Genomic DNA, 72,089 nt, shown 5'->3' on the forward strand with positions numbered 1-72,089 from the left:
AGGGACTCAATTATTTACTATCTACACTAATGACATGGAGGAGGGGGCAGAGTGTAATGTATCTAAATTTTCTGACGATACAAAAATAGGTGGGAGGTCAGGTTGTGATGAGGACTTGAAGAATCTTCAAGGGGGTATAGATAGGTTCAGTGATTGGGCAAAAGTTGGCAGATGGAGTTTAATGTAGGAAAGTTTGAGATCATACACATTGATAGGAAGAATCAGAAGGCAGAATATTATATAAATGGAGGGAGACTCCAAAAAAGTGCAGCACAGAGGGATCTGGGTTTTCCTATGCATGAAACACACAAACTTGGCATGCAGGTGCAGCAAGTAATGAAGAAGGCAAATGGAATTTTGGCCTGTTTTGCTCGTGGTTGGAGTTTAAAAATGGGGAAGTCTTGTTACAGCTGTACAGAGTGTTGGTGAGGCCGCACCTGGAGTCCTGTGTACAGTTTTGGTCCCCATATTTAAGCAAGCATATATTGGCATTGCTGGCAGTTCAAAAGAGATTCACTAGGCTAATTTCTGGGATGAAGGTGTTGACTAATCAAGAACTGTGAAGCAGGTGAAGCCTTTATTCATTAGAGTTTAGAAGACTCAGGGGTGATCCTATTGAAACGTGCAAGATTCTGAGGAGGTTGACAGGATAGAAGTTGAGAAGTTGTTTCCACTAATGGGGGAACCTCCAACTAGGGGGCATAGTTACAGAATCAGGGGGCACTCATTTAAAACTGAGATGCGAAGGAATTTCTTCTCCCAGAGGGTCGTGAATGTTTGGAATTCTCTGCCCAAGAGAGTTGTGGAGGGTAGCTCACTGAGAGTATTTAAAGAAGAGGTAGATAGATTTTTGAAATATCGGGGATTGAGGGCTATGAGGAGCTGGCAGGAAAAAGGAGTTGAGGCCTGGGGCAGAGTAGCCATGATCTTATTGAATAGCGGGGCAGGCTTGAGGGGCCGAATGGCCGACTCCTGCTCCTATTTCTAATGTTTTTATGTTCTTATGAAACGTGTCTCTGGTGAAAGAGGTCTGGCACAAAAATAAAAGGCCCAGGTAGCGTAGATAAGCCAAGTGGTGAGGCTTATGAGCAGCTTTCTTGGTGGACTAGTGGTCAGGATTAAGTGCTTTCACTGCTGTGGTTCAGGTTTGGTTCCTGGTCAGGGAATGGAGATTTACTGACCTCGTGCAAACTGTTACAATGAGTCTGAGTTGTTCCTTGATGAAAAACAGAAGACGCTCATCTCTGCCAGAATCAGTGGAGCGAGAGCTGGAAATCTGCCTCAGAGCTGGAAATGTCACCCGTGCAACAGGTCGAGAACAAATGTAGAAGTGAAAATAGGGAATGAGAGAAGGGCTGTGATAGGTGGCAAAGCCTTAACCAGAGAGATGTTGGTGCAAGGCAAAATATAGGGGAAGTAAGGGAGGCTTTACTGTTTACACCGACACAAATACCTCCCAGATCTGGTTCCATATCTCGTGTTAAGTGAGAAGAAAGCTTCTCCCTGAATCTTCCACTTTTTAGCTGCACCTCCTTCCAAACATTGCAAACTCCTCCTGCATCTTCCATCCTGATATTTTTCTCTGTGAAATTTGAAACTAATGTGAATAAAGTTTGTGATGGTAAAAATATGTTCATGCCCTTGGGGAACTGAACCACATTGACACGCACAGAGGAAGAAACACAGAAATATAGACCGAGAGTGACAAAGGGCATGTGATTGTCTCTAAGGAGAGACAAACACCCAAAAATCAAGCCTGACACCAACCTGGTTCCGTTTCTGTTTCATTTCTCGCTGCAACTTTTGTGAATGCTTACAGACGAATAGAAATTAGAGAACGCTGGAGGTTTTAGATGGTTTTTATGCAACTTATTCAGACAATTAATTGTGCAGGTACACTGTAAAATTCAGGAATGATAAGAAGCGTAATTGGCAGGATTCCAGCCTACCTGTGGAAATCCCAATGCATTCAAAACCCGTCACCTTAACCACTCAGTCATGAATCCAAGCCCCAGATTTGCACTAATGACGTTTGTATAAAATCACAGACGTATACATCAGACGGTCTTTCAGCATGTCGTTCACATGCCGACCCTCTGGAAGTGCAACTCAATGACTGCAATTCCACACCCTGCCTTTAACTGATATTTATGTTGTCTCACCTCTTCTTCCTATCAAAATAAAACACCGCACACTCCGCTGGGTTTAACGTGAGCTGGGATCTGTTGGTCCCAATGGGGCTGATCCCAAAAGGTAGATCATCTGAACGTTTGTACGTGGTGGGATTCGCCTCTGTAGAGGCTAGAACCGTAATTCAGCGCCTTAGACCGCTTGGCAACACTACCACGGGGCATATGCCTGCTCATAATTCCCTTCACTGGTATTATCATCGAAATAGAACAGAAGCAAAGGAGCAGGAATCGGTCATTGGGAAACTCGAGCCAGCTCCGCCAGTTAATCAGATTATCCTGCACTTTGTAACATACAGAAATCATCTCCACTATTAACTTCATTATTTCAATGTTTCACTATTTAAATGTTTCAAATGATGTGTTTATTTTCCTGTGGTGACTGTGCGTGTTTGCTCAATGAAATGTTGGTAAAAGGTATCGACTGAGGAAAACGAGGAGATGATTGGTCAGAATAGACATTTGTTTTCTGAAAATTCGATTTTAAATCAACTATTTTCAAAATTTGAATAATTGTTAAAGAATTCAGAATCCAACCCTTCATCTCAATGAGTCAGGGAATCTTTGTTAATTTTCACACACTGAGCATGGACACGGCAGCAGCTCCTGCACCTCTTTCAATATTGTTTCTCTCAACTCAGAGTTTTCAAAAGGGAATTGGACAAGGACTTGTAAGGGAGAAAAAAATCAGGGTTATGGAAAGAGACAAAGAAATTGAGATTAACTCGAAAGCTCTTTGTGGAAAACTGACATCGATACTATGGGCCTCTTGTAGAGCTGTGCCTTTTCATGATGACATTATTGGATCAGTCTGTCTCCCAGCATCCCCAAAGAGAGCTGCCGAATTCCATTTCTTCAAAACAAAGACCCAAAGTGTTGCTGCATGACGTCACCGCTTAACATTTTAGTGAGGCCCATTGAGCTTGCCTCCTATCCCCTGTTTCTGCAGGGCAGTGGTTACCATGTTTACCTCGTATGTGAAGAGTTGCCCCGTTCGAAATTGGCCAGAACCATCATCAAAACTTGCAGATTGAAGTTTGTTAAAGACAGCAGGATGCAGTCATGTGTCCTGGTCACTGTTTACCCTTCAACCAAGATTATAAGATCTGTGCATTGTGAAGTCCCTGGCTTTGTGTGTTTGTTGAGCAGTGATTTGCTGCCGTGCTCCCTGCATGAAAATAATGACTCTCCTTCAGAAAGTTCTTCAATAAAAGCAAAATACTGGAAATTTGGAATAAAAACATTAAATGCAGGTAGAACTCAGCAGTTCTGACAGCGTCTGTGGAAAGCAAAACCTGCTGAGTTTCTCCAGTATTTTCTGTTTTTACTTCAGTGCTAAATTGGCTTGAAAGTGGCTTCAGACATCCGCTGGTCAGGAAAAGCGCTGTATCAATGCAAGTCTGTCTTTCCTTAACTATCTTTAAATCCGAATCCTCTGGTTACTGACCCCCGTCAGTGGAAACAGTTTCTCTCTATTTGCACCATCAAGCCGCCCGTCCCCACTGCCCCCACTCACATTATTTTGAACAGCTCCATGAAATCTCAACTTAAACTTCTTTGCTCTAAAGAGAACAATCCCGGTCTCTATAATCTCTCCACAAAACTGAATTTCCTCATCCCTGGACATGATGTGCCTTGCATTGAGGGATTGAGATGAGATTTTGGAAAATATTGTCAGTTAGCAGGTAGGAAAATGGAGAAGGAACCAAAACAGAAAACCCAGTCTCCAGCTTTATGAATCTTTCGAAACTCTTTGCGAACCGGAATCAGAGGAGAATGAAGGGTGAACTGTCCGACTGACCAGAGACAGTCAAGGCACCTTTCCCTTCTTTAAGACGCTGGAACATTGACTCTGATGTTCTCAGTGAAATTAACTGATCTGAGACATTGAAAGGATTCTCATTACTGCACATCAGGAATTCAAACCTAATTTCGGCTTCAGGACAATCAGAATACTTGGTAACAGTCAAGGCACGCAAAGGCTCGAAGGGAGACGGCACCGGTTGTAGGAGAGCTGGATCCCGGTGACATGGATGTGTCTGCAGTGGGTGGGATCAGACTGTTTCCATGTGTCCACAATGAATTCTCCACTCCTTATTTTGGAAGAATAAAACTGATAGAGACAATTGTCATTCCGGTAGCAGCAATCTGAAGATTTAACTCACTGGTATCCTGCATAAAGTCTTCATCGGTCTCTGTGGCGCAATTGGTCAGCGCGTTCGGCTGTTAACCGAAAGGTTGGTGGTTCGAGACCACCCAGGGACGAAACTTCCACTTTTTTTCAGCATTCATTGTCACTCAGTTCCCGGTTGTCATTGGCTACTTGAGCTGAATGTTCCAACAAATTCAGTAACTCGACATTCCCTGACCGGGAATCGAACCCGGGCCGCGACGGTGAAAGCGTCGAATCCTAACCACTAGACCACCAGTGAATCTGGCTCAGTTCATAGCACCCTCGCCTTTGAATCAGAGGGTTGTGGGTTCATGTCCCACTCCTGGAAAACCAAGAACTGTGATTGTACTCGAAAGAAGTTGCAATCTGTGACTGTTGGTAACTCGAAAGAGTTTCCCTTCATGGAACAGGTATAATAAATACCAATACTTGAGCTGAATGTCAAGACCCCGGAAATGTTGCCGACTCCACTGGAATCCAGTGAGCTCCCAGGTAAGCGGCTTTTTTTTCGAATATTCATTTCAAATATAATGAGAAAACATTTAGACATACCATGTACCGAAATCCAACACATTGGAAATCTATGAAGTTATTGGATTCAAACAAACCCATCAATTCTTCCCTCTTCCTCAGCTCCACAGTGAGTGAGACAGGGAAAAGCAGAAAAGCAGCAATATTCCGGCCCTGCACTCTCCAATCACCCGCTGCCAGCAGAAAGCGACGACTGCAGCTTCAATCAGCGGGTTACTGCCCCTCCCTGGGACACAAGATACTCCAACTCGGGCCAAACCTCCCAATACACCGAGCACAGGCTCAGGAAAACTCAGGTAGATTATATCCCGGTTACTAAACCTCGGAGCAGCATTTACAGAATACCCGAGTGAGTGTGTCACAAATAAAAGGCACACCAACTTTCTAAATCTTTTCACTGTCAAATTCCTTCATTTTATTGAAAAGCTGACTGTTATGAATCTGAAAATGAGCACCATTGGATTTGTGTTACTGAGTGACTTGTTTTCCACTGATTGTCCTTCAGATTTGCAATTCAATTTGTGTTGGATATTGAAGCGGATCTGTTTTCAAAACGAGGTCACAAAGCAGGTAAATATTGAATCCAGAAACAGATCCTGAGGAAAATGGATCAATGTTTGGAAGGAGGTGCAGCTGAGAAGCGGAAGCTGTGAATGTTGTTATTGATGATTGAGTGGAAAGCATTGGGGCCTTGGTCAATCATTGTGTCCGGGTGGTGAAAACGATGCTGTTAAAATCCACTGGGGTTTCCCCAGGAAAGTTCCAATCTTACCGACTGTGCTTCTTATTATTGCTGATTTCAACCAGGTGTCCACAGAACTCTCGGATCAATGGAAGAAAAAACATCCAAAAATTCTCCTGATTTTTGGACTCTAAGGGAATGAAGGGGGATCGGGATTGGGTGGAAATTTGGTGTTGAGGCTGGAGATCCGCCATGATCTTATAAAGTGACGGAGGAGGCTTGTGGGGCCTTATGACGTATTGTTGCTGCTTTGCTTCTGTTCTATTTGAGTAGCAATGCTAGGCAAGGCGATGGGCAGTAATAATGAAGCTTGGTTTCAAATACCACTTCCGCTGCTGCTGAAATTGTCCTATTGGTCGAAAAAGTGGCAGCTCACAGTTAAAGCAGGTGTGTGCGGTGTTTAACTTTAACAGAAATACTGAGAGACAATAAAATATAAATGGGTGTGGAGAAAAGGCGGGGTTGTTGAATTAGCTGTGAAACTTGTGCAGGACCGATATTCGCCTCCAGCTCTTTCTGCCCGTCCAGGTCAATTGGCTGCTTGATGCAAACACAGTCAGCTGGTGCGAACGTAAAACAGAATGTGATCGGTTTACAGATAGCAGCTTACAGAGACACCAGGATCTGCCTGATTCACCCAAGTACTGATTACAGGAATGTGCAGAGTGCCGATTATCCACAATCACACTTCCCTTCCAGTCTTGTCTACGTTGTTCAGCTTTGAAAATGCTCATATTTTCACATTGGATTTCAATGTGAAGAAAGCAGAGCTGTGAAAAGCTTATATAGTTCAGCAGATGTACTGCAAGAAGTTACAAAACAGGCAGATGATAACAATGCTTTTTGGACGCGGTGAGCTCCAGTCAAGGATTGGCACCATTAATGTGTCGCTCAATTAGTCTCGTGACAAATCTCATGCTGGAAATGACAAGAAATCTCGCTGAATTTGCTCCGTGTTTTGGTTTCAAACGAGCCGAATACAAGGTATGAAAGTATATCTCGCTCGAATGGGTTATAAAATGGAAGAATGATCCGTGCTGTTGGGAAATATAAAATTATAGAAAGTTGCAGCACAGAAAGAGGCCATTCGGCCTGGCGTGCTGCTGTCAAAGAGTAGTAGTGATTGGCTGATCTATCAGGAGTCATATTTATGTCAGTGCAAACAGTAGGCAGCAAAATTTGCCCTTCTCCCACCCATATTTTTCCTGGCACCACCAGCTCTGTGGTCAGTGCTTTCCACCCAGCCCTTCTCTTGTCCTCCTTTCATTCCCTCACTCCGCTTCTGTCTTTGTTCTCGACTTGTCCAAATATGACATTTCCAACTCTGCGGCGAAACTTCAACTATCACCCCACTGGTTCTGGTGGAGCTGATAAAATTTTACCATCAATAAGTAATTAATACTCATTTTAACAAGATAAAAAATCGACATTCCCTGATCAGGAATCGAACTCGGGCTGCTGCTGATAAAGTGCCGAATCCTGACCACTAGATCATCGGGAAAGCTATCATCTCCACTTCTCTGCTCCTCTCACCCACTCTAACCTGTATCTCTCTGAACTTGCTGCACTCCGTTCTCTCAGGTCCAACCCTGACATTGTCATCAAACCTGCTGACAAGGGTGGTGCTGTTGTTGTCTGGCGCACTGATCTCTACCTCGCAGAGGCTGAGCATCAACCCGTAGACACTTCCTGCTACCTGCCCCTGGACCATGACCCCACCACTGAACATCAAGCCATTGTTTCCAGGACTGTTACTGACCTCATCTCCTCTGGAGATCTTCCTTCCACAGCTTCCAACCTCATAGTCTCCCAGCCTTGGATGGCTCGCTTCTACCTTCTACCAAAATCCACAAACAGGACTGTCCCGGCAGACCGATCGTGTCAGCCTGTTCCTGCCCCACGGAACTCATTTCTCGTTATCTTGACTCCATTCTCTCTCCCCTTGTCCAGTCCCTCCCCACCCACATCCGCGATTCCTCTGACACCCGACATCTTATCAACAATTTACAGTTCCCTGGCCCCAACCGCCTCCTCTTCACCATGGACGTCCAATCCCTCAACACCTCCATCCCCCACCGGGATGGTCTGAGGGCTCTCCGCTTCTTGCTCGAACAGAAGCCCGAAAAATGTCCATCCACCACTACTCCCCTCCGTCTGGCTGAACTAGTTCTCTCACTGAACAATTTCTCCTTAAACTCGTCTCACTTCCTCCAAATAAAAGGTGTGTCTATGGGTATGCGCATGGGCCCCATTATGCCTTTCTCTTTATGGGGTATGTGGAACATTCCCTGTTTCAGTCCTACTCCGGCCTCCTCCCACAACTCTTTCTCCGGTACATCAATGATTGTTTCGGTGCTGCTTAATGCTCTCATCTGGACCTGGAAAAATTTATTAATTTTGCTTCCAATTTCCACCCCTCCATCATTTTCACATGGTTCATTCCTGACAATTCCCTTCCCTTCCTTGACCTCTCTGTTTCAATTTATGGTGATAGACTGTCCACCAATATTCATTACAAGCCTACCGAATCCCACAGCTACCTTGACTACAGCTCCTCACACCCCGCTTCCTGTAAGGACTCCATCCCATACTCTCAGTTCCTTCGCCTCCATCGCATCTGTTCTGATGATGCCACTTTCAAAAACAGTTCCTTTGACATGTCTTCCTTCTTCCTTAATCGAGGTTTTCCACCCACAGTGGTTGACCGCGTCTAGCCCATCTCCCGCCCATCTGCCCTCACACCTTCCTCTCCCTCCCAGAACCTTGATAGGGTCCGCCTTGTCCTCACTTATCACCTCACCAGCCTCCGCATTCAAAGGATCATCCTCCGCCATTTCCGCCAACTCCAGCATGCTGACACCACCAAACAGATCTTCCCTTCACCCCACCGGCGGCATTCCGCCGGGATCGTACCCTCCGGGACACCCTGGTCCTCTCCTCCATCACCCCCTACACCTCAAACCCTCCCACGGCACCTTCCCATGCAACCGCAGAAGGTGCAACACCTGCCCCTTTAATTCCCCCCTCCTCACCGTCCAAGGGCCCAAATACTTCTTTCAAGTGAAGCAACATTTCACTTGTACTTCCCTCAATTTAGTCTACTGCATTCGTTGCTCCCAATGCGGTTTCCTCTACATTGGAGAGACCAAACGCAGACTGGGTGACCGCTTTGCGGAACACCTTCGGTCTGTCTGCGAGCATGACCCAGACCTCCCTGTCGCTTGCCATTTCAACACACCACCCTGCTCTCATGCCCACATGTCCGTCCTTGGCCTGCTGCAATGTTCCAGTGAAGCTCAATGCAAACTGGAGGAGCAGCACCTCATCTTCCGACTAGGCACTTTACAGCCTTCCGGACTGAATATTGAGTTCAACAACTTTAGATCATGAACTCTCTCCTCCATCCCTACCCCGTTTCCGATCCCCCCTTTTTTTTACCAACAATTTATATAGATTTTTCTTTTCCCACCTATTTCCATTATTTTTAAATGTATTTCCATCCATTGTTTTATCTCGACCTTTTAGCCTATTTGGATCCCTTCCCCCCCACCCCACGCCCACTAGGGCTATCTGTACCTTGCTCGTCCTGATTTCTACACTTAATGTCACCTATTAGCACATTTCTTAGCTAATATCACCACCATCAACATCTCTTTGTCCTTTTGTCTATGACATCTTTTGGCAATCTCCACTTATCACTAGCCCTCTATCCAGCTCTACCACCCCCGCCGCCCCCCCCCCAACCCCCACCCACCACCACCACCACCCCCCTTAGAACAGCTTATATTTCAGCTCTCTTCTTTTTTCCTTAGTTCTGTTGAAGAGTCATACGGACTCGAAACGTTAACTGTATTCCTCTTCGCAGATGCTGTCAGACCTGCTGAGTTTTTCCAGATATTTTTATTTCTGTTCTTTTTAGGGAAGCTGTCAAGTTGCTTTCAGTTTGGTTTATCGACGTTGCTTTTATCCATGTTTCCATTTTAGATGGAACCAATTCTTCAGTCAATGACAACAACGGTTTCTGTGAGCTGGAACAAGAAATTCACAGTGAGATGAAATAGCCCCACAAGCTGCTCAATTTCCTAAACACACCACTGCGGCTTCTATGAAACTGACAAGGGAACACACGGCAGACATTCATCACTGGAAGTAACTGAGACACATCAAATTCTAAACACTTGTCGCATCTCTTTCTGCTCCTGTCCCTGCCTCGCCTCCAGCTCCCTCTACCTATCCAGCTCCCAAGTCAATTATCTGCTTGGTGCAGGTACAGTCAGTTCAAGAACCCAAGCTTTCCATGGAAAGCAGGGACTGGGAATGTGGGACCCAAGGATTTTAGGAATAGTGAGTTTGCAGGTGACATGGTAAAGATAAACTAGAATCTCATCTTCCTGATTCTCCCAGATATTGATTTAAGGAATGTGCACAGTGCCGATTATCCAAAGTCGCAGACTCCTCCCAGTCTTGTGCACGTTGTTAAGCTTTGAACCCACTCGCAAGAGTGGATTATAAAATGGCAGAATCAGTGTGAAAGAAGTAACCGTGATGTTAGGAAATATCAAATTGTAGAAAGTTATGGTAAAGAAAGAGGCAATTCGGCCCTGTGTGCTGCTTTCAAAGAACTTTAAAGAAGGGTCATACGGAAATACATTAACTCTGTTTCTCTTTCCAGACATGCTGAATTTTTCCAGCATTTTCTTTTTTTATTTAAATCCACTGTATTTTGTTTTTATCTCTGGATTTCTAGACCATGACAATGCCACTACGCCACTTCCTGAATGCCAACAAATTAATAAGAAAATACGGATGTGTTTGGATAGGTTTTTTCCTATTTAAATGATAAATCCTCAGGCGGCAGGATTCGAACTCATGTGTTCATTTTTAACAACAAATGTAAATTATTGAACATTCACTCACACTTAAATGAGCAAGTTTGGATAATGTTTTTGCCCGGCTTCAAACCGCTGCTCTGCCACATGTGAAATGACCGTGACCCCCACTGCCCTGCACAAACCCTGCGCTGTAAAGATCCCAATGGAGCTGTCTGAGATGTTAAACGGTGACGTCATGCAGCAGCACTTTGGGTCTTTGTTTTGAAGAAATGGAATTCGGCTGTTCTCATTAGGAATGCTGGAGACAGACTGATCAACAATGTCATCATCAAATGGCACAGCTCAGTAAGAGGCCCTAAGATGGAAGCAAAATACTGTAGATACTGGAAATCTGAAATAAAAACAGAAAGTGCTTGGAAAAACTCATCAGGTCTGGCAACATCTGTGGAGAGAGAAGCTGAGTTAACGTTCTGAGTCCATATGTCTCTTCTTCAGATTCAGGCCGACTCGAAGCATTAACTCTGCTTCTCTCTCCACAGGTGTTGTCAGACCTGTTGAGTTTTTCCAGCATTTCCTGTTTTTACTACAATGTGAAGCCCTTCACCTCATCGTATCTGTGCCAGCTATTTTTAAAGAGCTAACCAATTCGTCTCAAATTCCTTCTCTCTTTCCTTAAACCTGAGTTTTCCCCTTTCAATCATTGTCCATTTCTCGCTTGAAGAAGGAGTTTCTGCAGAATCCATGCTCAGTTTGCTTTAGTTAACAAAGTTTCCCTGACACAATGACATGAAGAGTTGGACTAGGATTCCTTTTACAGTTTTTGATACAAACATTATTTATTTATTCAATTGATTTCATATCGAATTAGAAAAGAACTTTACCCTGATCAAACAGGTCATCATTATTTCTGAGCTGATATCTACAATCTAATTCCATTTGCTCTACAAACTGGAGAGCTGGATTCAGGTTCCAGTCTCTGGAGGAGTGGGTCCGAATCCCTACGCTCCCAAATTTTCAGTTGCTTCCCACTTTCGGGCACGTTAGGAATTCCCTTTGGGTGAGCAAAAGACAACTCCAGTTTAATACGGGAGGGGTGGGTTGTGGTTCTTTATTTTGGCAGGGTGAACGAGGAGAGACAATGTCAATAGAAATTGCTGTGGGAGAAAGGCGTGTGAGTGGAATTGGTTTAGTTGCTCTTCCTGAGAGCCAGCATAGACACGACGGGCCGTACGACTTACTTCATAGTCATCTCTGATTTGATATGAACATGCTTTCCCTCAGGAAGTGCTGTTAGTCGCGGACGAATGTTGAGGGCGATGGTACTGACATCCATCGGGGTTTCCCCAATGTTGGTTTGCTGACTGCGGTTCTCGTTATTCCCGATTTTAACCAGGTGCCAACAGAATTAGTTATCGGATAAATGGAAACAAACAAAAACTCCCGCGCTTCCATCTGCAAGGATTTGCAAAATCTGCATATGGAAATGGAACACAACTGAGCCGGTTTGGTGACATCCTTTCTTTCTGGCTGTTTGTCTCTCGTTAGGCCTCTGTCGCTCTCGGTTTATGTGTGTGTGTGTGTTCCTGTGTGTGTCAATGTGCTTCAGTTCCTCATTTTTACCGATCCACACTTTATTCACCTTAGTTGTGTGGCTTCATATTAAAATCGTAGAGAGAAAAGAAAAACAGGTTTAAAAGGTTCAGGAGGAATTTTCTTCCTGTATTTCTGAGTGGAGACTGTTCAGTTATTAAGTGTCCGTATGTTACAAAGCAGAGGGCGATTGAAATTTTCACTGAGCAACATTTAAACAGACAGACACCGAGCCCATATGTTTGAGTGGTTACGGCAATTAACACATCGAGAGAATGATTTGTAAATACAAATATTCCAAACTGAAATCCCTCGGGCATTAGGAACTGTATTTATTCTCGAAGCTGTTCCACGTGTGACATTTGCAGCTCTGATGTGAAACTTCAACTCTCACTCCACTGATTCGGGCGGAGCTGTTGTGCGTTTCGGTTTTCAATCAATAAGTAAATCAGGCCTGTTTTAACAGTTTGTACCAGATCACTAAACCTTCATTGCCTGGCCGGGAATCGAGTCCGGGCCACGGCGGTGAAAGGGCCGAATCCTCACCTCGAAGTCACGAGGAAAGCTGTCTATAACTCTTGCAACTTGCTTTATCTCCGCCGCATTTGCCGTTTTTCGGGTACTTTCACCAGAGATAAGTTTCTCCTACAGAACTTTATCATAAATGACAACATCGTGCAATGACAGCCACTGTTTTTAAGGGGTGAGCTGCAGTGAAGGGTTGGCACCAATAAAGTGTCGTTCAACTGGTCTGGTTCCAAATCCTGTGCTGGAATTAATGAAAAACTTTGAAATTGCTCAGTGTCTTGACTTCAAAAGCGAGAATGTAAGAAAGCACATTCCCCCAAGCGTGTAATAAAATGTCGGAATGACTGGGAAATGATGCTGGGAAAAATAACATTATAGACAGTTCCAGCAAAGAAAGAGGCCATTCGGCCTGGCGCGCTGCTTTCAAAGAGATTGATTGGTCAGGAGTGATATTTGTGTCAGTGTGAACAGGCAGCAGTAAAATCTCTCACATAACCACGGCAGGCATTCATCACCGAAAGCACATCAAATTCTGCCGTTTTCATGTCGCATCTTTTAATTGTCTGTTCTCCATCTCAGACATTTCCAGGTCTATCATATATCATCAATGCGGAGTTGTCCTGTTCCTCATTCCACTAGGAGACTTACTGTGAATAAGACATGGCAAGTGGCTCCATAGCTCAGTGGTTAGAGCACTGGTCTAGTAAACCAGGGGTTGTGAGTTCAATTCTCACTGGGGCCTGCATGAGCAGTATGAAGTTTGGTGGCAAGGTCACTTTTGAGCAGAGCACTGTAAAAGGGTATCAGAAGGTTATGTGAGTGGCCAACAAAATGGCAGGTAGGATATAATGTAGATAGGTGTGTGAATATGTTCACTTGGTCGTAAAAATTAGAACAGCAGAATGCTTTTGAAATTTGTAAGTGCTGATGTTCAAAGAGACTTGTGCAAGCAACGGAGAAAGCGAGCATGCAGGTACAGCAAGCAATTAGGAAGGCCGATGGCAAGGGGTTTGTAATAAAGCAAGGATAAAGAAGTCTGTTTTGGTGAGACGGCATCTAGAATCCCGTGTGCTGTCTTCATCTCCACATTTATAAAATAATATACTGGCAGTGGAGACGGTACAGAGAACGTTCACTAAATTGGTCTCTGGAATGAGCTGGTTGTCCTACGATGAGAGGCTGAATAAATTGGGCTTTTATTCTCTGGAGTTTAGAAGAATGAAAGGCAAACTCATTGAAATCTATAAAATTCTGAGGGGGCTTGATAGGGTGGACACAGGGATTGTTTCCGCTGGCCAGGGAGTCTAAAACACTGAGGCACTGTCGCGGGGTAAAGGGCCAATAATTTAGGGCTGAAATGAGGAAAAATTACTTCACCCAAAAGGTTGTGAATCTTTGAATTGTCTACCCAGAGGGTTGTGGATGTTCCATCATTGAATACATTTAAGGCTGGGATGGACAGATGTTTGGTCTCTCGGGGAATTAAGGGATATGGGGAACGGATAATGGAGTTGAAGCCCAAGATCAACCATGATTGAATTGAATGATGGAACAAGCTCGATGGGCCGTGTGGTCTACTCCTGCTCTTATTTCTTGTGATCATGTGTATGATAAAGACAATAATTCATGTTATAATAAAAACAGAAAGTGCTGGAAGTTCTCAGCAGGTCTGACAGCAAATGTGAAAGGAGAAACAGAGTGAAGGTTTCAAGTTTAATGTGACTCTTTTCCAAACCATAAATTGGGTGCGAGTTACGACATTTTGCACAACATCGAGACAGTGAATGGATCCCAGGCGGTGAAAGCACAGAATCTGAACCACTAGGGTGTTTCTATAGCATACATTTTGAACGAAGTTAGCTTCCAACTGAAGGTTTAATGGTTTAAGACAACTTAGACTCCCTCTCTTCCTGCATCTACTTATATCACTGACATGGTTCTGCTGTGTGCCCTTTGGCGACAAGGAAATCTTGCCCAAACTTTGCCATTTCTGCTGTTATTCAGTAAGTTCCCACACAAATGGATTTATAAATATTCATTTAAAATAAAGCGAGAAAATGGAGGAAGCATGTGAAGGAATGGCAATATATTTCCAAGTCAGGATGGTGAGTGACTTGGAGGGGTACTTCCAGGTGGTGGTGCTCCCATGTGCCTGCTGCCCTTGTCTTTCTAGATGGTGGTGGTCATGGGTTTGGAAGGTGCTGTCGAAGGATTCCTGCAGTGCATCTTGTAGATGGTGCACACTGCTGTCACTGTGCGTCGGTGGTGGAGGGAGTGAATGTTTGTGGATGGGGTGCCAATCAAGTGGGATGCTTTGGTGTCAAGCTTCTTGTGTTTGTTTTTAGGAGCTGCACAAATCCAGGCAAGGGGAGAGGACTCCATCAGAATCCTGACATGTGCCTTTAGATGGTGGACAGGCTTTGGGGAGTTAGGAGGTGAGTTACTCATCGCACAATTCCCAGCCTCTCTGATCTGCACTTGTGGCCACAGTATTTATATGGCTAGCCCAGTTTAGTTTCTGGTCAATGGTAACCTCCAGGATGCTGACAATGCATTTAGGATACATGATGCAAGTATTCCAGCTGAAGAATTTTAGATAAATGAATTTATTCAGTGGCAAAGAATACCGCATGAATGAATTAAAAGGGTCAAAGCCTCGACTCAAACCCGTTTCATTGTCTTGTGATTAAAGTGATAGAACCCTACCCTCTGCTGGCACCTCACCGCCACTACAGGCGATGCTGTTTGCCAGCCTCAGAGAAGTTCAGTTACTGCATGGCTGCATTTGAAAACATATTGACGAATTGTGAATATGGAGCAATACTGTGTGGGATTGAAGTTTGCAGCAGCGTTCGCTCTTTTAACACCTGACCCTGTACATGAACTCTCTCATCATTCCCCATTGGAGGTATTGGCTGGAGCTGGTTGTTGAAAGTTATTTCAGAGTGCAATGTGCACATTTGGTACTGTTATCAGACTCTAATCTCATTCAGAATGGGAGTAGTTAAACTTTGCTGTATTCTGTAATTCCTCTGCAATACATTGTCAATGTTCAACCCGACACATTGGATCTTGTTAAAGCTTTTTTACCACTTATGTCTCCAAGATAATGTTCTCCATTTCTCACATTCTTGGTCCTAGGGGGGAAATTATACATATCAAACACAAACAATATACGGGAGATAATTTATTTTCACATCTTTACAGCCTGGTCAGAGAATCTAAAACATGGGGAACGGCCTCAGGACAAGGGGCCGAACATTTTGGTCTGATATGCGGAGAAATTACTTCACTCAAAGAGTTGTGAACCTTTGGAATTCTCTACCCCAGAGAGCTCTGGATTCTCCATCCACTTTAGTTCGGGATTGGCAGAGTTACAGTGTCTCGGGGATTTAAGGGATATGGGCAAAGGGCGGGAACATGGAGTTGAAGCACAAGTTCTGAATTACAGAGCAGATCGACGGCCATTCCGCCGACTCCTGCTCCTGTTCTTGTGTTCCTGTAAGAATCAATGTTAACGGCTTCCCTGCTTTCGAGAGTCTGCTCCATAGATCGAACACCCAGTGGAATATTAACCTGAACTTTCCAGGTCCATTAGAGGCAGGCTGGAAGGCGGCAAGGCTGGCACTATGCCGGGGAAGGCGTCAGGAAACATGGAGAGAGGGAATCTGTGTCCGTCCCAGGGCCTCATTTGCTTTTCTCATTGTTGAAAGATAATCAACTCTTCTCAGACAGAAACCAGTTTATTTTTTCTTTTTCTATACCGGTTTTTTTTTCTATATGTGATATTTCCTTCCTTAATTCCTTATCTAAATGTGGCAACTTTTGAATTCCTCTCTGAGGAATGTTATCCATTGCCTTTTTGCCTATTTTACACGCATTTAAATCCGCCCATAGCTTACCCTGATCAGATGTGCACTTATGATCTTCATTAGCCTTTTCCCCCACTGCAGTTTTAAGCATTGATCTTCTGGCTTCATTTATTATCATTTTAAACTAATGCGGAATGAAACAGAACAGTGTGGGATCCTAGCGTTAATATCCTTCCAGTCCGAATACAATCCCTGTAAACTTACAATCTGGAATCTGTCAATCAACTAATTCCGATTCCCTTGCAGTCCTCCATCTGATAGTGGCGATATTTCTTCCAGGGTCCCATCCTTTCCAAAGGAATTGTTTAGAAAGCCTGCAGAAATCCAAATGCATCACATCCACTGTCTATCTTGCCCCATGAATCTCCTTTTGCTCACGTTCAAAGTGATCAGTCAACTAGATAAGCAAGTCCTTTCCTTCATGGACACTTACTGGCTCCTTCTCTCCACATGCCCCATAAAAACTTTCCGTTCTTACGGGTTTACGAGGGGGAACTCATGGTCTGTGATTTCCTGGCTCACTTTTGCGAACATTTTACCGAAGAACAATAAACGATGCATTTTATTTTATCTGCTCGCCAGGCGTCTTTGCAGAATTCAATCATTTTTCACAGATTTATGACAGAACCTGCAGATTTCTCGCTTATTTCCATGAAAATCCTCGGATGCATCTTATCTGGGCCGTGGAGTGATTCACCTGAATTTCCACAGCTCTTCATCAACCATGCTGGTGCTAACGTAATAAATGTAGCAATTTATCCCTGAAAGGCCTATGATCTCATTTGCGGATCAAATGTACATATTAACTGTTCCCTCTTTCATAGAAGATTAAACAAAAATACATATTTACTACAATTATATCCCGGCTAGCATCAGTTGTGTTGCCCTCACTCGATCATATTTTCGCACTCCACCTATGTTATTTTCTTGTAACAACAACACAAATATATTAGCGTTTTCTTCCCTTGCCATACCCTGTTTGAAAGGAGATTTGTTAAAGTTGTCCTGAATCATGACAGTCCGGACAGAGTAGGCAGGGAGAAAGAGTTCCCAATGGTGGAAGATTCGAGAACAAGTGGGCACAGATTTAAGATAATCAGGAAAAGAAGCAACGGCGACATTTAAAAATAAACTTTTTTTCGCGCAGTGAGTGGTTAGGATTTGGAGTGGACAGGCTGAGTGTGTGGTGGAGGCAGATTCAATTGATGCTTTCAAAAATAAATGGCATCATTTTCGGAAAAGGGAAAAAATGCTGGGGGAAAATAATGGAGCTAGGTCAATTGCTCCTTTAGATGGTTAGCACGGGCCAGACAAATGGCCTCTTACTTTTCTGTAAGAATTCTTCGATTCTATGATTGATATCAGAAACAGTAAATTAAATCAGCATTTTCACAGCATCTGCAATAGCAAGGTTTGTCCAGCAGATGGAACCGAAACCGTGATTGCTCAAATTGCGTGAGGCCGACATTTCTCAATGGTTGCTGCGTTGGCCCTGTCTCCACTCATATCAAACTAGACCCCGTGCCTGTTTAAATAACACTAGGTCGTGTCATTGATTAAATTAGAGGAGGTCATGTCCCACTTATTTCTGTATTCGGCCTAATCTCTACTGTTAGCATACTCAACCAAGGCCCTCTTTCTGTTCTGTGAGACACTATCACTGATGACTGCACGGAACCATGCCTCAGCTAATATCACAAAACTTCATGTCCCAATTGTTAATGCCTTGTACAATGTCCCCCTTTGTACTAAACTGGAACATGTGCCTGTGTGCATTACACGAGGCTTTCCCTCAGTTATTACTTGAGTTGACCCTGCCATGTTCATATTAAGCCAGAGGAAGTAACAGTTAATGCTGCACAAGTCCATGCGCTGTTTATATAACACGATGTCCTGTCTCTGTTGTTATTGCTGACAGGCTGGTTAATAAAGCATATGGTATCTGAGGCTTTATAAATTGGGGCACAGAGTTCAAAAGCAAAGAGTTTTTCGAACACTGTTAAAGTCTCAGCATGAGCATTTGCGTCCAGTTCTGGGCACCACACTTTAGGAAAAGTGTGAACGTATCAGTGAGAGAGTAGGAAAGATTCACGAGAATGGTTCCAGGGATGAGGACCTCCTGTTAAACTGGTAGATTAGAGGAATTGGGAGTGCTTTCCATAGAGAAGAAAAGGTTGAGGTAGAATTTATAGATGTATTCAAAATCTAGATGTGTCTGGACAGAGTAGAAAGTAGAAAACGGTCCAATTGGTGGAAGGATGGAGAACCAAGGGGCACAGATTTAAGGTAATTGGGAAAATAAGCATCAGCGACACAAGGAAACTCTTTTTCTCGTGTAGAGAGTGGATAGGACCTTGAATGGACTGCGTGAAGATGTGGTGGAGGTCGTGACAAACGAGGCATTCAAAATGGAATTGGATAATTATATGAAAAGGAGGGAAACATCTGGCCTACGGGGAGCAGACAGAGGGTGGCAGGAGATGAACTATTCCTTCACAGTACAAGAACAGTAAGAACGAACGGAAAGGCCTTTAAGTAGTGATAAAACTACGAATATTATAGGGTTTTATGTTGATATGAAATAATATTTATGTTATCTTTACAGCTCAGTTTGAGTTTCTGCTACTGAGGCTATGTAGATTTTAGGCTGGGAGCAGGAACTGGTGTTATTGCCTTAATTACTTTAAGGTACCGAGAAGCCTAGGTTCAATGAATTATATTTGTTTTATTTGAATTGTGCAGTTGAGGGATTCTTTGTCAGTTTCAAACGGATAAACAAAAAAGGTGAATTCAGCAGCTTTAACTTAACACGACACCTCATCTTAAAACTAAATGATCTATGACTTGGTTCAATTGATGAACCATATCCGTAGAGCAGAAGATCTGTATTGGAGGGCAGCCTTTGTCCTGACATAACTGTAGGAAGTGTTATTAACATTTACTAATAATGTATCGTATCACTGGTATGGTGCTAAAACAAGTGTTGACGTGGCTATATACGATAAGTTGTATTATTGATAAGAATATATAACATTGTTTGCAATAGTTCTGTATTTACAGGGGTGTGTTACTTGCTCACAATTGAATATACATCCGGGGGCCCAGGGAATAAGAGATGCAGATTTGTCTTCAGTGTTCATGGCTTTAGATACAGAGATGAAGTGACACCAAATGAGCCTCACCCCAAGCCAATGAAAGAGGTTAATTTTGATTCTTCCACAAATAAAGAAGTACTATTTGATAGCCATTGCAGACATGGCTGCAGGAGGACATCAAAGAGCATTTTGGAAGGACATGAACAGAAGAAATGGTGGAAGGATGGCTCTGCTAGTTAATGATCATTTAGCAGAATAGAGAGGGATGACCAAAACTCTTGAAAGCAGGATGGTTTGGTGGAAACGGTTTGGATAGAGATGTAAAATGGGAAAGTAGAGAAATCGCTGGTAGGAGTCGTGTGCAGGCCTTCTAATCGTAACCACATGGTAGCATAGAGGAAGAAATAATGGGAACTTGTCGGAAAGGCACGATCATAATCATGGGAGATTTTAAACTACGTATAGACGGGGAAAGTCAGATGGGCAAAGGTAGCCCAGATGAGGAGCTGATAGAATGCTTCCGGGATTGTTAGCTTTCGAGAGAGCAGGCTATATCAAACCTGGTATTGTGCAACGTGATTGGATTCATTAATGGCCTCATGGTGAAGGCGCCCCTCGGTGGCAGTGACCATCGCATGATTGAATTTTACATTCTGTTTGAGGGAGAGAGGAGAGAGTCCGAGACTGTGTTTTTAAGGCTAAATGAGGGCAATTATGAGGGCATGAAAGCAGAACTGACTAAAGTGAATTGGCAAATTAAGTTAATGGATAGGTCAATAGAGAAGTAATGGTAAACATTTTAGGGCATATATCAAGATACACAGGATAGATACATTCCAGCGAGTAAAAAAAATGTCCAGGGGACAACACACCATCCTTGGTTAACTAGAAAGGTGAATGATAGTACCAAACTTAAAGAAAACAAATATATGATTGTGCATTGATAGGTGGAATGCCAGTAGATTGGGCAGAAGAGAAGGAACAGCTTCAGATGACTAAATGTTAAATAAGGAGCGGAATAAAATAAAATACAAAAGAAAGTTAGCCACAAATATAAAAACAGATGGTAAGAGCTTCTATGAATATTTTTTCTGTAAAGAAACGAGTTACCAAAGTGATCGTTCGCACCAGAGAAAGTGAGTCTGAAGAATTGTTAATGGAAACCACGGAAATGGCAGATGAATAGAACAGGTACTTTGCATCAGTAGTTACTATAGAGGATACAATTAACATTCCAGAGGCAGCTGCAAATCAGGAAATGGAAGGTAGGGAGGAAGTCAGGAAAATTACAATCACCAGTGAAGTGGTACTGAGTAAATAGTTGGAGCTGCGGGCTGACAACTGCCCGGGTCCTGATGGACTTCACCCTGGGGTCTGAAAAGAGGTGGCTAGTGAGATAGTTGATGCATTGCTTTAATGTTTTTCCAAGCTCACTAGATTCAGCGGAGGTCCCTTTAGTTTGGGATAGAAATGGGAAGGAGACAGGAAGTGGGAAACTGCAGGCCAGTTAGGTTGACATCTGTTATGGGGAAAATATTAGAAGCTACTATGAAAAAAAGCTGTAGCAGATAACTTTGATAAGTTCAAGGTAATCAGGGAGAGCCAGCATGATTTTGATGAAGTAACATGGCCTGTGGATAAATGGGAACCGATAGATATACTGTAGTAAGGTTAGCAGAAGGCATTGGATAAAGTGCCACATCAAAGATTATTATGGAAGACAAAAGCCCATCGTATATTGGGTAACATATTAGTATGGATAGAAGATTGGCTGGCTAACAGGAATAAATTGAATTTTCAGGTTGGCAAGGTGTAACGAGTAGTGTGCCAAAGGACTCAGTGCTAGGACCTCAACTGTTTACAATTTGTATAAATGAGTTGCATGAAGGGATGGAAGGGATGGTTGCCAAATTTGCTGATGACGCAAAGATAGGTAGGAAAGTAAGTTGTGAAGAGGACATAAGGAGGCTACAAAAAGACATGGATTGGTAAAGCGAGTGGGCAAAGATCTGGCTAACGGAGTATAATATTAGAAATTTGAAATTGTCCATTTTGGCAGGAAGAATAAAAGAGAAGCATATTATCTAAATGGTGAGAGATTGCAGAGCTCTGAGATTCAGTAATCTGGATGTCTTAGTGTGTGAATCACAAAAGGCTAGTATGCAGGTACAGCAAGTAATTAGTAAATAGAAAGTTATCATTTATTGAAAGGGGAATTGAATTAAAAAGTAGGGATGCTATGCTTCGGTTACATAAAGCACTAGTGAGACCACATCTGGAGTACTGTGTGCAGTTTTGGTCACCTTATTTATGGAAGGATGTAAATGCGTTAGAATCAGTTCAGAGAAAGTTTACCAGACTCACACCTGGAGTGGGCAGTTTGTTTTATGAGGAAAGATTAGACAGGCTAGGCTGGAGTTTAGAAGAGTAACAGGCGACTTGGTTGAAACATGTGAGATTCTGGGGGTCCTTGACAGCGAGGGTGTACAGAGGATGTTTTGTCTTATGGGAGAATCTGGAACCAGGGATCACTGTTTAAACATAAGGCGCTGCTCCTTTAAAACGTAGATGAGGCGATTTCTCTCTCTCTCTCTCTCTGGGTCGTGAGTCTTTGGAGCTCCCTTCCTGATAATATTGCTTCATAAATTTTACTTGATCCTTAAATACCACTTATTGGGAACTTTTTAGGTCAGGCACAATTAAATACTCCATTAATATAAATCAAGAATTCGGAACGTAGATATATTAACTAAAATGGTTTTATATCTCAAAATCTCCTAAGCTTTACAGGCCTCCTTCTGTGCTGCAAGCATTCCATGATTCAATGATTTATATAACAAGCATTAACTGAAATTAGCATTTACACGGCATTGACTATAGCAGCGTTTGTCCAGCAGATGGCAGTGAAGCCGAGGTTCCTTTACATTAAACAGTCATTGTGTCAATTGTTACCGGAATGGGCTTTATCTCTGTTCAAATTAAACTAGACTCCGTCTCTGATCATATCACAGGGTCATATTTCTGATCATTTTACCGCAGGTCATGTTTATTTGTTTTCTTACTCAGCCCAATCTCTGTTGATATACCGGGTCCGGGCCCTCTTTATATTGTATCAAACCTTCTCTCAGTTATGACTGCACTGAATCATCTCTCGGCTAACATGACATTAGGTCGTGTCTCAATTGTTACTGAACTTGGCCCTGTCTCTTTTAATACTAAAACAGAACATGCTCATGTTTGCATCACACGAGGCTGTGTCTCACTTTTTACTCTGCCACGTTCATACTAAACTAGACAATTTCACAGTTAATGCTGCGCATATCAATTTTTCTGTTTATATCACACAATGTCCTTTCTCTGTTACTATTGTACTATGCCAAGTCTCTCTCATTGCTGCACTTGTCCATGTTTCTATTGCTATTAATCTAGGTACTTGGTTAGGACTGATTGCACTAGGTCTTATTTTAATTTATATTGCACAAGGTCCTTTATCAAGTTAAACTGCACTAGACCCTGTGTCAGTTTCCTTGCACTAGATCCTGTCTCCTTTATTACTCCCTCAGTCCATGTCTCTGTTCAAATTACACACGCTACTGCCTCATCTGTTGCTGCACCCCGCACTTCCTCGCTTTATAACCCACGAGATCACATTTCTGTTTACGTCACACTAGATCATCTCTCTGTTCATATCAAACTAGGTCATGTCTCTGCTGACATTCCGCTGGACGTTTCCTTGCATGTGTTTATATTGAAATAGACCCTGTCTTTTTGTATTCAGTGCAGACCATGCCTGTGATTACATTACACAAGGCCACGTCTATTACTAATACGCTGGACCTTGTCTCAGTAATTATTGAACTTGACCCAGTTTCCTTTTATATTATTGAAGATGTTGTAGCAATAATTTGTGCACTCCACCCTGTCTCAGTATTACTGCACCTGACCCTGTCTCGGTTTATATCCAAATGGATCCTATCATAATATTACACCAGAATCAGTGGAGTGAGAGCTGGAGATCTGCCTCAGAGCTGGAAATGTCACCCGTGCAACAGGTCGAGAATAAATATAGAGGTGAAGATAGGGAATGAGAGAAGGGCTGTGATAGGTGGCAAAGCCCTAACCAGAGAAATGTTTGTGCAAGGCAAAATATAGCGGAAATAAGGGAGGCTTTACTGTTTACACCAACACAAATACCTCCCAGATCTGGTTCCATATCTCGTGTTAAATGAGAAGAAAACTTCTCGCTGAAGCTTCCACTTTTTAGCTGCACCTCCTTCCAAACATTGCAAACTCCCCCTGCATCTTCCATCTTGATATTTTTCTCTGTGACATTTTGATTTGAAACTGCACAACCAATGTGAATAAAGTTTGTGATGGGAAAAAGATGTTCATGCTCTTGGAGAACTGAACCACAATGACACACACACAGGAACAAACACAGACATATACACCGAGAGTGAAAAAGGGCAAGGGATTGTCTCTAAGGAGAGACAAACACCCAGAAATCAAGCCTGACACCAACCTGTTTCCGTTTTTGTTCCATTTCTCGCTGCAACTTTTGTGAATGTTTGCAGACGAATAGACATTCGAGAACGCTGGAGGTTTTAGATGGTTTTTATGCAACTTATTCGGACAATTAATTGTGCAGATACACTGTAAAATTCAGGAATGATAAGAAGCGTAATTGGCAGGATTCCAGCCTACGTGTGGAGATCCCAATGCATTCAAAACATGCCGCCTTAAACACTCAGTCACGAATCCAAGCCCCAGATTTGGATTAATGATGTTTGTATAAAATCATAGACGGCTACATCAGACGGTCATTCAGCATGTCGACTCTCTGGAAGGGCACGTCAACTCCTGCAGTTCCGCACCCCGCCTTTTCCCTACAGAAATTCATATTTATATTGCCTCTCCTCGTTCTTCCCATGAAAATAAAACACAGAACACTCCGCTGGTGTCTGTTGATTTGAATGGGGCTGCTGCAGATCCAGAAAGGTACATTACCTGAACGCTTGGCAGTGGTGGGATTCGAACCCACGCCTCCGAAGAGACTGCAGCTTTAATCCATCGCCTTAGACCGCTGGGCCACACTACCACGTTACGTATCGATGCTCCTAATTCCCTTCACTGGGATTATCATCGAAATAGAACAGAAGCAAAGGAGCAGAAATAGGTCATTGGGAAACTCGAACCAAGTCCGCCAGTTAATCAGATCAACCTGCACTTTGTAACATACAGAAATCATCTCCACTATTAACTTCATTATTTCAGTTTTTCACTATTTCAATGTTTCAAATGATGTGTTTTTTTCCCTGTGGTGACTGTGCGTGTTTGCTCAATGAAATGTTGGTAAAAGGTATCGACTGAGGAAAATGAGGAGATGATTGGTCAGAATAGACATTTGTTTTGTGAAAATTCGATCTGAAGTCAACTATTTTTAAAATTTGAATAATTGTAAAAGAATTCAGAGTCCAACCCTTCATCTCAATGAGTCAGGGAATCTTTGTTAATTTTCACACACTGAGCAAGGACACGGCAGCAGCTCCTGCGCCTCTTTCAATATTGTTTCTCTTAACTCAGAGTTTTCAAAAGGGAATTGGACAATGACTTGAAAGGGAAAAAAATTCAGGGTTATGGAAAGAGACAAATAAATTGAGATTAACTCGAAAGCTCTTTGTGGAAAACTGACATCGATACTATGGGCCTCTTGTACAGTTGTGCCTTTTGATGATGACATTATTGGATCAGTCTGTCTCCAGCATCCCCAAAGAGAGCAGCTGAATTCCATGTCTTCAAAATAAAGACTCAATGTGTTGCCGCATGATGACACCGCTTAACATTTTACTGAGACCCATTGAGCTTTTCTCCTGTCCCCTGTTTCTGCAGGGCAGTGGTTATCATGTTTATCTAATATGTGAAGAATTGCCTCGTTCGAAACTGGCCAGAACCATCATCAAAACTTGCAGATTGAAGTTTGTTAAAACAGCAGGATGTGGTCATGTGTCCTGGTCACTGTTTATCTTTCGATCAAGATTATAAGATCTGCGCATTGTCAAGTCCCTGGCTTTGGGTGTTTGTTGAGCAGCGATTGGCTGCCGTACTCCCTGCATGAAAACAATGACTCTCCTTCAGAAAGTACTTCAATAAAACCAAAATACTGGAAATCTGAAATAAAAACATAAAACGCAGGTAGAACTCAGCAGGTCTGAGAGTGTCTGTGGAAAGCAAAACCTGCTGAGTTTCTCCAGTATTTTCTGTTTTTATTTCAAAAAGTGCTTAATTGGCTTGAAAGTGGTTTCAGACATCCGTTGGTCAGGAAAAGCGCTGTATAAATGCAAGTCTGTCTTTCCTTAACTATCCTTAAATCCCAATCCTCTGGTTACTGACCCCCGTCAGTGGAAAGAGTATCTCCCTCTCTGCAACATCCAGCCGCCCGTCCCCACTGCCCCCACCCACATTATTTCGAACAGCTCCATGAAATCTCCACTTAAACTTCTTTGCTCTGAAGAGAACAATCCCGGTCTCTATAATCTCTCCACAAAACTGAATTTCCTCATTCCTGGACACGATGCAAGGCAATTGAGATGAGATTTTGGAAAATATTGTCAGTTGGCAGGTGGGAAAATGGAGAAGGAACCAAAACAGAAAACCCAGTCTCCAGCTTTGTGAATCTTTAGAAACTCTTTGGGAACCGGAATTAGAGGAGAATGAAGGGTGAACTGTCTGACTGACCAGAGACAGTCAAGGCACCTTTCCCTTCTTTAAGACGCTGGAATATTGACTCTGATGTTATCAGTGAAATGAACTGATCTGAGACATTGACAGCGTTCTCGTTACTGCACATCAGGAATTCAAACTTAATTTCGGCTTCGGGACAATGAGAATATTTGGTAACAGTTAAGACATGCAAAGGATCGAAGGGAGACGGCACCAGTTGTAGGGGAGCTGGTTCCCGGTGACATGGATGTATCTGCAGTGGGTTGGATCAGACTGTTTCCATGTATCCACAATGAATGCCCCACTCTTTATTTTGGAAGAGTAAAAATGATAGAGACAATTGTCATTCCAGTAGCAGCAATCTGAAGATTTAACTCACTGATACCCTGGGTAAAGTCTTCATCAGTCTCGGTGGCGCAATTGGTCAGCGCGTTCGGATGTTAACCGAAAGGTTGGTGGTTCGAGACCACTCAGAGGCGAAGCTTTAACTGTTTTCTCACCATCGGCATTATCACACAGTTCCGGGCTGTCATTGGCTACTTGCGCTGAAACGGCGGTGTCAGCTGTGGCTCAGTGCATAGCACCCTCGCCTTTGAATCAGAGGGTTGTGGGTTCATGTCCCACTCCCGGAAACCAAGAACTGTGATTGTACTCGAAAGAGTTGCAATCTGTGACTGTTGATAACTCGAAAGAGTTTCCCATGCCAACAGGTTGACTGTCAAACAGTTGCATGAATTGCACTTTAAATCCCCTACTTGCGCTGAAACGAAAGACCCCCAAAATGTTGCCAGTTCCACTGTTATTAAGTGAGCTCCCAGGTAAGTGCCTTTTTTCGAATATTAATTTCAAATATAATGAGAAAACAATTAGACATACCATGTACCGATATCTAGCACATTGGAATTTTATGAAATTTATTACATTGGATTGAAACAAACCCATCAATGATTCTCTCTTCCTCAGCTCCACAATGAGTAAGACAGGGAAAAGCAGAAAAGCAGCAATATTCCGGCCCTGCACTCTCCAATCACCCGCTGCCAGCAGAAAGCGGCGACTGCAGCTTCCATCAGCGGGTTACTGCCCATCCCTGGAACGCAAGATACTCCAACCCGGGCCAAACTTCCCAAAACGCCGAGCACAGGCTCAGGAAAACAGAGGTAGATTATATCCCGGTCACTAAACCTCCGAGCAGCATTTACAGAATACCCGAGTTAGTGAGTCACAAATAAAAGTCACACAAACTTTCTAAATGTTTTCATTGTAAAATTCCTTCATTTTATTGATAAGTTAACTGTTGTGAATCTGAAAATGTGCACCATGGGATTTGTGTTACTGAGTGACGTTTTTCCATTGTTTGTCCGTCAGGTTTGTAATCCAAATTGTGTTGGATATTGAAGCGATCCTGATTTCAAAATGAGGTCACAAAGCAGCTAAACATTAAATCCAGAAACAAATCCTGAGGAAAATGGATCACAATGTTTGGAAGGAGGTGCAGCTGAGAAGCGGAAACTGTGAATGATGTAATTGATGAATGAATGAAAAGCATTGGCTTCTTGGTCAATCACCATTGCCGAGTGGTTAAATGGATGGTTCTAATTTCCTTTGGAGTCTCCGCAGGTAAATTCAAACCTTACCGAATGTTCTTCTTATTATTGCTGATTTCAACCAGGTGTCCACAGAACTCCCGGATCAATGGAAGAAAAAATATCTAAAAATTCTCCTGATTTTTGGACTCTAAGGGAATGAAGGGCGATCGGGATTGGGTGAGAAATTGGTGTTGAGGTTGGGGATCCGCCATGATCTTGTTAAGTGACGGAGGAGGCTTATGGGGCCTTATGAAGTATTCCTGATTCTTTGCTCCTGTTCTATTTGAGTAGCAATACCAGCCAAGGTGATGGGCACTAATAGCTTGAGTTCGGTAGATTCGCTCTAGGTGGTTGAAGGTGTCACTCTTCATTGAGTGGTGAAAACGATGTTTTTAAAATCCACTGGGGTTTCCCGAGGAAAGTTCAAATCTTACCAACAGTGCTTCTTATTATTGTTGATTTCAACCAGGTGTCCACAGAACTCTCGGATCAATGGAAGAAAAAGCATCCAAAAATTCTCCTGATTTTTGGACTCTAAGGGAATGAAGGGCGATCGGGATTGGGTGAGAAATTGGTGTTGAGGTTGGGGATCCGCCATGATCTTATTAAGTGACGGAGGAGGCTTATGGGGCCTTATGACGTATTGTTGCTGCTTTGATTCTGTTCTGTTTCAGTAACAATGGGCAATAGCATCCTGAGCTCGGTAATTCAGCTGAGATGTTGTAGGTGATGGTTTAAGGTTTCACTCTTTATTGAGGCGTGGTTTCTGGTCCCACTTCTGCTAAAATTGTGCTGTTGGTCGAAAAGGTGCCAGCTCGCAGTTAGAGCAGGTGTGTGCGGTGTTTCACTTTAACAGGAAGAACGAGGAGACACAATAAAAATATAAATGGCTGTGGGGAAAATGTGGGGTTGTCGAATTAGCTAAATTCCTCTTCCATATGCTGGCATGGACAGACTGGGCCGAATTTCCTCCTCCCTTGTTGTAACCATCTATAATTTTATACCAACAACACTAAACCCTCCATAGGACCAGTCATCGTGGCCGAGTGGTTCAGGTGATGGAGTCCAGACCCAGTTAAGGCGATGTGGAATAGCATCGTGAGCTTGGTAGCGCAGCTGTAGTGGTTGTTAATGGTTTAAGGTCTCATTTTTATTGAGGCGTGGTTTCAAATCCCAGTGCTGTTAAAATTGCCCTATTGGTCGAAAAGGTGCCAGCTCACAGTTAAAGCAGGTGTGTGCCGTGTTTCACTTTAACAGTAACACTGAGGAGAGACAATAAAAATATAAATGGCTGCGGAGAAAAGGCGGGATTGCTGAATTCCTCTTCCGTGAGATTGCACGGACACGATGGGCCGAATGTCCTTCTTCTCTGCTATGGCCGCCTACAACTTTATACCAACAAAATTACCCTCTGCAGAGGGGCAGTCATCGTAGCCGGGTGGTTAGGCGATGGAGTCCAAATCCATTGGAGTTTCCTGCTTCTCATTATTCCTGGTTTTATTCTGTGACTACAAAGTTAATTATCGATTATATTGAATAAAATCCATCAAAACAAGTGGACGTTTTCCTACTTCTGTTCATTCACGAAACCTGCAGTGGAAATGGAGCAAAACTTGGTGTCATGCTTGCTTTCTGGCAGTTTGTCTCTCCTTAGAGACAATCCCTTGCCCTCTGTCAGTCTCGGTGTTTATCCCTGTGCGTGTTCCTCTGTGTGTGTCAATGTGGTTCAGTTCCCGAGGAGGTGAACACATTTTTACCATCACAAACTGTATTCACATTAGTTGTGCAGCTTCAGATGAAAATGTTACAGAGAAAAATATCAGGATGAAAGATGCAAGAGGAGTTTGCAATGTTTGGAAGGAGGTGCAGCTAAGAAGTGGAAGATATGAATGATGTTATTGATGAATGAGAGGAATGTATTGCAACCTTGGGGCTTGTGTAGTTCGATTACATTCTACACTTTGAAATTCAGAACAAGCTGAGGATCCAGGTGGAAAGCAACAGTTGTCTCCATGTATGTTGGGATATGAGATACATATGTTATGTGTGTCCGGCTAGTTCAACTGGTAGATCAAAGGCTCTAAATCTCAGGGTCGTGAGCTCGCCGCACGATGAGTGCAGCTTCTTTCAAACAAATAACCACCAACCTCTGTTCCTTTGAAACTGGCACAAGACGGATTTTCACCACTCATTCAAAGCACTTCCATGTCACATCTCTTTCTGTCTCACCTCCAGCTCTCTCCGCCCTTCCAGGAGCTGTTTGACCACACACAGTCAGTTAGTGCGAACGTAATACACAACTTGATCGGTTTACAGATAACAGGCTAAAGAGACACCAGGATCTTCCTGATTCTCCCAGGTACTGATTACAGGAATGTGCACAGTGCCGATTATCCACAGTCACACTCTCCTTCCAGTCTTGTCTACGTTGTTCAGCTTTGAAATTTCTCGTATTTTCGCACTGGATTTCATTGTGAAGAAAGCAGAGTTGTGATAAGCTTATATTGTTCAGCAGATATACTGCAAGAAGTTACATAACAGGCTGATGGTAACAGTGCTCTTTGGTCGCGGTGAGCTCCACTGAAGGATTGGCACCAATAATGTGTCGTTCAATTAGTCTTGTGATTGGTTGATCCATCAGGAGTGATATTTTTGTCAATGCAAACAGTAGGCACCAGAATTTTCCCTTCTCCCACCCATATTTTGCCTGGCACCACCATCCCTCTGGCCAGTGCTTTGCAAACAGCCCTTCTCTTGTCCTTCTTTCACTCCGCTTCTATCTTTGTTCCCAGCCTGTTCTAAGTTTGATATTTCCAGCTCTGAGCCTAAACTTAAACTGATTCTGGTGGAGCTGCTAAATGTTTTCAATCAATAAGTAATTAATACTCATTTTGACAATTCCACAAGATCAATAAAACTGCATTCCCTGACCGGGAATCGAACCCGGGCCGCGGCGGTGAAAGCGCCGAATCCTGACCACTAGACCACCAGGGAAACAAGAAAATTTTCGTTTCCGTTTCATTTATTGACGCTGCTTTTATCCATGTTTCCATTTTAAATGCAATGAATTCTTCAGTCAATTACAACAACAGTTTCTGTGAGCTGGGACATGAAATTGACAGTGAGGTGAAATATCCCCACAAGCTGCTCATGTGTAACTGTCAATTCCTTAAACCCACCAACCTGATCACTGCGGCTGTTGTGAAACTGACAAGGGAACACATGGCAGACATTCATCACTGAAAGTAACTGACACACTTCTCAACACTTTCATGTCGCATCTGTTTCTGCTTCTGCCCCTGCCTCGCCTCCAGCTCCCTCTGCCCGTCCAGCTCCCAGGTCAATTAGCTGTTTGATGCAGACACAGTCAGTTCATGAACCCAAGCTTTCCTTGGAAAGCAGGGACAGAGATTGTGGGACCCAAGGATTTTAGAAAGAAGGGGTTTGCAGATGACATGGTAAAGATAATCTGGGATCTCATCTTCCTGATTCTCCCAGACACTGATGACAGGAATGTGCAGAGTGCCGATTATCCAGAGTCGCAGGCTCCTTCCAGTCTTGTGCACGTAGTTGAGCTTTGAACCCACTCGCAAAAGTGGATTATAAAATGGCAGAATGAGTGTGAAAGAAGTGGTGTTGGGAAATATCAAATTATAGAAAGTTACAGCAAAGGAAGAGGCCATTCGGCCCTGTGTGCTGCTTTCAAAGAACTCCAAAGAAGAGTCACACGGAATTGAAACATTAATTCTTTTTCTCTCTCCAGAAATATTGCCAGACATGCTGAATTTTTCAAGAATTTTCTTTTTTAACTCAGATTTCCCGCATCCACAGTATTTTGCTTTTATCTCTGGGTTTCTAGCCCAGTGACAATGCCAATACGCCATCTCCTGAATGCTCTGATATGATATGGACATGTTTTCCCGAAGGAAGTGCTGTTAGTAGCGGACGAGTGTTGAGGGCGATGGTTCTGACATCCATCGGGGTTTCCTCAATGTTGGTTTGCTGACTGCGGTTCTCATTATTCCCGATGTTGACCAACAGAATTAGTTATCGGGTAAATAGAATCAAACAAAAACTTCCGCGCTTTCTTATTTCCATTCATCTGCAAGGATTTGCGAAATCTGCAGACGGAAATGGAGTAAAACTGAGCGAGTTTGGTGACATCCTATCTTTCTGGATGTTTGTCTCTCCTTAGCCCTCTGTCACTGTCGATGTCTGTTTGTCTGTGAGTGTCCCGCTGTGTGTGTCAATGTGGTTCAGTTCCTCGTTTTTAGCAATCCCCACTTTATTCACCTTACTTGTGTGGCTTCATATTAAAATCGTACAGAGAAAATAAAAACCGGTTTAAAAGGTTCAGGAGGAATTTTCTTTCTGTATTTCTGAGTGGAGACTGTTCAGTTACTAAGTGTCCGTATGTTACAAAGCGGAGGGCGATTGAAATTTTCACTGAGCAACATTTAAACAGACACCGAGTCCGTGTGGTCGAGTGGTTAAGGCAATGGACACATCGAGAGCATGAATTTGTAAATACAAACAGTCCAAAATGATACCCCTCGGACATTAGGAACTGTATTTCTTCTCGAAGCTGTTCCACGTGTGACATTTGCAGCTCTGATGTAAAACTTCAACTCTCACTCCACTGATTCGGGCGGAGCTCTTGTGCGTTTCCGTTTTCAATCAATAAGTAAATCAGGCCTGTTTTAACAGTTTGTACCAGACCAATAAACCTTCATTGCCTGGCCGGGAATCGAGTCCGGGCCACGGCGGTGAAATGGCCGAATCCTTACCTCTAAATCACGAGGAAAGCTGTCTAGAACTCTTGCAACGTGCTTTATCTGGGCCACATTTGCCATTTTTCAGACACTTTCACCAGAGGTGTTTTTAAGGGGTAGCTGCAGTGAAGGATTGGCACCAATATCGTGTCGTTCAACTGGTCTGGTTCCAAATCCTGCTCAGGAATTTAAGAAAAGCTTTGAGTTTGCTCAGTGTCTTGACTTCAAAAGCGAGAATGTAAGAAAGTACATTCCCCCAAGCGTGTAATAAAATGTCGGAATGACTGGGAAATTATGCTGGGAAACATAAAATTATAGACAGTTACAGCAAAGAAAGAGGCCATTCGGCCTGGCGCGCTGCTTTCAAAGAGCAGTTGTGATTGGTTGGTCAGGAGTGATATTTGTATCAGTGTAAACAGTCGGCAGTAAAATCTCTCACATTACCGCGGCAGACATTCATCACTGAAAGCAACTGAACACTTCAAATTCTGCCGCTTTCATGTCGCATCTTTAACTTCCTGTTCTCCCTTTCAGGCATTTCCAGGTCTATCAAATATCATTCATGCAGAATGTTGTCCTGTTCCTCGTTCCACTAGGAGACTTACTGTGAGTGGTATAGTGTAGTTGGCTCCATAGCTCAGTGGTTTAGAGCACTGGTCTTGTAAACCAGGGGTCGTGAGTTCAATTCTCACTGGGGCCTGCAATTAACTTTTATGAAATTTGGCAACAAGGTAACTTTTGAGCAGAGCACTGTAAATCCAAAATCAAAAAATACCTGGAAAAACTCAGCAGGTCCGACAGCATCTGCGGAGAGGAATATAGTTAATGTTTCGAGTCTGTATGGCTCTTCAACAAAACCTGTATCGGAAGGTCATGTCAGTGGGCAACAAGATGGCAGATGCAATTTAAAGTAGGCAGGTGCGATTATGTTCACTTGGTTATAAAAATGAGAACAACAGAATGCTTTTAAAATGTGAGAAATCTGTAAGTGCTGATGTTCAAAGAAACTTGGCTGTGCTTGTACAAGCAAAGTAGAAAGTTAGCATGCAGGATCAGCATGTTGGCCTTTATTGCAAGGGGATTGGAGAGCAAGAATAAAGAAGGCTTGTTACAGGGTTTTGGTGAGACGGCATCTGGAATCCCGTGTGCTGTTTTCATCTCCACATTTATAAAAAAATAGACTTGCATTGGGGACGGTGCAGGGAAGGTTCACTAAATTGATCTCTGGAATGTGCTGGTTGTCCTAAAATGAAAGGATTTTATTCTCTGGAGTTTAGAAGAATGAAAACTAATCTGATTGAAACCTGTAAAATTCTGAGAGGGCTTGATAGGGTAGACACAGGGATTGTTTCCGCTGGTCAGGGAGTCTAAAACACTGGGGCACAGTCTCAGGGTAAAGGGTCGATAATTTCGGGCTGAGATGAGGAGAAATTACTTCATCCAAAGGGTTGTGAATCTTTGAATTCTCTACCCAGAGGGTTGTGGATGTTCCATCATTGAATACATTTAAGGCCGGGATGGATAGATGTTTGGTCTCTCGGGGGACTAAGGGATATGGGGAACGGGCAGGATAATGGAGTTGAAGCCCAAGATCAGCCATGATCGAATTTAATGATGGGACAAGCTCAATGGGCCATGTGATCTACTCCTGCTCCTATTTCTTGTGATCATATCTATAATAAAGACAGTAATTCATGCTATAATAAAAACAGAATGTATTATTGGAAGTTCTCAGCGGGTCTGACAACAAATATGAAGGGAGAAACAGAGTGAAGGTTTCGAGTCTAATTTGACACTTTTTCAAACCATAAATTGGCTGCTAGTTATGACATTTTGCACAACATCAAGACAGAATTGAACCCAGGCGGTGAAAGCACCAAGGCTGAACCACTAGAGAGTTAGTTTCCAACTGAAGGTTTAATGGTTTAAGAAATCCTAGGGTCAAGTAGACTCCCTCTCTTCCTGCTTCTACTCATATTACCGACATAATTCTGCTTTGTGTCCTTTGGCTACAAGGAAATGTTGTCCAAACTTTGCCAGTGCTGCTGTTATTCGGTAAATTCTCACACAACTATTGTGTGTCTCCAAATATTGCGTGCAGTTCTGGAATCAGCATCATAGGAAGGGTGTGATTGCACTGGAGAGAGTGCAGAGGAGATTTACCAAGATGTTGCCTGGGCTGGAGAGTTTTAATTATGAGGAGAGATTAGATAGGCAGGGGTTATTTTCCTTGGAGCAGAGGAGATTGAGCGGGGACATGATTGAGGTGTATAAAATTATGAGGGGCATAGATAGAGTAGACAGGAAGGAACATTTCCCCTAGGTGGAGGGATCAATAACAAGGGGGCCTAGATTTAAGAAAAGGGGAAGGAGGTTTAGAGGGGATGTAAGTAAGAATTATTTCACCCAGAGGTTAGTGGAAATCTGGAACTCACTGCCTGAAAGGGTGGTAGAGGCAGAAACCCTCATAACATTCAAAAAGTATTTGAATGTGCACTTGCAATGCCGTGGCATAGAAGGCTATGGGCCTAGTGCTGGAAAATGGGATTAGAACAGTTAGGTACTTGTTTGACGGTGCAGATTCGATGGGCTGAAGGTCCTCTTTCTGTGCTGTAGACCTTTATGACTCTATGACTAAATAGATTTATGAATATTCATTTCAAATAACGCGAGAAACTGAAAGAAACAGGTGCATAACATCCAACCTATTACAAAGATTGGGTTCAAAGCAACGAATAGAAATTGACTGTCAAATTGCATATATAGAACTGGAACACACCATCACAACGAATGAATCCATTGTCTATTAAAATGTTGCTCAGAATTTCAATCATCCTCCGCTGTGTAACATACAGGCACTGAGTCAATAAGCAGTCTCCACTCAAATAAACACAAAGGGTCAATCTCCTCTTGCAACTTTTCAACCTGTTGTTATTCTCTGTACCATTTACCATGAAGATATAATACGAAAGTGAATAAGGTTTGCGATGGTAAAAAATGTGTTCACTCCTTGGTGAACTGAACCACATTGAGACACACAGACACATGCAGCGTGAATGATAGTGGGCAAGGTTTTATCTCTAAGGAGAGAAAAAAACTTTCAGAACGCAAGTATGGCACAAATTAGTTCAGTTTTGTATCATTTCTGACTGCAAATTCCGTGAATGCTTCTGGGTCAACAGAAATGAAGCAACACGGAAGTGAAGCAGGAAAACCATACGGGAGCGTTTGGAAGGTGCTGATTCCATTTAACCAATAGGTCATTCTGGAGGCAGCAAAACGAAGGAACAGCGAGAAGTCCAGTCAGCAGGACTCTAACCCACGTGGGGAGGCCCCAATGGATTTTAAATCCACCCCTTTAACCACTCAGACACGGCTGCAGGCCTTATACCAGCGTCATTGTTGTTCATGTAAAATCCTGGAATGGTTACTGCAGAGAATGAGAACATTCAGCCCCACCTATTCCCAGTCACCCTGCAATTCCTACAGCCTCCCTTGTTCTACCTACCAAGACGAACCACGTCATATGTCAAATACCCCGAGCCTATTCTAAGGGATTTGATGAAAGGTCTGAAAGACAAACCAACTGAAACTTTGGCAATGGTGGGATTAAAATCCATGACTTAATGGGAACTGGTGCTTAAATCCAGCACCTGAGACCACTCGCATACGCTACTGCTGGCAATATGATAGTAACCATTGCCTTGATTGGTAATGGTACTGAATTAGAACGTAACAAATAGCAAAAGGAATAGACCATTTTGTCTTTCCAGCCCCTCACTGTACCATAAAATCAGACCCAAAAACCACATATAGAGACCATTCAGCCGGGTCAGAGGAACATCGGCCATTCAGCCCTTTGACCCTGCTCCACCATTCAATTAGATCAAGGCTGATCTGGTTGTGGTCTCAATTCCACTTTCCTGTCTGTCTGTCCGTACCCACCCCCACCCTCACCGCCCCCCATAACCCTTGACTCTCTTCTCTACCAAAAATCTGTCTAAATCAGCCTTGAATAAATTCAATGACCCAGCCTCCACTGCTTTCTGGAGAAAATTCCTCAGACTAACGACCCTCTGAAAAAACAAAAAAAAACTCTTCATCTGCGTCTGAAAAGGGAGGCCTCTTACTCTTCTGGAATTAACTCACCTGGCCCCTCTCCCCTACCTTTTCCCTGGACATGTTGCAGTATTTGGTTCAATTCCCCTTTTGAATTCCGCTGCTGAATCTGTCATCCCCACATTCTCTATATAACCCAGCCGCCGGATCCATCCCTCCCAGGTCGCCATGTGGAAATGCATGGTGACCCTGCACTGAAGAACAGATCCCAGACATACTCAGCTACTTGAAAACAGAACAACATGAAGTGACTCTTGTGGAAAATTGAATGAGACAACATTTTAAATCATCAAGATATTGACACACACTCCATAAAGAAACTGGCTTTCAATCAATCAGGATAGAATTAAACACACCAGTACCTATCAGAGGGAGTAAAACTAAAGTGAAGAGGGAAACAGAATCTAGATTCAGAAAATATCCACAAGGTGGATGCAGGTGAACAGAGAGCGAGAGAATCTTTAAAGTCCGTGCATGAACTTCTGTTTGAACCAGATGTATTTACCACATGTCAATAATTTAAAATTGTGTGAGATGATCTGCAGGTGGGGAGGATGAATCTCAGTCGATAGTTATCACATTTAGTGGATAAAGTTTTCACATTTCCTCTTGGTGGCAGCTCAAGGGGCTGTGTTGCTGATTATGAACATTCTAGTAGCTTTAGTATGTTATCCAGGGTTTGTCATAAAGAAATTAGGAAAACAAGCTCGTAGCTTAGAAATAGTGAGGTTAGTCAGAAATCAGTTGTGAGAAATTAATAAGGATATTCCCTTCTCAAGGTGGGGAGATCTGTAAGAAATCATTGTCTAATAACCTTATAAAATCTTCAGAAGTGTATTGAATATTGTAGGAATGGCTCTCCCTCCCCGTCTCTCTCTCGCTTAGGAACAAAGATTCCTGGCTTGACAAACATAGGACAACATATCCCAATGCTACCTCATAGGGATGGCCTCGAGAGTTAGGGAACAAAATTTGTAGTGGTGACTGAAGACATTGGCTTTGATCTTTCCAATTCTTAAAAGGAGCAAATTTCTGCTCATCCTGTACGGAATGTTGGATAAGCAGTTTGATAATTTAGTGACAGTGGAGGAATGGAGAGGGAAGGTGGTGAGGTTGAGCTGGGTGTTGTTAGTGTCCATGTGAAAACTAACACGGTGCTTTTGGATGATGTCACCTAGTGGCAGCATGTAGATGAGAAATAGGAGGTCTCAAGGATAGATCCTTTTTTTAGGATGGATGATGATGGTGGATTTAAAGGTGAGAGGGACAGTACCAGAATAGAGGGAAAAAAACATGAACAATATCAACCAACATGGAGAAGTTGAATGGTCAGCAGTTCAGTGGGAATAGGGTCACTGGAGCAGAAGGCGAGTCTCATGGACAAGATGAACACTGAAAGATTATGAAGGGAAATAGGAAACTGGAGAAAGATCTGAGTTCAGAGCTCGGACATGGGGGATCTTTGGAGACAGTTGACCCGGTGAACTAGTGGGAGGGAGGGAAGCAGCAGAGGCAACTGATCGGATTGACTCAATCTTAGTGGCAAAGAAGCTCCATGAGCTCCTCACACTTGCTGTTGGAGGTGAGAACAGAACAGGCAGGGTAGAGAGAGAGCACTTCAAAAGGAACTAACTTCTGTAGAGAAATGAAAAAGACTCGACACACTGTGTGTTTGCCACAAAGCTAGTTTATTTGACTTTTATCCAGAATTTTAACCCCTATAACTGGGTTGGAGTTTATAAACATCAGCAGAAACAGACCCCATAGAACATGGTTCAGTCCCAAATGTGATTAACAGCAAAATCCAATTCCTGTAGTTACTTGTCAACTTGAGTTAATATTTCGAGTCCATGTGACTCTTCTGAAGAAGAGTCGATGTGGACTCAAAACGTAAACTTTGTTTTTCTGTTCACAGATGCTGCCAGACCTGCTGAGTCTTTCTACACTTTGTTTTATTTCAGATTTCCAGCATCTGCAGTATTTTATCTTTATACTTGTGTACTGGTTGTTATCTCTGCAGTGTGGATGAACAACCAAATGACTTGCCACACTCGGAGCGTGAGAACAGCCTCTCCCCAGTGTAAATTCACTGGTGTACAGTGAGGTCAGAGGATTGCCTGACCCCAGGCCCATTATGAGAGCACCTCAACAGTCTTTCGTCAGTCTGAACATGTTAATAAGGCATCAGTTGCCTGGAACATTTGTAGCACTTCCCGCAGTCCGGGCATTTAAAAGGCCTCATCAGTGTGAACTCACTAGTGTGTCTGCAGATGGGATAACTGAGTGAATCCCTTTCCACAGTTGGAGCAGTTAAATGGTCTCTCGTCAGTGTAAACATGTTGATGGGAACCAATGAACATTCTCCACTCTCACATTCCGGCTTCTCTCCGGCACCAACCTCAAGCAAAGAGAGCAGGAGACTCCGAGCATGCGCCATCCACCCGGACAACCCGCGGCAGATAGAGCGGTTTCTGAGGCGCACGGGATTGTGGGTAATCAGGCCGCCATTAGAGACCGCGTCTCAGTTAATCTTTGCCTGAAACTGGGAAAGCAAGGGGAAGGTTCAATTCGCATAGGGATGGAAAATAAGAAAGATCAAGTTCCAACTCCTGCCATTCGGACTAGAGATGATAAGGGACGAAAAGGAGGATTTACACATGGGGGCAAAGGGCATAGCCGAGAGTCGAAATGAATACTTTGCAACTGCCTTTACAATGGAAGAAAATGCTACCAAGAACATGGTGAAAGAGGAGGTGATTCAGATTCAGAAAGGTTTAAAATTGAATTCGATGAGATATTAGATAGGTTATCAATACTTAAATTTGTGACACAAAAACAGAACATTCTGGAAAAACTCAGCCGGTCTAACAGCATCTGTGGAATGAAAAAATAAACAATTAATGTTTCGAGTCCGTATGACTTACTGTTTTGTTCTCCCTCCGCAGATGCTGTTAGACCTACTGAGTTTTTCCAGCATTTTCTGCTTTTGTTTCAGAATTCCAGCATCTGCAGTATTTTGCTTTTACTTTAAAGTTGTGAAATCACCTGAGCCAAAAGAGATGCACCCAAGGATCCTGGGAGAAGCAAGAGTGAAATTTACAGAGGCGGTGGCCATAATATTTAATTGTGCCTTAGACTCAGGTGCCAAAGGGCTCGAAAATTGCAAAAGTTACAACCTTGTTCCAGAATAGGTGTAAGGATAAGCCCAGCAACTGCAGGCCAATTACTTTAACTTCAGTGGTGAGAAACTTCTAGAAACTATAATTTGGACGAAGTTAGCAGTCACATGGACAAATGCAGGTTAATAAAGGAAAAACAACATGGACTTCTTAAGAGAAAATCATGTTTAACTTCCTGGAGTTTTTTGAAGAGGTAACAGAGAGGGTTGATGAGGGCAATGCTCTTGATGTGGTGTACATGGACTTTCAAAATGCATTTGGTACAGGGCTGCACAACAGACTTTTAAGCAAAGTTATAGCTCGTGGAATAAATGGGACAGTAGCCACATGGATACGGAATTGGCTCAGTGGAAGGAAACAGAAAGTAGTTAATGGATGTTTTTTAGGCTGGTGGAAGGTTTGTAATGGCGTTCCCAAGGGGTCAGTGTTGGGACTTGGGCTTTTCCTGATATATATTAATGACCTAAATCTTGATGTAAAGGGAAAAATTTCAAAGTTTGCAGAAGATACAAAAGTGGTTGAAGGAGAAAGGGACCTGGGTGTATATGTCCATAAGCCATTCAATGTGGCAGGAGAGTGGTTGAGAGAGTGATTAATAAAATATACAGTATCCTGGGTTTTATTAATAGGGGCATAGAGTAGAAGAGAAGGAGGTCATGTATAAGTCACTCGCTTGGCCTCAGGTGGTTTATTGCATCCATTTCTGGGCACCACACTTCAGGAAGGATGTGAAGGCATTGGAGAGGGTGCAGAAAAGATTCACAAGCTTGATTCCAGGGAGGAAGGACAGCACATCAGAAGATAAATTGGAAAAATTAGGACAGTTTTCATTAGAGAAAAGGAGGCTGAGAGGATATTTGGCAGAGTTATTCAAAATCAAGTGGGGGCTGCACAGAGTAGATAAGGAAAAGCTGTTCCCACTCATCAAAGGATTGAGAACAGGAGGGCATAGTTTTAAAGTGATCAGTAAAATAATCAACAATGATATGAGAAAAATCCTTTCATGCAGTATCTGGTTAGGGTCTGGAATGCTTTGTGTGGGAGTGTGGTGGAGGCAGGTCCTATTGAAGCATTCAGGCAGGAATTAGGCTGTTATCTGAAAAGGAAGAATATACAGGTTTATGGGGAAAAGGCAGAAGAATAGGACTGGTTGAGTTGCTCATTCAGAGAGCCAGTGCAGACACGATGGGCCAAATGGCCTCCTTCAGCCCCATACCAAATCTATAATGTGGTAGAAGTTATTGGTTCATTCTGACAGAAACAGACCCCAATGAACATGTCCTGGATGTGATTAACAGCAAAATCCAATCACTGCAGTTTTTGACTCAAAAAGAGTTACTCATGAAATCACTGGTGTTTCACCCGGTTAGCTGACCGAGTGTTGGAAGGGATTCACTCAGAGCAGGTGAACAGTCCCTCCACAGTGTGAACTCGCTGGTGCGTCAGCAGGTAGGATGACTCAGTGAATCCCTTCCCACACTTGGAGCATCTGAACGGCCACTCCCCAGTGTGAACTCACTGGTGTACAGCGAGTTGAAAGGATCACCTAAACCCAGTCCCACAGTGAAAGCACCTAAGTGGTCACTCATCAGTGTGAACCAGTTGATGGGACACCAGTTCCCCAGAACTTTTAAAGCACTTCTTGCAGTCTGTACATTTAAAAGGTCTCTCATCAGTGTGAATTTATTGATGTGTCTTTAGGTGGGATGATTGAGTAAATCTCTTCCCGCACTCGGAGCAGCTGAACAACTTCTCCCCAATGTGAACTCGCTGGTGTCTCACAAGGTTGTTTGAATGGGAGAATCTTTTCCCACACTCATAGCAGCTGAATGACCTCCCCTCAGTGTGAGTTTGTTCAAGTCTCAGCAGGCTGGATAACTGAGTGAATCCCTTCCCACACTCCGTACAGGTGAATAGTCTCTCCCCAGTGTTAATTCGCTTGTGCCTCAGCAGGGTGGATAACTGAGTGAAACCTTTCCCACCTACAGGTGAATGGCCTCTCCCCAGTGTGAGTATGCTGGTGTATGGTGAGTTCAGATAAACGCCTGAAACCAATCCCACAGTGAGAGCACTTGAATGGTCTCTCGTCAGTGTGAACACGCTGGTGTGCCAGCAGGTTGGATCAATCAGTGAATCCTCTCTCACACTCGGAGCAGGAGAATGGCTTTTCCCCAGTGTGAACCCACTGGTGTATCACCAGGCTGGATTACTGAGTGAATCCTTTCCCACAGATGGAGCAAGTGAACGGTCTCTCACTCGTGTGAACTCTCTGGTGCCTCAGCAGGTTGGATGAATTAATCAATCCCTTCCCACACTCTGGGCAGGTGAACAGCCTCTTCCTGCTGTGACTGTCCCGATGAGTTTCCAGCTGAACTGTATAAGTGAATTACTTCCTACAATCTGCATGTTTCCACAGCTTCTCCCCATTTATGTTCTGCATTTATGTTCTGACAGGCCAGATGATTGGCTGAAGCCTCGTCCACACAGAGAACACGTGTACGGTTTCTCCCCACCGTGAACGGTGCTTTTTCCTTCCATGTTCAAAATCCAATGATATTCAGGTTACCACAAATTTGGTGAGTCTGTCAGACCCTGATGTGATGTTTTATTTCACTTTCCCAAATTAAAATCCTCCCCTTCTAATACCTCGTGAAATTTATTTAAAACAGAAAAAGGGAGTGAGAGAAAACCCACAAAAAAACAAAGGTAGGTTGTGAAATTGAGCTGAATGAATCTGGGAATTTGTGGGGCCGGCACTAGGAAAAAGTGACCATGAAAACTGCAGGATTGTCATAAAAACCCAACTGGTTCACTAATGTTCTTCAGGGAAGGGAACCTGCCACCCGGTCTGGGCCTACACAAGACTCTTGGCTCCATCGGAGCAAATAGAGAGAGAGGTTGGAGAAGCATTGGATAAAACAGAGGGATAAACTCTAAATCTCCATCCCTAGAAGGACCAGGGTAACAGGTGACACCATCACCTCCAAGTTCCCCTCCAAGTCACACACCGTCCTGACTTGTCTGACATCCAGAACTGGATTAACAGAAATTTCCTCCATTTAAATATTGAGAAGACGAAAGCCATTGTCTTCAGTCCTCGCTACAAACTCCACTCCATAGTCACTGGCTCCATCCCTCTACCTTGCTGGGAGTCAGATCAGAACGGACCTGTGGGAGATACTCGGGAGATGAGAAGCGCCAATAAATACAGACCGGGGATTTGAAAGAGGAGCACCTATAAAGACAGACCGAGGATTTGAGTGAGGAACATCTGTAAATACAGACCGGGGATTTGAGTGAGGAGTGTCTATACATACAGACTGGGGATTTGAGTGTGGAGTGTCTATAAATACAGACCGGGGATTTGAGTGAGGAGCATCTATAAATACAGACTGGGGACTTGAGTGAGGAGTGTCTATAAATACAGACTGGGGATTTGAGTGAGGAGTGTCTATAAACACAGACTGGGGACTTGAGTGAGGAGCGTCTATAAATACAGACCGGGGATTTGAGAGAGGAGCACCTATAAATACAGACTGAGGATTTGAGTGAGAAGTGTCTATAAATTCAGACGGGGGATTTGAGTGAGGAGTGTCTATAAATACAGACCGGAGATTTGAGTGAGGAATGCCTATAAATACAGGCTGGGGGTTTGAGTGAGGAGCGCCTATAAATACAGACCGCGGATTTGAATGAGGGGCGTCTATAAATACAGACCGGGGTTTTGAGTGAGGAGTGTCTATAAATACAGACCTGGAATTTGAGTGAGGAACGTCTATAAATACAGACCGGGGATTTGAGTGAGGAACGCCTATAAATACAGAGGGGGATTTGAGAGAGGAACGTTTATAAATACAGACTGGGGATTTGAGTGAGGGACGCTTATAAATACAGACCGGGAATTTGAGTGAGGAACGTCTATAAATACAGACCGGGGATTTGAGTGAGGAGTGTCTATAAATACAGACGGGGGCTTTGAGTGAGGAACGTCTATAAATACAGAATGGGGATTTGAGTGAGAAGCGCCTATAAATACAGACCGGGGATTTGAGTGAGGAACGTCTATAAATACAGACTGGAGATTTGAGCGAGGAGCGTCTATAAATACAGACCGGGGATTTGAGCAAGGAGCTTCTATTAATACAGACTGGGGATTTGAGTGAGGAGTGTCTATAAATACAGACCAGGAATTTGAGTGAGGAGCGTCTATAAATACAGACCGGAGATTTGAGTGAGGAATGCCTATAAATACAGACGGGGGATTGGAGTGAGGAAAGTCTATAAATACAGACCGGGGATTTGAGTGAAGAACGTCTATAAATACAGACCGGGGATTTGACTGAGGAAAACATATAAATACAGAATGAGGATTTGAGTGAGGAACGTCTATAAATACCGACGGGGTATTTGAGTGAGGAGTGTCTATAAATACGGACCGGAGATTTGAGTGAGGAACGTCTATAAATACAGGCTGGCGGTTTGAGTGAGGAGTGCCTAAAAATACAGACTGGGGATTTGAGTGAGAAGTGTCTATAAATACAGACGGGGGATTTGAGTGAGGAATGCCTATAAATACAGGCTGGGGATTTGAGTGAGGAACGTCTATAAATACAGACCAGGGATTTGAGTGAGGAGCGTCTATAAATACAGACCGGGGATTTGAGTGAGGAATGCCTATAAATACAGACGGGGGATTGGAGTGAGGAAAGTCTATAAATACAGACCGGGGATTTGAGTGAGGAACACATATAAATACAGAGTGAGGATTTGAGTGAGGAACGTCTATAAATACAGACGGGGTATTTGAGTGAGGAGTGTCTATAAATACGGACCAGAGATTTGAGTGAGGAACGTCTATAAATACAGGCTGGGGGTTTGAGTGAGGAGTGCCTATAAATACAGAGTGGGGATTTGAGTGAGGAGCGTCTATAAATACAGACGGGGGATTTGAGTGAGGAATGCCTATAAATACAGGCTGGGGATTTGAGTGGGTCGCACCTGTAAATACAGAACGGGGATTTGAGTGAGGAACGTCTATAAATACAGACCGGGGTTTTGAGTGAAGAGCATCTAGAAATACAGGCTGGGGATTTGAGTGAGGAGTGTCTATAAATACAGATCGGGGATTTGAGTGAGGAGTGCCTATAAATACAGACCGGGGATTTGAATGAGGAGCGTCTATAAATACAGACAGGGGATTTGAGTGAGGAGTGCCTATAAATACAGACCGGGCATTTGAGTGAGGAATGTCCATAAATACAGACCGGGAATTTGAGTGAGGAATGTCTATAAATACAGACCGGGGATTTGAGTGAGGAACGTCTATAAATACAGACTGGGAGTTTGAGTGAGGAGCGCCTATAAATACAGACCGGGGATTTGAGTGAGGAACGCATATAAATACAGACTGAAGATTTGAGTGAGGGACGCCTATAAATACAGACCGGGGATTTGAGTGAGGAGTGTCAATAAATACAGACTGAAGATTTGAGTGAGGAACACCTATAAATACAGACCGGGGATTTGAGTGAGGAGTGTCTATAAATACGGACGGGGGATTTGAGTGAGAAGCGCCTATAAATACAGACCGGGGATTTGAGTGAGTAACGTCTATAAATACAGACTGGGGATTTGAGCAAGGAGCGTCTATGAATACAGACCAGGGATTTGAGTGAGGAACGTGGAAAATACAGACCGGGGATTTGAGTAAGGAGTGTCTATAAATACAGACCAGGGATTTGAGTGAGGAGCGTCTATAATTACCGACCGGGGATTTGAGTGAGGAGTGTCTAAAAAGACAGACTGGGAGTTTGAGTGAGGAACGCCTATAAATACAGACTGGGGGTTTGAGTGAGGAACGCCTATAAATACAGACTGGGGCGTTGAGTGCGGAACACATATAAATACAGAGTGAGGATTTGAGTGAGGAGCGTCTATAAATACAGACCGGGGATTTGAGTGAGGAAAGTCAATAAATATAGACGGGGTATTTGAGTGAGGAGTGTCTATAAATACAGACTGGGAATTTGAGTGAGGAACGTCTATAAATACAGGCTGGGGGTTTGAATGAGGAGCGTCGAGAAATACAGACGGGGGATTTGAGTGAGGAATGCCTATAAATACAGGCTGAGGATTTGAGTGGGTCACACCTGTAAATACAGACCGGGGATTTGAGTGAGGAGCATCTATAAATACAGACCGGGGATTTGAGTGAGGAACGCCTAATAAATACAGACCGGGGTTTTGAGTGAGGAGCATCTATAAATACAGGCTGGGGATTTGAGTGAGGAGTGGCTATAAATACAGACGGGGGATTTGAGTGAGGAGCGTCTATAAATACAGACCGGGGTTTTGAGTGAGGAGCATCTATAAATACAGGCTGGGGATTTGAGTGTGGAGTGTCTATAAATACAGACCGGGGATTTGAGTGAGGAGCATCTATAAATACAGACTGGGGACTTGAGTGAGGAGTGTCTATAAATACAGACTGGGGATTTGAGTGAGAAGTGTCTATAAATACAGACGGGGGATTTGAGTGAGGAGTGTCTATAAATACAGACCGGAGATTTGAGTGAGGAACATCTATAAATACAGGCTGGGGGTTTGAGTGAGGAGCGCCTATAAATACAGACCGCGGATTTGAATGAGGGGCGTCTATAAATACAGACCGGGGTTTTGAGTGAGGAGTGTCTATAAATACAGACCTGGAATTTGAGTGAGGAACGTCTATAAATACAGACCGGGGATTTGAGTGAGGAACGCCTATAAATACAGAGGGGGATTTGAGAGAGGAACGTTTATAAATACAGACTGGGGATTTGAGTGAGGGACGCTTATAAATACAGACCGGGAATTTGAGTGAGGAACGTCTATAAATACAGACCGGGGATTTGAGTGAGGAGTGTCTATAAATACAGACGGGGGCTTTGAGTGAGGAACGTCTATAAATACAGAATGGGGATTTGAGTGAGAAGCGCCTATAAATACAGACCGGGGATTTGAGTGAGGAACGTCTATAAATACAGACTGGAGATTTGAGCGAGGAGCGTCTATAAATACAGACCGGGGATTTGAGCAAGGAGCTTCTATTAATACAGACTGGGGATTTGAGTGAGGAGTGTCTATAAATACAGACCAGGAATTTGAGTGAGGAGCGTCTATAAATACAGACCGGAGATTTGAGTGAGGAATGCCTATAAATACAGACGGGGGATTGGAGTGAGGAAAGTCTATAAATACAGACCGGGGATTTGAGTGAAGAACGTCTATAAATACAGACCGGGGATTTGACTGAGGAAAACATATAAATACAGAATGAGGATTTGAGTGAGGAACGTCTATAAATACCGACGGGGTATTTGAGTGAGGAGTGTCTATAAATACGGACCGGAGATTTGAGTGAGGAACGTCTATAAATACAGGCTGGCGGTTTGAGTGAGGAGTGCCTAAAAATACAGACTGGGGATTTGAGTGAGAAGTGTCTATAAATACAGACGGGGGATTTGAGTGAGGAACGTCTATAAATACAGACGGGGATTTGACTGAGGAGTGTCTATAAATACAGACTGGGGATTTGAGTGAGGAGTGTCTATAAATACAGACCGGGGATTTGAGTGAGGAGCATCTATAAATACAGACCGGGGACTTGAGTGAGGAGCGTCTATAAATACAGACTGGGGATTTGAGTGAGGGACGCTTATAAATACAGACCGGGAATTTGAGTGAGGAACGTCTATAAATACAGAATGGGGATTTGAGTGAGGAGCGTCTATAAATACAGACTGGGAGTTTGAGTGAGGAGCGCCGAGAAATACAGACCGGGGATTTGAGTGAGGAACGCATATAAATACAGGCTGAGGATTTGAGTGGGTCACACCTGTAAATACAGACCGGGGATTTGAGTGAGGAGCATCTATAAATACAGACCGGGGATTTGAGTGAGGAACGCCTAATAAATACAGACCGGGGTTTTGAGTGAGGAGCATCTATAAATACAGGCTGGGGATTTGAGTGAGGAGTGACTATAAATACAGACGGGGGATTTGAGTGAGGAGCGTCTATAAATACAGACCGGGGTTTTGAGTGAGGAGCATCTATAAATACAGGCTGGGGATTTGAGTGAGGAGTGTCTATAAATACAGACCGGGGATTTGAGTGAGGAGTGTCTATAAATACAGACCGGGGATTTGCGTGAGGAGCATCTATAAATACAGACTGGGGATTTGAGAGAGGAGTGTCTATAAATTCAGACGGGGTATTTGAGTGAGGAGTGTCTATAAAAACAGACCGGAGATTTGAGTGAGGAACGTCTATAAATACAGGCTGGGGGTATGAGTGAGGAATGCCTATAAATACAGACTGGGGATTTGAGTGGGGAGCGTCTGTAAATACAGACGGGGGATTTGAGTGAGGAACGCCTATAAATACAGACTGGGGTTTTGAGTGAGGAGCATCTATAAATACAGGCTGGGTATTTGAGTGAGGAGTGTCTATAAATACAGACCGGGGATTTGAGTGAGGAGTGTTTATAAATACAGACCGGGTATTTGAGTGAGGAGTGTCTATAAATACAGACCGGGGATTTGAGTGAGGAGCATCTATAAATACAGACTGGGGATTTGAGTGAAGAGTGTCTATAAATACAGACGGGGTATTTGAGTGCGGAGTGCCTATAAATACAGACCGGGTATTTGAGTGAGGAGTGTCTATAAATACAGACGGGGGATTTGAGTGAGGAACGTCTATAAATACAGACGGGGATTTGACTGAGGAGTGTCTATAAATACAGACTGGGGATTTGAGTGAGGAGTGTCTATAAATACAGACCGGGGATTTGAGTGAGGAGCATCTATAAATACAGACCGGGGACTTGAGTGAGGAGCGTCTATAAATACAGACTGGGGATTTGAGTGAGGGACGCTTATAAATACAGACCGGGAATTTGAGTGAGGAACGTCTATAAATACAGAATGGGGATTTGAGTGAGGAGCGTCTATAAATACAGACTGGGAGTTTGAGTGAGGAGCGCCGATAAATACAGACCGGGGATTTGAGTGAGGAACGCATATAAATACAGACTGAAGATTTGAGTGAGGGACGCCTATAAATACAGACCGGGGATTTGAGTGAGGAGTGTCAATAAATACAGACTGAAGATTTGAGTGAGGAACACCTATAAATACAGACCGGGGATTTGAGTGAGGAGTGTCTATAAATACGGACGGGGGATTTGAGTGAGAAGCGCCTATAAATACAGACCGGGGATTTGAGTGAGTAACGTCTATAAATACAGACTGGGGATTTGAGCAAGGAGCGTCTATGAATACAGACCAGGGATTTGAGTGAGGAACGTGGAAAATACAGACCGGGGATTTGAGTAAGGAGTGTCTATAAATACAGACCAGGGATTTGAGTGAGGAGCGTCTATAATTACCGACCGGGGATTTGAGTGAGGAGTGTCTAAAAAGACAGACTGGGAGTTTGAGTGAGGAACGCCTATAAATACAGACTGGGGGTTTGAGTGAGGAACGCCTATAAATACAGACTGGGGCGTTGAGTGCGGAACACATATAAATACAGAGTGAGGATTTGAGTGAGGAGCGTCTATAAATACAGACCGGGGATTTGAGTGAGGAAAGTCAATAAATATAGATGGGGTATTTGAGTGAGGAGTGTCTATAAATACAGACTGGGAATTTGAGTGAGGAACGTCTATAAATACAGGCTGGGGGTTTGAATGAGGAGCGTCGAGAAATACAGACGGGGGATTTGAGTGAGGAATGCCTATAAATACAGGCTGAGGATTTGAGTGGGTCACACCTGTAAATACAGACCGGGGATTTGAGTGAGGAGCATCTATAAATACAGACCGGGGATTTGAGTGAGGAACGCCTAATAAATACAGACCGGGGTTTTGAGTGAGGAGCATCTATAAATACAGGCTGGGGATTTGAGTGAGGAGTGGCTATAAATACAGACGGGGGATTTGAGTGAGGAGCGTCTATAAATACAGACCGGGGTTTTGAGTGAGGAGCATCTATAAATACAGGCTGGGGATTTGAGTGAGGAGTGTCTATAAATACAGACCGGGGATTTGAGTGAGGAGTGTCTATAAATACAGACCGGGGATTTGCGTGAGGAGCATCTATAAATACAGACTGGGGATTTGAGAGAGGAGTGTCTATAAATTCAGACGGGGTATTTGAGTGAGGAGTGTCTATAAAAACAGACCGGAGATTTGAGTGAGGAACGTCTATAAATACAGGCTGGGGGTATGAGTGAGGAATGCCTATAAATACAGACTGGGGATTTGAGTGGGGAGCGTCTGTAAATACAGACGGGGGATTTGAGTGAGGAACGCCTATAAATACAGACTGGGGTTTTGAGTGAGGAGCATCTATAAATACAGGCTGGGTATTTGAGTGAGGAGTGTCTATAAATACAGACCGGGGATTTGAGTGAGGAGTGTTTATAAATACAGACCGGGTATTTGAGTGAGGAGTGTCTATAAATACAGACCGGGGATTTGAGTGAGGAGCATCTATAAATACAGACTGGGGATTTGAGTGAAGAGTGTCTATAAATACAGACGGGGTATTTGAGTGCGGAGTGCCTATAAATACAGACCGGGTATTTGAGTGAGGAGTGTCTATAAATACAGACGGGGGATTTGAGTGAGGAACGTCTATAAATACAGACGGGGATTTGACTGAGGAGTGTCTATAAATACAGACTGGGGATTTGAGTGAGGAGTGTCTATAAATACAGACCGGGGATTTGAGTGAGGAGCATCTATAAATACAGACCGGGGACTTGAGTGAGGAGCGTCTATAAATACAGACTGGGGATTTGAGTGAGGGACGCTTATAAATACAGACCGGGAATTTGAGTGAGGAACGTCTATAAATACAGAATGGGGATTTGAGTGAGGAGCGTCTATAAATACAGACTGGGAGTTTGAGTGAGGAGCGCCGATAAATACAGACCGGGGATTTGAGTGAGGAACGCATATAAATACAGGCTGAGGATTTGAGTGGGTCACACCTGTAAATACAGACCGGGGATTTGAGTGAGGAGCATCTATAAATACAGACCGGGGATTTGAGTGAGGAACGCCTAATAAATACAGACCGGGGTTTTGAGTGAGGAGCATCTATAAATACAGGCTGGGGATTTGAGTGAGGAGTGACTATAAATACAGACGGGGGATTTGAGTGAGGAGCGTCTATAAATACAGACCGGGGTTTTGAGTGAGGAGCATCTATAAATACAGGCTGGGGATTTGAGTGAGGAGTGTCTATAAATACAGACCGGGGATTTGAGTGAGGAGTGTCTATAAATACAGACCGGGGATTTGCGTGAGGAGCATCTATAAATACAGACTGGGGATTTGAGAGAGGAGTGTCTATAAATTCAGACGGGGTATTTGAGTGAGGAGTGTCTATAAAAACAGACCGGAGATTTGAGTGAGGAACGTCTATAAATACAGGCTGGGGGTATGAGTGAGGAATGCCTATAAATACAGACTGGGGATTTGAGTGGGGAGCGTCTGTAAATACAGACGGGGGATTTGAGTGAGGAACGCCTATAAATACAGACTGGGGTTTTGAGTGAGGAGCATCTATAAATACAGGCTGGGTATTTGAGTGAGGAGTGTCTATAAATACAGACCGGGGATTTGAGTGAGGAGTGTTTATAAATACAGACCGGGTATTTGAGTGAGGAGTGTCTATAAATACAGACCGGGGATTTGAGTGAGGAGCATCTATAAATACAGACTGGGGATTTGAGTGAAGAGTGTCTATAAATACAGACGGGGTATTTGAGTGCGGAGTGCCTATAAATACAGACCGGGTATTTGAGTGAGGAGTGTCTATAAATACAGACGGGGGATTTGAGTGAGGAACGTCTATAAATACAGACGGGGATTTGACTGAGGAGTGTCTATAAATACAGACTGGGGATTTGAGTGAGGAGTGTCTATAAATACAGACCGGGGATTTGAGTGAGGAGCATCTATAAATACAGACCGGGGACTTGAGTGAGGAGCGTCTATAAATACAGACTGGGGATTTGAGTGAGGGACGCTTATAAATACAGACCGGGAATTTGAGTGAGGAACGTCTATAAATACAGAATGGGGATTTGAGTGAGGAGCGTCTATAAATACAGACTGGGAGTTTGAGTGAGGAGCGCCGATAAATACAGACCGGGGATTTGAGTGAGGAACGCATATAAATACAGACTGAAGATTTGAGTGAGGGACGCCTATAAATACAGACCGGGGATTTGAGTGAGGAGTGTCAATAAATACAGACTGAAGATTTGAGTGAGGAACACCTATAAATACAGACCGGGGATTTGAGTGAGGAGTGTCTATAAATACGGACGGGGGATTTGAGTGAGAAGCGCCTATAAATACAGACCGGGGATTTGAGTGAGTAACGTCTATAAATACAGACTGGGGATTTGAGCAAGGAGCGTCTATGAATACAGACCAGGGATTTGAGTGAGGAACGTGGAAAATACAGACCGGGGATTTGAGTAAGGAGTGTCTATAAATACAGACCAGGGATTTGAGTGAGGAGCGTCTATAATTACCGACCGGGGATTTGAGTGAGGAGTGTCTAAAAAGACAGACTGGGAGTTTGAGTGAGGAACGCCTATAAATACAGACTGGGGGTTTGAGTGAGGAACGCCTATAAATACAGACTGGGGCGTTGAGTGCGGAACACATATAAATACAGAGTGAGGATTTGAGTGAGGAGCGTCTATAAATACAGACCGGGGATTTGAGTGAGGAAAGTCAATAAATATAGACGGGGTATTTGAGTGAGGAGTGTCTATAAATACAGACTGGGAATTTGAGTGAGGAACGTCTATAAATACAGGCTGGGGGTTTGAATGAGGAGCGTCGAGAAATACAGACGGGGGATTTGAGTGAGGAATGCCTATAAATACAGGCTGAGGATTTGAGTGGGTCACACCTGTAAATACAGACCGGGGATTTGAGTGAGGAGCATCTATAAATACAGACCGGGGATTTGAGTGAGGAACGCCTAATAAATACAGACCGGGGTTTTGAGTGAGGAGCATCTATAAATACAGGCTGGGGATTTGAGTGAGGAGTGGCTATAAATACAGACGGGGGATTTGAGTGAGGAGCGTCTATAAATACAGACCGGGGTTTTGAGTGAGGAGCATCTATAAATACAGGCTGGGGATTTGAGTGAGGAGTGTCTATAAATACAGACCGGGGATTTGAGTGAGGAGTGTCTATAAATACAGACCGGGGATTTGCGTGAGGAGCATCTATAAATACAGACTGGGGATTTGAGAGAGGAGTGTCTATAAATTCAGACGGGGTATTTGAGTGAGGAGTGTCTATAAAAACAGACCGGAGATTTGAGTGAGGAACGTCTATAAATACAGGCTGGGGGTATGAGTGAGGAATGCCTATAAATACAGACTGGGGATTTGAGTGGGGAGCGTCTGTAAATACAGACGGGGGATTTGAGTGAGGAACGCCTATAAATACAGACTGGGGTTTTGAGTGAGGAGCATCTATAAATACAGGCTGGGTATTTGAGTGAGGAGTGTCTATAAATACAGACCGGGGATTTGAGTGAGGAGTGTTTATAAATACAGACCGGGTATTTGAGTGAGGAGTGTCTATAAATACAGACCGGGGATTTGAGTGAGGAGCATCTATAAATACAGACTGGGGATTTGAGTGAAGAGAGTCTATAAATACAGACGGGGTATTTGAGTGCGGAGTGCCTATAAATACAGACCGGGTATTTGAGTGAGGAGTGTCTATAAATACAGACGGGGGATTTGAGTGAGGAACGTCTATAAATACAGACGGGGATTTGACTGAGGAGTGTCTATAAATACAGACTGGGGATTTGAGTGAGGAGTGTCTATAAATACAGACCGGGGATTTGAGTGAGGAGCATCTATAAATACAGACCGGGGACTTGAGTGAGGAGCGTCTATAAATACAGACTGGGGATTTGAGTGAGGGACGCTTATAAATACAGACCGGGAATTTGAGTGAGGAACGTCTATAAATACAGAATGGGGATTTGAGTGAGGAGCGTCTATAAATACAGACTGGGAGTTTGAGTGAGGAGCGCCGATAAATACAGACCGGGGATTTGAGTGAGGAACGCATATAAATACAGGCTGAGGATTTGAGTGGGTCACACCTGTAAATACAGACCGGGGATTTGAGTGAGGAGCATCTATAAATACAGACCGGGGATTTGAGTGAGGAACGCCTAATAAATACAGACCGGGGTTTTGAGTGAGGAGCATCTATAAATACAGGCTGGGGATTTGAGTGAGGAGTGACTATAAATACAGACGGGGGATTTGAGTGAGGAGCGTCTATAAATACAGACCGGGGTTTTGAGTGAGGAGCATCTATAAATACAGGCTGGGGATTTGAGTGAGGAGTGTCTATAAATACAGACCGGGGATTTGAGTGAGGAGTGTCTATAAATACAGACCGGGGATTTGCGTGAGGAGCATCTATAAATACAGACTGGGGATTTGAGAGAGGAGTGTCTATAAATTCAGACGGGGTATTTGAGTGAGGAGTGTCTATAAAAACAGACCGGAGATTTGAGTGAGGAACGTCTATAAATACAGGCTGGGGGTATGAGTGAGGAATGCCTATAAATACAGACTGGGGATTTGAGTGGGGAGCGTCTGTAAATACAGACGGGGGATTTGAGTGAGGAACGCCTATAAATACAGACTGGGGTTTTGAGTGAGGAGCATCTATAAATACAGGCTGGGTATTTGAGTGAGGAGTGTCTATAAATACAGACCGGGGATTTGAGTGAGGAGTGTTTATAAATACAGACCGGGTATTTGAGTGAGGAGTGTCTATAAATACAGACCGGGGATTTGAGTGAGGAGCATCTATAAATACAGACTGGGGATTTGAGTGAAGAGTGTCTATAAATACAGACGGGGTATTTGAGTGCGGAGTGCCTATAAATACAGACCGGGTATTTGAGTGAGGAGTGTCTATAAATACAGACGGGGGATTTGAGTGAGGAACGTCTATAAATACAGACGGGGATTTGACTGAGGAGTGTCTATAAATACAGACTGGGGATTTGAGTGAGGAGTGTCTATAAATACAGACCGGGGATTTGAGTGAGGAGCATCTATAAATACAGACCGGGGACTTGAGTGAGGAGCGTCTATAAATACAGACTGGGGATTTGAGTGAGGGACGCTTATAAATACAGACCGGGAATTTGAGTGAGGAACGTCTATAAATACAGAATGGGGATTTGAGTGAGGAGCGTCTATAAATACAGACTGGGAGTTTGAGTGAGGAGCGCCGATAAATACAGACCGGGGATTTGAGTGAGGAACGCATATAAATACAGACTGAAGATTTGTGTGAGGGATGCCTATAAGTACAGACCGGGGATTTGAGTGAGGAGTGTCTATAAATACAGACTGAAGATTTGAGTGAGGGATGCCTATAAATACAGACCGGGGATTTGAGTGAGGAGTGTCTATAAATACAGATGGGGGCTTTGAGTGAGGAACGTCTATAAATACAGAATGGGGATTTGAGTGAGGAGCGTCTATAAACACAGAAAGGGGATTTGAGTGAGAAGTGCCTATAAATACAGACCGGGGATTTGAGTGAGGAACGTCTATAAATACAGACTGGGGATTTGAGCGAGGAGCGTCTATAAATACAGGCTGGTGATTTGAGTGAGGAGTGTCTATAAATACAGATGGGGGATTTGAGTGAGGAGTGTCTATAAATACAGATTGGGGATTTGAGAGAGGAGCGTCTATAAATACAGACGGGGGATTTGAGTGAGGAACGTCTATAAATACAGACGGGGGATTTGAGTTAGGAGTGTCTATAAATACAGACCGGGGATTTGAGTGAGGAATGCCTATAAATACAGACTGAGGATTTGAGAGAGGAGCGCATATAAATACAGAGTGAGGATTTGAGTGAGGAACGTCTATAAATACAGACGTGGGATTTGAGTGAGGAGCGTCTATAAATACAGACGGGGGATTTGAGTGAGGAGCGTCTATAAATACAGACGGGGGATTTGAGTGAGGAGCGTCTATAAATACAGAGGGAGGATTTGAGTGAGGAATGCCTATAAATACAGATGGGGTATTTGAGTGAGGAACGTCTATAAATACAGACGGGGGATTTGAGTGAGGAACGTCTATAAACACAGACGGGGGATTTGAGTGAGGAACGCCTATAAATACAGATGGGGGATTTGAGTGAGGAGCGTCTATAAACACAGACGGGGGGTTTGAGTGAGGAATGGGCTGTTTCACTGTTGCAGCTGCTGTGAGGCAGCAGGAGTGGGGGGAAAGAGGCAACTGTGATGTCACAGGAAGCTGGTACGTTGATTGGTCGGAAAGTGTTCAGTCTAAGGGTCAGTGTGTGAGAAACCAGCTTAGGACAGGCGAGTTCGGGTAGATCTATAAATAAAAATAACTTTACAATAATAAACCAAAATTTGAAAACTTTAAAATTCAAATAAAACAACAAAGATTTTAAACAAGCAATAAAATAGAGTTACTTAAATAAACATCTAATACACATCCCGTGTAGTTAAGAAGCATATAATCCTTAGTTGTCAGTGGTACTAGCATTCAGTAAACACAGTAAATTGTAGCATACATACGAAGAAAGTAATTAAAGTAAATTAACTAAATAACATAAGTTAGAATGGTAGGACAGGGGTTATGTTGCAGCTGTGAGATGTGGGAGCTTTTGGATGCCAAGGCGATCCATGACAAACACGTTTGCAGGAAGTGTAAGCAGCCTGAGGAATTCCGGATCAGGATTATTGATCTAGAAACCGAAATGCAGACACTGTGCAACATAAGGGACGGGGAGAAATACCTGGATACTTTGTTCCGGAAGACAGTCACACCTCTTAGAAGAGGGTCATCTGTTTGATCAGCAGTGAGGGACAGGAGGATGTGACTGTCAGTGAGGCAGGTAATGGGACTGAGCAGGCAGGAGTGGAGGAGTCTCAGACTTTGCAAGTGTCAAACAGGTTTGAGGTGCACACAACCTGTGTGGATGAAAGTGAAATGTGCAAGGTGGATGAGCTGGCTGGCCATGACACTGTGGTACAGGAAGCCATTCATGCAGGGGGAGCAAAAAGGAATGTAGTGGTAGTAAGGGATAGTATAGTGAGGGCATTGACACTGTTTTCTGCAGCAAAAAGTGAGGGTCCAGACGGCTGTGTTGCTTGCCCAGCGCCAGGGTTCAGGACATCTGCTCAGGGCTGGAGAGGGACTTGCAATGGGAGGGGGAGAATCCAGTTGTCGTGGTCCATGTACGTACCAATGACATAGCTAGAACTAGGAAAGAGGTTCTGTAAAGTCAGTATAAGAAGCTAGGTACCAAATTATGTAGCAGAAACTCAAAGGTAATAATCTCTGGATTATTACCTGAGCCACGTGCAAATTGGCATCGGGCAAATAAGATTAGCGAGACCAATACGTGGCTCAAAGATTGGTATGGGAGAACTGGGTTCCGGTTTGTGGGGCACTGGTATCAGTGCTGGGGACAGTGGGGGCTGTACCGTTGGGACGGTTTACACCTGAACCGTGCTGGGATGAGTGTCCTCGCAAATCGCATAGCTAGGGAAGTAGAGAAGGCTTTAAACTAAACAAGAGCGGTGAGGGATCAAGCTTGGGTAGAGGTAGCAATTCAAGGTGTAGAGTCAAGACAGGAGAGCAAAATAGTAATATGAGAAATGAGGTCAGAGAAAGGCAGGAAAGGACTGAGAGAAAAAACCTAAGAATAAATCAACAGTCAAGACTAGATGTTACAACGGTAACAATAAGACAAGACTGAAGGCTCTCTATCTGAATGCACATAGCAGGACAGATGATTGGACAGAATATAAAGAACAGTCGAAAATGCATAAAAGGTTAATCAGGAGAAAGAAATTAGAGTGTGAGAGGAAGTTTGCTAGAAATGTAAATATGGATAGCAAGTGTTTCTACAGGTGCTTAAAAAGGAAAAGAGTGAGCAAAGTGAGTGTTGGTCCTCTAGAGGGTGACAGTGGGGAGTTAATAGTAGATAAGGAAATGGTGGAAGAAATGAATAATATTTTGCTTCTGGGTTCAATATAAAGGATACAAAAAACATTCCAGTAATAGCTGCAAATCAGAAGGTGACAGGAGAAAGGAACTTGTTGAAATTGAAATCACTGGGGAAATGGTATTGAGCAAATTGAAGGAGCTGCTGATGTCAAATCTCTGGGACCCAATGAACTACATCCTAGGGTCTTAAAAGAGGCGGCTAATGCGGTAGTTGGTGCGCTGGTGTTAATTTTCCAAAATTCGCTAGATTCTGGAAAGGTTCCATCAGATTGGAAAGTAGCAAATATAACCCCTCTATTCAAGAAGGGAGGGAGGCAGAAAACAGGAAACTATAGGCCAGTTAGCTTGACGTCTGTCGGGGGGAAGTTATCAGAATCAATCATTAAGGAGGTTATAGCTGGGCACTTAGAAGAGCTCAAGGCAATCGGGAAGAGTCAGCATGGTTTTGTGAAAGGAAAATCATGTTTAATCAACTGATTGGAGTTTTTTTGAAGGAGTAACATGCGCAATGGATAAAGGAGAGCCTGTAGACGTACTGGACTTGGATTTCCAGAAGACGTTTGATAAGGTGCCACATCAAAGATTATTATGGAAAATAAAAGCGCATGGTGTAGGGGGTAACTTATTAGCCTGGATAGGAGATTGGCTGGATGGCTGAAAGCAGGGAGTATGTGTAAATGGGTCTTTTTCTGATTGGCAGGATGTGATGAATGGAGTCCCACAGGGATCTGTGCTGGGGCCTCAACTTTTTATGATTTACATCAATGACTTATTTGAGGGGAGTGAAGACGTGGTAGCGAAATTGGCAGATGGCACAAAGGTAGGTAGAAAAGTAAGTTGTGAAGAGGACACGAGGAGGTTGCAGATGGATGTAGATAGGTTGAATGAGTGGCCAAAGATCTGGCAAATGGAGTGAAATGTGGGAAAATGTGAAGTTAGTCACTTTGGCAGGAAGAACAAAAAAGCAGAGTACTGATTAAATGGAGAATGGCTGCATAATTTTGAGGTGCAGGGGGACCTAGGTGTTCGAGTAAATGAGTCACAAAAAGTTTGTATGCAGGTACAGCAAGTAATTAATAAGGCTAATGGAATGCTATCCTTTGTTACGAGAGGGGTTGAACATAAAAGTAAGGATGTTATGCTTCAGTTATACAGGACTGCACCTTGAATACTGTGTGCAGTTTTGGTCTCCTTATTTAAGGAAGGATATAAATGTATTGGAGGTGGTTCAAAGGATGTTCACTAGATTGTTACCTGGAATGAGCGGGCTGTCTTATGAGGAAAGGTTGGACAGACTGGGCTTTTTTCCACTGGAGTTTAGAAGAGGGAGGAGTGATTTGACTGAAGTATACAGGATCCTGAATGGCCTTGACAAGGTGGATGTGGAAAGGATGTTTCCTTTTGTGGGTGAGTCCAGAACTAGGGGGGCACCGTTTCAAAATTAGGGGGTCGCCCTTTTAGGACAGAGATAAGGAGAAATTTTTCTCTCAGAGGGATGTGCGAATGGGAACTCTCTGCCTCAGATGGCGGGGTCATTGAATATTTTTAGGACAGAGATAGATAGATTCTTGTTCGGCAAGGGAATCAAAAGTTATCGAGGTTAGATGGGAATGTGGAAATTCAAAGACAAGAAGATCAGCCATGATCTTATTGAATGGTACAGCAAACTTGAGAGGCCAAATGTTCTGCTCCCGTTCCTATTCCATATGTTCTTATGGTGTCTCTCCAGTGTGAATTCGCTGGTGTATTTGTAAGTGGGATGACTGAGTGAATCCCTTCCCACACATGGAGCAGGTGAATGGTCTTTCCCCAGCATGAAACCGTTGGTGTCTCAGCAGGCCAGCTGGCTGAGTGAATCCCTTCCCACACACAGAGCAGGTGAACGGTCTCTCTCCAGTGTGAATTTGCTGGTGTGTTCGGAGCCTGGATGACTGCGTGAATCCCTTCCCACACTCAGAGCAGGTGAACGGTCTCTCCCCAGTGTGAACCCACTGGTGTATCAGCAGGTCAGATGACTGAGTGAATCTCTTCCAACACTCAGAGCAGACGAACGGTCTCTCCCCATTGTGAATTCGCTGGTGTGTTCGCAGGTGGAATGATTGAGTGAAACCATTCCCACATTCAGAGCAACTGAATGGTCTCTCCTCAGTGTGAATTCGCTGGTGTGTTCGCAGGTTGGCTGACAGAGTGAATCCCTTCCCACACTCGGAGCAGGTGAACGGCCTCTCCCCAGTGTGACTGCGTCGATGGATTTCCAGCTGGGATGGGTAATTGAATCCTTTCCCACAGTCCTCACATTTCCACAGTTTCTCCATGGTTCAAGTGCCCTGTGTCTCTCCAGGTTTGATGATCAGTTGAATCCTTGTCCACACATAGAACACGTATACAATTTCCCCCTGCTGTGAATGGTTTGATGTTATTTCAGGCTGCGTAACTGGTTAAAGCTCTTTCCACAGTCAGTTCACTGGAACACTCTCACTCGGGTGTGTGTGTCTCGGTGCTTTTCCACTCACACTGATGTTTGAAATCTTTTCCCACAGAAAGAACAAACATTTCTCTTTGCACATTCAAAGACGATAATATTCAGGTCCTGATGAATCGAGTGACTCGGTCAGATCTTGATGTGATGTTTGCTTTGAGTTCCCCCTCTGTAAATCCTCCCCTTCCGATACCCTGTAAAAGGGGTTTACAAATGTGATCACTGTAAGAACAGGATAGAAATTCAGAGCAGACAATTCTCATTTCTATGGAACATTATTTCCTATCTTCTTCTCCCAAAGTTGCAAATCCCTGTCCCACACATTCTCCCTCCTCCCTGTGCTGAAGCCAAACAGAGTTTTGGATAATTCTTCCTGTATCTTTTAAACAAATTTGTCCAACTGAAGATAACAATATGTTTCATCATTCATTTCAGTCATTACTCATGACAAAACATTAATCTGAAACTCCCTGACCGACCACACAGAATAGCAGACGTTCACCTTGTGTCCAAAACTTACTATGTGGAGATTTAATGAGTGATTGTGAAGGTGGTTTCTCCAAACCTCCCAGGATTTCGTTCCTTCCTTCTCTCCCTCTCTAACTAAGTTAAACCTGGGATCAGTCTCATGGTCTATTCTGGTTACTGCTTCTCTTCCTGATGACTAATTAACTCCAATTAAATACTGAGAAGACTGAAGACACTGTTTTCAGTCCCTGCTCCAATCTCCATTCCCTAGATACCATCTCCATCCTTCTCCCTGGGAACAGTCTGAGATTAAACCAGTCTGTTTATAATCTCGGTGTTACATTTGATCTCGAGATCAGATTCTGACCTCATATCTGTGCCATCACAAAAATCGCCTGTTTCCACCTCTGTAACATTACCCGCCCTCACCCTGTCTCAGCGCATCTGCTGCTGAAACCCTCATCACTGCCGTTGTTACCTCCAGACTTGAACGATTATCCCAACACACTCCTGGCTGGTCTCCCACATTCTGCTCTCCGTAAATGTGAAGCCATCCAAAAGTCTGCTGTCCATGTCTTCAGTCGTAGCAAGTCCTGTTCCTCTGTCACCCTCTGCTTCCTGACCTGCCTTGGATCCCGGTCAAGCAACAGCTTGATTTTAAAATTCTCATCCTTGTTTTCAAATCCCTCCATGGCCGCGCCCCTCCCTTTCTCTGTAATTTCCTCCAGCCCCACAACCCTACGAGATATCTGCACTGCTCGAATTCTGATAGCTTGTACATTGTCCATTTTAATCGCTCCAGCATTAATGACCTTGCCTTATGTTCCCTCGTTCCCAAATTCTGAAATTCTCTCCCTACACATCTCCCTCTGTCTACCACGTTTTCCCCCTTTAAGACACTTGAGTATTGCCAAAAAAAGAGACATTCTGTCAAAACCTTTTATCTTGTACTCATCAGGACAGGCGCAAGAACATCAAATTTAAAAGATTATCAGTCGGGCTCATAATGGGGCTCACTTATGCTTGCTATAAGCTGCATGTATTCATACACAGGGAACTGTCCACTGCAGACAGAAGGTGCATGTCCAGGGATGGGGCTGTTTGTTGAATTAAACAAAAGCATGGAGGATGATAGCTCTTTGGTGAATCCTCCATGGTAATGCCTTGACCAATCGGAGCTAACTGGCCAAACCAGTCAACACCCATTCCTCGTGCAGCATAAATTGTTATTCGCTGAGAAATTTGTTTTTCTTGCATCTGTCCAGAGGAGTGCAACATGAAATATCAGCAATATGTCTCCCTTTTTCAGCAATAATTAAATTCTGTACTGCTGAGTGACTGTGGGTTTATAATTCTATTGCTGCTGATCTAAAACTCCTGGTGAACACACATTTTATGAACGTCTCCGGCGGGCTGTTGCTCATTGTCCCCGTGAGGATGGCAGCCGCGCATGCGCCCTGTAGAATATTGGCCAATCTCCACATTCCCCCTATAAAGATGGCGGCCGTTAACTCGGGCCTTTCTCCCGCAGCTCCGAGCAAACCCGTGAACGGTGGCTCCTTATTGAGGGTTTGGGGCCGACACCGTGAGTTTATGAAGCTTCCAAATTCACCCGTCAACCCTATCTCTATTCACGGGTTTATTTTCGATTCTGCATCCGTACTCGGTCTTTGTTTAACCCGCATTTTAAATCCGCTCGCTCGAGTTCACTTACCGTCTGTCTCCACGGACTGCGCATGTTCCGACTCCAAATGACTGGCGGCAGCTCCGGACCAATAGGAATAAGGGGCGGGGTTGGTTGACCGAAGGGGAGCAGCAGGTCCTTCAGCCAATCGGAGTGAGAGGCGGAGCCTGCTGGGAATGGAGCATGCGCAATGTGGGCGGGGGAACCAGGATGAAGGCGGTGAATTTTTTTCCAATAATTGATATAGATTTTTCTTTTCCCACCTATTTCCATTATTTTTAAATGTATTTCCATCCATTGTTTTATCTCTACCTTTTAGCCTATTTCAATCCCTTCCCCCCACACCCACTAGGGCTCTCTGTACCTTGCTCGTCCTGCTTTCTACCCTTAATTAGCACATTCCTTAGATAATATCACCACCTTCAACACCACTTTGCACTTTTGTCTGTGACATCTTTTGGTTATCTCCACCTATCACTGGCCCTCTATCCAGCTCTACTTGTCCCACCCCCCCCCCCCCACCTTAAACCAGCTTATATTTCACCTCTCTTCTATTTTTACTTAGTTCTGTTGAAGGGTCATATGGACTCGAGACGTTAACTGTTTCCTCTCCGCAGATGCTGTCAGACCTGCTGAGTTTTTCCAGGTATTTTTGTTTTTGTTGCGGTGGAATTTAAAGTCCAGCGGGTGAGAAAGGGCCGAGTGCAGGAGAGGAATGGAGCCGGAGGGTGGACTGGGAGGGTTCACATAGCCCCGGTGTAGGACTCCAAACCTGGATTAGAAACTTCCGGAACCCAGTTTATACCGAGTGTTTGGAAACTCCTTTTACAGGGGGTTAGAAGGGGAGGATTTACACACAGCACACTCAAACCAAGAGAAATATTTGTCTCTTTGGACTGACATGCTGAAACACATTGAATTCACACTGGCTAGAGGCTGTTCAGTTGCTCACAGTGTGGTAAGAGGTTCAGGACATCACCCCACCTGCTGGGACATTAGCACATTCACACTGACAAGAGACCTTTTAATTTAAGTGTGAGAAATCCTTTAAAAGGTGTGGGGAACCTTGCGGGGAGATTTGCTAGTGCTGTTGGTGGGCTCTTAAACTAATTTGGCATGAGGGTGGGATACAGAGTGGAGGTATAGTAGGGGGTGATGTACATACAAGTATATAAGAAAAAACAAGTCAGTCTAGCAGGCAGGGTGTACAAAGTCAAGTTAAGGCACAAGGCAACATGGCAAGGCTGGATGACATTTATTTTAATGTAAGGAGTGTTGTGAGTAAGGCAGATGAGTTGCAGATGCTGATTAACACATGGGGATATGATATCATTGCTATCACGGCAACATGGCTGAGGGAGGGGCAGGACTGGCAGCTCAATATTCCGAGGTATAGAATCTTCAGGTGAGACAGGAAGGGGGCGGAGGTTGTAAAAGAGATGGTGGTGTCACAATATTGATCAAGGAGTCAATTAGTGCAGTAAGGAGGGATGGTATCTTAGAAGGTTCCTTAAATCAGGCCGTATAGGTAGAACTTAAAAACAAAAAGGGGGCAATCACATTGTTGGAAGCATCCTATAGACCCCCAAACAGTCAGGGAGAGATAGAAGGGCAGATATGTAGGCAAATCACAGAAGTGTCAAAAGAATAGGGTAATAACAGTCGGGGATTTCAACTTCCCCAATATTAACTGGGATAGACAAAGTGTGAAAGACTTTGAGGGGGCTGAATTCTTCAAATGTATCCAGGAGAGATTTTTAAGCCAGCACATAAAAAGTCCTACAAGAGAGGTGCTGGACCTTCTTTTAGAGAACAAAGCTGGGCAAGTTGTAGAAGTGTCAGTGGGGGAGCAGTTCAGTGATAATGACCAAAACTCAATAAGATTTTAAGTAGTTATGGAAAAGGACGAAGATGGATCGAAAATAAGGGTTTTGAATTGGGGGAAGGCCAATTTCAATATGATAAGACAGGACCTGGTCAAAGTGGACTGGGAGCAGTTACTTGTAGGAAAATCAACATCAGAGCAGTGGGAGTCATTCAAAAAGGAAATAGTGAGAGTGCAGGGCCAACATTTTCCCACAAAGGACCAACAAGTCCAGAGAAACCGGGATGTTGAGGAATTGACAGGATTAGATAAGGGGGGAAAAATGGGAAGCTTATGGTACAAACCGAGGGCTCAAAAGAGCAGGAGCCCTTGATGGGTTGAGAAAGTGCAGGGGGTTACTTAAAAAAAGCAATTAGGAAGGCGAAGAGGGGGCATGAAAAACTCAGCTGGGTGAAATAAGTTAAAATCCAAAGGCATTTTATAAGTATATTCAGGGCAAGAGGATAACCAGGGAAAGATTAGGGCCCATCAGGGACCAAAATGGCAATCTGTGTGAGGAGCTGGAAGATGTAGGTGAGGTTTGAAATGAGTACTTTGCATCTGTATTAACTATACAGAAGGACGGTGTAGGTATAGAAATCTGGGAGGGGGACTGTGATATACTTGAACAAATGAGTATTGAGAGGGAGGAGGTATTAGCGGTTTTATTGGGACTTAAAAGTGTATTAATCCCCAGGCCCAGATGAGATGTATCCCAGGTGCTGTGGGAGTCAAGGGGGGAGATTGCAGGGGCACAGACATTAATTTTCAAATCCACTCTGGTCACAGGAGAAGTACGAGAGGACTGGAGGACAGCTAATGTGGTACCATTATTAAAGAAGAATGGTAGGGATAAACCAGGGAGCTAATAGGCCAGTGAGTCCAACATCAGTGGTAGGGAAACTTTTGGAAACATTCTGAGGGACAGAATTAATCCCCACGTGGAGAGGCAAGGATTAATCAAGGATAGTCAGCATGGCTTTGTCGGTGAGAGATCATGTCTAACAAATTTGATTGAATTTTTCGAGGAGGTAACGAGGTGTGTAGATGAGGGTAGTTCAATTGATGTAGTCCACATGGAATTCTCTGAGGCTTTTGACAAGGTCTGGCCTGGGAGACAGGTCCAGAAGGTAAGAGCCCATGTGATCCAGGGCAATTTGGCAAATTGGATCCAGAATTAGCTCAGTGTCAGGAGGCAGAGGGTGATGGTCAAAGGTTGTTTTTGTGACTGGAAGCCTGTGTCCAGTGGCGTACTGCAGGGTTAGGTGCTGGGTCCCTTGTTGTTTTTAGTGGACATTAATGATGTACACATGAATGTAGGAGGTATGATCAGTAAGTTCACAGGTAACACAAAAAAATCACTATTGTAGTAACTAGCGAGGAGGAAACCCTTAGACTAGAGGACAATATAGACAGGCTGGTCAGATGGGCAGGACAGTGGAAAATGGAATTTAATCCCAAAAAGTGTGAGGTGATGCATTTTCGGAAGACTAACTAGGCAAGGGAGTACATGATGAATGGTAGGACCCGAGGAAGTACAGACCCTTGGTGTACATGTCTATAGATCCTTGAACATAAGAACATAAGTACTAGGAGCAGGAGTGGGCAATTCAGCCCCTCGAGCCTGCCCCGCCATTCATTACGATCATGGCTGATCTCATTTTGGCCTCAACTCCAATTTCCCTCCCTCTCCCCAGAACCTTTCAACCCATTACTAATTAAGTCCGTGTGGTGAAGGTGCTCGCACAATGCTGTTAGGTAAGAAGCTACAGTTTATTCACCCAGCGATGGGGAAGGGACATTGTTGTTGCTGATTTGGAGAAATATCAATTTGTCTTTATATCACATATTAATTGTTATATAGTTTACCAAGATATTTCACAGAAATGTTAGAAACCAAGGAGATACTCGGGCAGGTGGCCAATAATTTGGTCAAAGAGGTTGGTCTGAAGGAGTATCTTAAAGGATGCAAATGAGGTAGAGAGATGGAGAGGTTTAGGGAGGGAATTCTAGAGTCTTGGAAACTGACAGAATGGCAACCAGTGATGGAATTATTAAAATCAGTAATTCTTGAATTCGAGAAGAGCAGATATCGTGGGGGGATTGTGAGGCTGGAGGAGGTTACAGAGATAGAAATGATCACAACCATGGAGGAAAACAAGGATGAGAATGTGAAAATTTAGGTGCTGCTTAAATGAGTGCCTTCAAATCATTTGTATAGTTTGTGAATGGTTGTGGGCCAAGCACTGATCCTTGCAGTATCCCACAAATAACTGCCTGTCATCCTGAGAATGAGACATTTATTCCGACTCTCTTTTTTCTGTCTGTTCACCAATTCTCAATCTATAACAGGATAATACCCCAATCCCATGCACTTGAATTCTGTTTACTGACAGCCTGTGCTTTGTTTAGTAACCTTCTCTCTCTGTCTCTCCTACTACTCTCTCTCTTTCGCTCTCTGTCACATTGAATTCTCCAGCCCAGCGAGTTGTGGATGCTCCATCATTGAATATATTTCCGGCTGAGTTGGAGAGATTTTTGGTCTCTCAGGGAGTTGAGGGATATGGGGAAAGGGCGGGAAAGTGGAGTTGAAGCCCAAGATCAGCCACGATCGTATTGAATGTTGGAGCAGGCTCGATGGGGTGTTAGGACTTCTCTTGTTCCTATTTCGTATGTTCTTATGGAGGCCAGAGTCTTGTATAGGCCCAGACCGGGTGGCAGGTTCCCACCCCTGATGGACATTAGTGAACCAGTTGGATTTTTATGACAATCCAGCAGTTTTTTGTTCACTTTTTCCCAGTGCCGGCCTCACAAATTACCAGATTCATTCAGCTCAATTTCACAACCTGCCTTTGTGTTTTTGTGGGTTCTCTCTCACTCCCTTTTTTCTGTTTTAAATCAATTTCACAGGGTATTAGAAGGGGAGGATTTGAAATCGGGAAACTGAAACCAAAGAACACAACAGATCTGATGGAGTCGCCTAATTTATCGTAAGCTGAATATCATCAGATTTTGAACATGGAAGGAAAAAGCACCGTTCACAGTGGGGAGAAACCGTACACGTGTTCTGTGTGTGGACGAGGCTTCAGCCAATCATCTGACCTGATGGAGCATAAATGCAGTCACAATGGAGAGAAACCGTGGAAATGTGGGGACTGTGGGAAGAGATTCAAATCCCCATTGGAACTGGGAACGCATTGGTGCACTCACACTGGGGAGAGACCATTCACTTGCTCTGAGCGTGGGAAGGGATTCACTCAATTAGCCAACCTCATGGGACACCAGCGAGTTAACACAGATGAGAGACCTTTTAAATGCCCACAGTGTGAGACGTGCTTCAAAAGTTCTGTGGAACTAAAGTCCCATCAATGTTTTCACACTGATGAGAGACCGTTCAGGTGCTCTCTCTGTGGGACTGGGTTCAGACGATCATCTGAACTCATTGCACACCAGCGAGTCCACACTGGAGAGAGACCGTTCACCTGTTCCAGGTGTGGGAAGGGATTCATTCAGTCATCCAACCTGCTGCTGCACCAGAGAGTTCACACTGGAGAGAGGCCATTTACCTGCTCCGAATGTGGGAAGGGATTCAGTCAGTCATCCGACTGGCTAAGGCACCAGAGAGTTCACACTGGAGAAAGGCCATTTACCTGTTCCGAATGTGGGAAGGGATTCAGTCAGTCATCCCACTGGCTAAGACACCAGAGAGTTCACACTGGAGAGAGGCCATTTACCTGCTCCAAATGTGGGAAGGGATTCAGTCAGTCATCCGGCCTGCTGCTGCACCAGAGAGTTCACACTGGAGAGAGGCCATTTACCTGCTCCGAATGTGGGAAGGGATTCAGTCAGTTATCCCACCGGCTAAGACACCAGAGAGTTCACACTGGAGAGAGGCCATTTACCTGCTCCGAATGTGGGAAGGGATTCAGTCAGTCATCCGGCCTGCTGCTGCACCAGAGAGTTCACACTGGAGAGAGGCCATTTACCTGCTCCGAATGTGGGAAGGGATTCAGTCAATTATCCCACCGGCTAAGACACCAGAGAGTTCACACTGGAGAGAGGCCATTTACCTGCTCCGAATGTGGGAAGGGATTCAGTCAGTCATCCGGCCTGCTGCTGCACCAGAGAGTTCACACTGGAGAGAGGCCATTTACCTGCTCCGAATGTGGGAAGGGATTCAGTCAGTTATCCCACCGGCTAAGACACCAGAGAGTTCACACTGGAGAGAGGCCATTTACCTGCTCCGAATGTGGGAAGGGATTCAGTCAGTCATCCGGCCTGCTGCTGCACCAGAGAGTTCACACTGGAGAGAGGCCATTTACCTGCTCCGAATGTGGGAAGGGATTCAGTCAGTCATCCCACTGGCTGAGACACCAGAGAGTTCACAAGTAACTGTCGTGATGTGATTTTGCTCTTAATAACATTCAGGACTGAAGTATGTTCATTATAGTGTGTTTCTGCAGACATTAATAAACTCCAGCCCACTTAGATAAAAATCAAATAAATCAGCATTGTGTTAAACACAATGCATTGAACCTTTTTTTACTATTTTTAACACGTTAGTTACTTTTTGATAATAAACTCCAGCCCAGTTACACATTCTGTATAAAATTGAAATAAATCAGCTTTGCGATGAACAGTTGAGTCGTTTTGATATCTCTAGCACAAGTTAGTTCCTTTTGAAGGGCTCTCCCTCTGCCCTGTCTCCTCCATCCTCACCTCCAGCAACAAGTGTGAGGAGCTCATGGAGCTTCTTTGTCACTAAGATTGAGACAATCTGATCAGCTGCCTCTGCTGCTTCCCTCCCTTTCACTAGCCCACCGGGACAAACTATCTCTAAAGATCCCTCTTGTCCGAGCCTGAACTCGTGATTAAATGACAAAGGGGATGATGGTGCAAGGCAGCATTGGGTGATAATGAGACAAGGAAATAAACTAATGGGACAAGTGGATAAACAACAGACAGGCCCAGAGGAGAGATAAATGGTAAAAGAAGAACCATTACCAGACCCTACTGTCAGAAAAAATGGGAGCAGTGGTTATGATTTGAAATTGTCAAAATGAATGTTGAGTCCAGAAGGATGTAAAGTGTCCAATGAAAGATGGGCTGCTGTTCCTCGAGCTTCCATTGAGCTTCATTGGAACAGTGCAGGAGGCCGAGGTCAGAGTGGGAGTGGGTGGAGATTAAACTGGTAAATGACCAGGACCTCAGGGTCACGCTTGGAGACTGAAAGGCGATGTTCCACACAGCAGTTACCCAATTGGGATTTAATCTCCTCAAAGTAGAGAAAACCGCACTGTGGTCAGTGAATAGACAATACTGAATAGCAAGAAGTACCAGTAAATCACTGTGCCCCTTGGAAAGTGTTTTGGGCCCTGGAATGAGGGAAGGGAGGAGGTGGACGGGTGCTGCTGCATCTGCTGTGCTTGAATGGAAATGATACACAGTGATGTTCATAAGAACACAAGAAATAGGAGCAGGGTTGGACCAAAAGGTCCCTTGAGCCTGCTCCACCATTAAATGTTCTTCCAGCTCAACTCCGTTTTCCCATCCTATCACCATAACCCTTAGTGCCCAAATATTTATGGATTTCCCTCTTGAACATATCAAGATGGAGAACAACAGACTCAGTGCAACTATTAATCTGGGAAATGCACAAAGAAGGTCCATGTGAATTACAAATTCACCTCTTAACTGCTTGGTAATCATGTTAAATGAGCTTTACACTGGCCCCATGCTGAAATCTAGTCATTCTCTGACAGGTATTCTTAATGGTATAATTAGCAAATTTAGAATGAAAAATACCCTCCGCTTCACTGTAAGGCTGAGAGACAACTTTGTAATTGATTCATAATGTCACAGAGCGGCTCATTAGATCTGCTCATTTCATCTAATCTTATTTTCAGCTTATGGGAGAATGGCTGAAACAGGGGATGGTGAATAACAGCTCGAAACCACATTCCCTCTCCCACTGCAAGAATGATCCTTACAACATACAGGAATTTGGGACAATGTGACTTTGATGCTCAGATTAGCTCTGCCTCCATTTTATAGGAAGGAGCGAAGCACTGGGGGTGGTGCAAAAAAGATTTACCGGAATGATGGCAGAATTGGAAAATATGTCAAATTCACAGAGATTTAACGGATTGAAAAGTTTTTCTCTGGAAATGAAAGTGAAGGAAGAGCTGACTAAGGCCTTTAAGATAATGAAAGCGGTTGACAGGGTAGACAAGTGGAAGAGTTTTCCACTTGTAGATGGTTGAGAATAAATGTACATTAGTCATCAATAAATCTAATGCACAATTCATATGCAACTTCTTCAATCAGAGATAAAAGCAGAAAATCATGGAAATACTCAGCACATCCAGGAGAATCTGTGAATTGAGAAATAGAGTTAAGTTTTCAAGTCTGCTCACTGATGCAGTGCAATTCTGATGGAAAATCACAGCCCTGAAATTTAAATACATCTTTCACTCTCCACAGACACTGCCAGATCTGCTGAAAATTCCAATATTTTGTTTTTTTATTTCAGATTTACAGCACCACCTTTCTCTAACTGTGGTTGAGAATGTACGGCTCATTCTCAGAAGGGTTTGAGATCCCAGTGTGAGCTGAACACTTATGTTGCAAAATCACACCATGAAATCACACCACCTGAATGTGGAAATGGATTCACCTCGTTATTCCATTTTCTGACACAGCAGCACAGTCATACCTGTGGGAGACCATTCAGATACTTCATGTGTGCAACCCTTTGCTCACTGCCCACCAGCTAACACTCCAGTTTTAGAAGGTCAAAGGATTAGATCCACAATTGCTACATTCCAACTGACAAGACAGAGTTTCAGTCGTCAGAATATGGGGAGAAAAATCACTTGTCTGCGCCGCAGCTGAGACTCCAGTGAGTTCACATCTAACCGTCAGGGTTTGATCTGTTGTTAATTACACCCAGGACAGAACTATGGTGGAGGTGCCGTGCACTATGGTTGCCATATCAATATTAATAATTTTATATATTGGCCCTATGGCGCCAATCATCATCGGATCATTAAACATAATTATCTTTACAGAAAAGGCCTTTCAATGGCGGTACGTTTACCCAGGATTCAGTGGGGGGCAGAATGTGCTCTATCCTCACGACAGGCGGTCCTCGCGCAGGCGCAGTGACTGGTACATGCGCATTGCGATCTCTGACTGGAGCATGCGCAGTCCCATCTGGAGCTGGTGGAAGACGCTGAGAAATGGCGAACACAGGCGAGTAAAAGGAGTCGGTGAGTGGGGAGAGATGGAGGCGGCGGAGTGGGCGGGGAGGCTTCATGTAGACCCTGCAAAGGTCTGAAATCTTGAATAAGAAGCTACCGGTCCTGCGGTTACACCGAACGGAGAGGGGACAACACTGATCCGCGTCTCCTCTCGGAGACAGGCCCGAGTTAACAACCGCCATCTTCACAGGGGCAATGTGCATCAGGGCGCATGCGCGGTCATCCCGGTCCAGGTAGCAGGAAGAGAGGATGTTGCGCATTTCTATCCT

The 72,089-nt window shown here is 43.8% G+C and overlaps 6 non-coding genes across 6 annotated transcripts; 3 read left to right on the forward strand and 3 right to left on the reverse strand.

Moving 5' to 3' along the window:
- Nucleotides 1-4,380: 4,380 nt before the first annotated feature.
- trnan-guu (transfer RNA asparagine (anticodon GUU)) lies at nucleotides 4,381-4,454 on the forward strand. Its single transcript has one exon. It is a non-coding gene; the product is annotated as a tRNA-Asn (tRNA).
- Nucleotides 4,455-4,549: 95 nt separating this feature from the next.
- On the reverse strand, nucleotides 4,550-4,621 carry trnae-uuc (transfer RNA glutamic acid (anticodon UUC)). The gene has a single exon. It is a non-coding gene; the product is annotated as a tRNA-Glu (tRNA).
- An 8,633-nt stretch (nucleotides 4,622-13,254) lies between these two features.
- On the forward strand, nucleotides 13,255-13,327 carry trnat-agu (transfer RNA threonine (anticodon AGU)). The gene has a single exon. It is a non-coding gene; the product is annotated as a tRNA-Thr (tRNA).
- An 11,241-nt stretch (nucleotides 13,328-24,568) lies between these two features.
- Nucleotides 24,569-24,650, reverse strand: trnaf-aaa (transfer RNA phenylalanine (anticodon AAA)). The gene has a single exon. It is a non-coding gene; the product is annotated as a tRNA-Phe (tRNA).
- Nucleotides 24,651-30,780: 6,130 nt separating this feature from the next.
- On the reverse strand, nucleotides 30,781-30,852 carry trnae-uuc (transfer RNA glutamic acid (anticodon UUC)). Its single transcript has one exon. It is a non-coding gene; the product is annotated as a tRNA-Glu (tRNA).
- A 2,404-nt stretch (nucleotides 30,853-33,256) lies between these two features.
- Nucleotides 33,257-33,330, forward strand: trnat-ugu (transfer RNA threonine (anticodon UGU)). The gene has a single exon. It is a non-coding gene; the product is annotated as a tRNA-Thr (tRNA).
- Nucleotides 33,331-72,089: the final 38,759 nt, after the last annotated feature.

This window comes from Cetorhinus maximus, chromosome 23 (genome assembly GCF_964194155.1).
Source record: "Cetorhinus maximus chromosome 23, sCetMax3.hap1.1, whole genome shotgun sequence".
NCBI lineage: Eukaryota > Metazoa > Chordata > Chondrichthyes > Lamniformes > Cetorhinidae > Cetorhinus > Cetorhinus maximus.